Genomic DNA, 72,089 nt, shown 5'->3' on the forward strand with positions numbered 1-72,089 from the left:
TCACACTATATAGGCAGAATTAGTTCTAAAAGTTTTTAAGAAAGTTAACTGGGAAAAAATGAATTTCCTGTAGTCGGCTATATACCATTATACAAAGTGTAACAAAAATACAGGTCACAAATTAAATCACATATTCTGGGACCAAAAATAGTTCGAATGAACCTAACTTACCTTAATACTAATATGCACATAAAAAAGGTTACAGCCCTTTGAAGTAATAAAATAAAAATCGATTTTTTCGAATATATCGAAAACTGTTAGAGATTTTTTATTGAAAATGGGCATGTGGCATTCTTATGACAGGAACATCTTAAAGAAAAATTATAGTGAAATTTGTGCACCCCATAAAAATTTTATGGGGGTTTTGTTCCCTTATACCCCCCAAACTTTTGTGTACGTTCCAATTAAATTATTATTGTGGTACCATTAGTTAAATTCAATATTTTTAAAACTTTTTGGGTCTTAGTATTTTTTCGATAAGGCAGTTTTTATCGCGTTGCGGCTTCTTTTTTAATATGTTTACATAAAATTTTTATGAGGGTTTTGTTCCTTTAAACCCCCCAAATGTTTGTGTACGTTCCAATTAAACTATTACTGCGATACCATTAGTTAAACACAGTGTTTTTAAAACTTTTTTGCCTCTTTGTATTTTTACGATAAGGCACCTTTTATCGAGATGTGGCTTCTTTTTTAATATGGTTCAAAATATACCTAAAAATGTAAATCATAAATAAATTTTCATATTATCACAGGTTAGTATCCATAATCGTCCATATACAAATATGTGGTGGATTTGCAGGGCCGTGCGGTGCTATGATGCGGTGAGGCGGTCGCATCAGGCGGCATCACAAGGGGGCGGTAAGTAAATATGAAAAGCAAGTAAAATGAAAATACATCAAAAGTATCATATGGATAACAAAGGGTGTGCAAAATAGAATATTTGAAAAATATCCGATGGCGTGTGTCACTCGAGTTTAAAGGGTACCCATGCCACTTTGCAAACTTAGTTTTAAAAGTGAAAGCGTCTTCTACAGAAACAACAACCTTTTTTTGTATTATAGAAGAACTTTACACTTTTTTTCTGGTTCCACAAAGTGTTGTTAGTTCTGAATAACCATGTTTTTCAACTAACTCTAAAACAGTTAAGCGATACTAGATGGTCAAGTCGAATAGATGCATTGAAACCTTTAAGATTTCAATTTTGTGAAATATATGATGCCGTATTCGAAATAATAGAAGAAGTGAACAAAGATACAGAAACTAAAGTCAAAGTACGAGGATTAGCAAAAAATATTAAAAATTATAAATTTATATGCGGTAAAGTTCTTGAGCATATTTTATTTCATATAAATTTGTCAGATTGTGTAAAAAGGTTGTCAGAAACAATAAAAAAAAATTAAAAGTTACAGACAATCTGGCTATGACCAAACGAAAAGTACTGCTAATGAAATTGCAGAAAATCTTGATATAAGCTCCGAATTTCCAGCGGAAAATGAAATTCGAGCAAGGAGAAAAAAGCGTCAATTTGATTACGAAAAATCTATGGATGAGCTTTTAACAGAAGAAGATAAATTTAAAATAAATTTTTCATCTATCTTTTAGACATTGCCATTTAGTTCTTTGATTGGTCGATTTTCGCTTCAGAAATTCATAAATAAATAAACTTTTAATGATATTTTTAAATTGACGGAAATAAATTATAAAACACTAAAAAAATGTTGTATGAATCTTCATTCAATACTTTTAATAGAAAAAGAATAGAATATACAGGCAAATGATCTTCTAGAAGAATTGCGTGATATATCCCAAATGATAACATACTCCATGAAGCCTTTAGAAGTTTTGAACTATTTCTATCTACCAAAATGTAGTTGTATCGCTAAGAATTTTATTAACACTCCTTGTCTCGGTAGCTAGTGGGGAAAGTATTACAAAATTAAAAATTATTAAAAAATCTTACGAAGCTCCATAAGACAAACAAAACTAAAAAAATTAGCACTCATTTCAATAGAGTCCTTACTAGCTGCTACTTTACACTACACCAATCTGATTGACGAATTTGCCAAAATTAAAATCATAAGGGTAAAACTGTAATTTTTGTAAATGTTATTTAATGTTAATACGTATTTCATTAAATTTAAATTATGTTTTGTTTTTAACCTTCGGATGACCAAGCGGGGGAAATTGTGACCCCGGCGTATGTTTTTCTTTAATAAATTCAAAAGTATTTTCAATTTTTAACTCATTATTTTTTTATTTGACTTTAATATCATTCTAGATATCCTCATATTTTGAAATAAAAAAAATTCCCTATATTTTACGAATAAAAAATATATTCTGAAGTTGATGTTTAGTAAAATACCGTCTATTATATGTAATTCCAAGTAGTTTTACGCCAATGACGTCGACTTTGCAAAGTAACAAGGCACTTACTCAACATACACACTATACATGACACTAATACTCATGTTGTAACTGGCTGAATGACATAAAGTCCATGCCATAAAAATAAAAAAAAATAAAAATAACAAAAAAGAAAAAAATTTTGACCTGGGGTCATTTTCCCCCCCTTGGTCATCCGTGTAACAAAAAAAGGTTGGTCATCGGAAGGTTAAAATAAAAGTGTGTTCATTTTGTGCAGTTGCATTTAATAAAAATAAAAGTTAAAATTTAATTATATGTAAGGGGCAGCATTTTGAAGACTTGCATCATATTGAAAAGATGTACCGCACGGCTCTGTGGATTTGGCAAATATTCAAAATATTTCGATAAAAACTCGAGTTTTCGAAAAAGTACTAAGAGGCAAAAACGTTTTTAAAATATTGTGTTTAACTAATGGTACTACAATAATAATTAAATTGGAACGTACACAAAAGTTTGGGGGGGGTTTAAAGGAACACAACCCCCATAAAACTTTTATGGGGTGTCTAAAATTAACTATAATTTTTTCTTAAGATACTACTGCCATAAGAATGCCACTTGTCCATTTTCAATAAAATATCTCAAATAGTTTTCGATATATTCGAAAAAATCGATTTTTATTTTGTAATTTCAAAGGGCTGTAACTTTTTTATGTGCACATTTGTACTGAGGTAAGTTAGGTTCAATCGAATTATTTTTGGTCCCAGAATATGTGATTAAATTTATGACCTGCATTTTTGTTACACCCTGTATATCACAAAATTTTTATTAAAAAGATCCTTTATAGAAATTTATAGAAATTTATTTAAAAGAACCCTTTCGAGCTAAATCACAAAACGTTTTCGGAATGAATATTCCATCTTTAGTGCTGCTACGCTACTAGGTATACATGTTTAAAGCCACTAAATACATGGATGTGATCCCTGTAAATGTTATTAAACTGGTATTGCATTACATGGTTGCTAATAATTTTCTAGGATGTTAAAATTTTCAATAGATTTACTCCATGGCAACCTAAAACTCCCAACTAGGGTTAAACCGGATTTATGTTAGGACGGGGCGTATACGGCGGCACGTATACGACGCACGTTTCCGTTGTCCGGAACGTTTATACTATAAACGTTCCATTTTATGCGTTCCGTAGTACTGTTTTACTATAAACTATGATATGACAATGTCTTTCATATCACACGATTCTTCGACGTGCCCCGCAAGACCCATCCACGTCCCGTCCTAAGATAAATCAGCCTTTACTGGCCAAGGCACAGGCACGTAGTTTCTATATCGACCTTAGGTAGAAACGGAGTTGCTACCTAAGATCACTTTAGCTTCGCTATTTTCAATAAGCACTTTAATTATACATATTTATAAACATTACTGAAATATAGGTTTGGATCCCGCGTATGAAAAAAAGTTGATTAATAGCAAGCTGAAAATTTGTTAATAGCTTAAGGGTGTCTAGTCGGACAAACTTTGATATATGGGATCACTGAAACAGGGAAAGTTTTATTTGTGGAACAATTTAAAAATTTGGAACGTCAGACCACGAAAACGTCCCATGTATTTTGTCGGACAGAACTTCCAATTGATTTGTTACCCTTTCATTAAACTCTCATGCAAAAATTAGACTGCTATTTGTCACCTGTCATAATTCCTGTCATTTGACATGTTCTACGTGTTCCACTTATTAAAATGCCAAGTTGGTGATAAATAGCAGTCTGATTTTTGCAGGACAGTTTAATGAAAGAGTAACAAATTAATTGGAAGTTCTGTCCGACAAAATACATGGGACGTTTTCGTAGCCTGACGTTCCAAATTTTTAACCTGTTCCACAATTAAAACTTTCCCTGTTCCAGTGTTCCCATACATCAAAGTTTGTCCGACTAGACACCTTTAAGCTATTAAAAAAATTTCAGCTTGCTATTAATCAACTTTTTTTTTCATACGCGGGATCCAGACCTAATACAGTAATTTATATTTATGTTTGCACTATTGGCCAATTCGCAATGGAATGCAAAAGTAATATTTTACCCTCAAACCAAATGGCGGATACTTGAAATCTACGAATTAATACTTCCTGAAATTGATGGGTTAAAGGTTCTCATTCGACCCAACAGCAACCTATCTGGGAGTTCAGCTTACCAGGATTCTCAACTGAGCTGCTGATTTCAAGATAACTTTAGATTTAGATTATTATTATTATTATACTTTAGATTGAAAGTGAAAGACAGACCACGACTCTAGGTTCCCTTGCAGGAATGAGTAGTAAAATGCAAGCGAAGACTCTCATCCACGATCCACACTTATAAAATCTATGCATATTAGACAATCCGTGTCTTGCGTAAACACCAAAGAGGAGCACTTTTTCTCCGGCGAAATCCATAATATCTCATATATACCTACATATTTCAAGAGAATTAACTCTCGGGATAGGAACTTTATTCTCAAAGCCATAAACGATTAATACTACAAAGCCCATGAACCCTAAAAAGTTCATGTTCGGTCTTCGATCCAAACACAGAAAGTAAAAAAACTGCAACCACCGTCAACTCTTTTACAAACCTGCATCGACGCACTTCCGGATAATAATCGCCTTGAAGCCACAATCATTTCCTCATCAACCTCTACCAAAACTCATCTATTAAGTTCTTGTAATATATTTTTTTCTTCTCAAACTGAGAAAACTGTTAAACAGTCATAAAAAACTGTTAAACAGTCAGCTCCACTCCCTCCTCCAACTCAACCACCTCCAATCACCTCAAGCAGGCTTCCCTCTATGCTACACTCCAGCCAACCACATTACACCACGATATGCCCTTTACATATAGTCTAAGAGCTAGTGAACCCTCCGACTAACGGTCGTCCTGTAAGGCTAGAAATTTTTCTAGTGATAATTCATAGCACACCAAGGCTAAAAACCATGACCTGGCAGGCCTCAGTGGTGCACGTGTATCTACCAGGTGAATCGAAAAGTGCAAATTTAGGGGGTAAAATAAACTTTCTCCTGTAAGGTTTAAATTTAAGTATGTGTTTGAGTAAGTCATTCAGAAGAAATGTTTACAATGACAGGCGATTCTGCAGAGCATAAGACCTTGCCAGGCGAGGGGAAAGATTAGGGGTTTTTCCTAAAATTATTCTTTTTGCATCGAACAATTTTTTTAGGTTTTTTGAATCATTCCAAACAGAAAACGTCTTTAGTGATTTTTCTCTTAAGTTAATAGTTTTTGTTATATGAGCGATTGAAAATTTTGAAAATTGAGAAATCGGCCATTTTTAACCCTAAATCGGACATTTATCTAAAAATTTCAATGTTTCCAAGGTACGTAGATATTCTTTAAACATTGATTGATGAAATCCCGAAGAGTTTTTTGCAATAAAATATCGAAAACCCCTTTGTTTTTTTAATTGCTAATCAAGCGTGTGCGACACTGTAGTATAAGTGAGGACGTTTGAGTTTGCATCATTATTCTCCTTTTCACGAACATTTTTCAGTGCGTCACAAATTATAGAAAAAAAGGTAAGTCCGTGATAATACATATTTATGACATTTATTCTAACGTGACATTTTAGTTAAATCTGACAGTTGTCAAATTTTATTTTCAATTTGGAATAAAACCAAATCAATTGTGTCTATTGCATTTATAAAATGGTATTTTCTTTCATTTGTATAGTCTTATAAATTGTACAGATTATATTGATAATATTATTATTTTATTTAATAAATAATTCTTTTTTGATTATGGCGCCATCTATCGACAACTAGAATAATCACCGAACTAGAATAATTACCGAAGTATTCCCAGACGTGCCTTTTTTCTGTCACATACAATTTAATGCGTTAGAGAGAAATCGAAAAACTGTAACGCACTGAAAGATGATCATGAGAAAAAGAATATCTCGAGAATGGGCAAATTTCAAAAGAAATCCTCAGACAGGTCGATTTTTATTTTTGAATTAGGACTTTTTGGCATATATAATACTAGTGACGTCATCCATCTGGGCGTGATGACGTAATCGATCATTTTTTTAAATAAGAGTAGGGGTTGTGTGATAGCTCATTTGAAAGGTTATTTAATTCTCTATTCAGTAATATAAACATTAACATAATTATTTATACAGGGTTAGTCGGAGGATTCACTAGCTCTGAGACTACTATTATAGATAACATAAACATAACAAAATCAACCCCTGAAGAGGATAGTAAGAATTCTAAGCAGGGACAAAATGCACAACATGTGCTAACTTTACTTGCTGCTCTTTGTACAAACGCAGGCGGTTACGCCGCGATTTACCAGTTTAAACGCTGATAAACTGGCGGTTGGATATGTACGATGATGAGCGGTTGCATTTTTTCTATGTTAACTTGAACCGCGACGGTTGGGCTTTTCAGGTACACCGCGACGCGACGTCGACGTTAGCAAACCGCTCTCATGTGGACTAAGGGTTAGAATAGTCCGGTTGTAGTAGATGTATTGAACCACTTTCTCAGGTTTTAAAGCCAAGCTATTGTTTTTCTCCCTTGTCCTCTCTTTCCAAATACCTTACCCTGAAGAATGAGTTGCAACAAGCCATATCTCTGTTCATTCCTCATAACATGGCAAACATATTCTACTTTGCGCTCTTTGGTGCTGTTGATAATCTCATAACCCTTGTCCATTCTACGTAGGACCTCAACATTAGTCACATCTACGCAATTTGTGCAATGAAAAGGTTTTATCATTTGTATAAAGAAAAAGTCGAGTTAGATACATGTTTTTCATACAAAAAAGGTATTATAAGTGAAGAATCGTAGTAGTAGTAAGATCATAATATTATTAGAAAGAATGAGGTTAAAACATTAAAGATAAATATTTTACATATTATATAACTTAAGAACATCTTTAATTTATTTCTAAGTAAATGTGTAACAACTAGAATTCTTTTGATATTATTATACTGAAAAGTTTTATGTTTGTATTTGCCCAGTTTAGCTTTTCTAAGATCTTGTGATAGAAAGGGATTAGTCAATATTCCTATAATTTGTGAAATATGCACTTATTTATTTCCTTTTTAATAATATATATTGACTCGGTTTGACCTAATTTGAATTCATCCAAAAAGGAATAATTAATTATGAATTCCATAAATACTCACGTAATAATACTGCAAGTTAGTCGGCTCCTTAATTTTGCTATAATCCCTTTGGATTCACGCTGTTCGATAGAATGAAAACTAACAAAGTCCATTATAACTATAGTCTAAGATCCGAATATAGGTCGATCTGTACCCATCTGCTTGCCGGATGAAACATTGTTTTTGTTAAACTTCATACATAGACAAATATTTCTAGCATGGGTTGCCTATCAAAATCGTGTCCTAGCTATGCTTAAGGAGGGGCCGTAGGGGTTGAAATCAATATTTCAAACACATTTTCTTTTGAAAGTATGGTAGAATTATTTTATTTTTAAATTAAATAGGCATAGTTAGTACAATTCATAGATTATTCAAGAAAAAATTCAAAGAAAAATATTGAAAAATAAGCCAACGTTGGCAAATTTTTGAAGACACCTCAATGTAATGAATTTTGCGGTGGGCATCTGAACTCATCATTAGCTCATGGTAAACAAAAAATTTAAACAATATTTTATTAGCTTATGAGTTTTTCGAGGTAACGCTGTCGAGTTTTTTAGTTTTATCGACTTTTGACTTTTTGATATCACTCGGAAGACAAAACAACGAATTTTTGTTGCAAAAAAGGGTGAAAATTAACATATTTATTATTGTTAAACAAAAATTCGTTGTTTTGACTTCTGCGTGATATCAAAAAATCAAAATTCGATAAAACTAAAAAATACGACAGCGTTACCTCGAAAAAATCATAAGCTAATATAGTATATTAAGTATGGAGAACGGTAAGGGTTTTATGCCGATCGAAGACAACCAATTATTGTCTGAGATCGGTTACCCTTAACGTTCGACATGCTTATAATGTTTTTTGCACGATTGATACCATTATAAATTATAAAATTAAACATTTTTGTCATATTGACTAGTTTCATTCATTTTATCAAGATAAATACTTTGGTTGTTAGGTAGTAACTAGGGTGCATAACAACAATGGAGAATTGAGTTTTTATTTAGTTGTCAATAATTTTAAGTACAATTTTGATTATTATAAATTAAAATATGAGCGAAAGTGAATTTGAAGAAATTGAACGGGCTTGGGAAGAAGGGTGTTCCGCAATTATTCCCGAAAAATCCAAAATCCGTTATCAAAATACCTACCAAAGTATTAAAAATGGTGCGAAGGCAAGAATTTAAGAATCGAAGAAAAGACTCTATTGGCATATTTCGTTCAAAGACATATGCAGTTGAAAGCTCCTGGAAGCCTCTGGGCAGAATATTCAATGATTAAATCCACCGTTTTTCTTTATGATGGCATTGATATTTCCAAGTTTTCAACTTTGATCGCGTATTTGAAGAGAAAAAATGTTGGCTAGGATGAAGCACCGGATGAAGAATTTCTAGTTCACAAGGTAATATAAGCTAGTTTAGGTAAAAGAAATACTCTAATGAAGATTTTTTCATAATTTGTAGGTCGCAATGATATTGGGAATATCTGGTGCCTGTAGAAGAGAATAATTATATAATATTACTATGAATGACATCCAACAAACCGATGGTTTAATGATTGTAAAAGTACCCAATACAAAAACGAACATCCAGCGTACTTTTACAGTCGTTAATAAACCAGACGATAAAATTCCATATTTAGACATTCTGCAAAAGTATATAAAACTTCGTCCATTACAAGTAAAATCAAATCATTTGTTCTTAAGATACGTCAAAGGAAAATGTTGTGCTCAAGTAATAGGGAAAGGGACAATCGGGGGCTGGCCTTCTCAAATTGCCAAATTCTTAAATTTGCCTAATCCCGAGAACTATACTGGCCATTCGTTCAGGAGGACATCAGCAACGCTTTTGGCTAATAAACGTGTTGATGTCCTCGCATTAAAGCGTCATGGAGGTTGGCGTTCATCGACAGTGGCAGAAAGCTATGTAGAAGATTCTCTTCAAAATAAAATAGATTTTGCCGAAAAAATATTGTGCAATACTAGTAATACTACTAACGTATGCGATTCTGCAGGAGTTTCTGTTAGAAGTGAAACCACAGCCCAAACAAGTGGGATTTCATTAAATAATTTAACAAATTGTACCATAAGTTTCAATATTAATAAATAATTCGTTAGTTTTATTTATTCTTTCAAAAAATAAATTAAAATCAAAAGATTTTTTAACTCGACGGTAAGTGAATTACTTACCGTCGAGTTGGAGTACTTACCGTCGAGTTGGATTACTTACCGTCGAGTTGCTAGTAAATGTCACCTACTGACGTAAAATCTGTCACGATAAACAGTCAAAAATGATCAATCGTGCAAAAAAACCTTTTTTAATTTTTTGTTTACCATGATCGAATGATAAATTCTGATGTCCAACGCAAAATTCATTGTTTTTTGAGATGTTTTTAAAAATTTGTCACCGTTGGCTTATTTTTCAATATTTTTTCTTCAATTTTTTCTTGAATAATCTATGTATTGTACTGAATATGCCTATGAGGCATATTGATGATTGACGTCATTTTAGTATATCTTCTTTGATGTCAGGACATTTGTTCATGTCGAATTCATTATTATAATCAATAAAACACGCATACACATCTTGATTGACGTTTTTAGTTTGAGGTATTCTTTTAATTTTGTTGTATGTATCTGAAAACCAAATTTTATGATGGTCTTCGGACATCAGGAAAGATTTCTAAAGAAAAACGTTGGTTCTTATGGTTAACAAACAATTTAGACAATTACAACTTTCTGTTAAAAAAAAATAATTTTTTTCGTTAATTTGATGTAAGAATCGGAGAAGCGACAACATAGCCGATGACCGCCTCTGCTAGGCCTAGACTGAAATCTCAAAAAGCAACTTGTCAAGTGTCAGAGGATGAAGCGAGACAAGTAGCGACGGTGCCCAATAGCTGAAGAAGGATGGTCGTGCATTTAGAAAGAGAAGTAGTAGTTGGCGATCGGGAGGCAAGGCAAAAGCAAAATTCAGGTAAGTCTATGTCGGCGTACATTAATGTGGATGGAGCCAGGTAGACAGTGAATTGGAAAATGGCCATCGTAAATAAAAAATTATTCCCATTTTAAATTAGAACTTTTCAAGGAATTACTAAAGAGAAAAGTCCTCTTGGCGGCGTTAAAACTTTTAGGATCAATTTTTTTTATTATTTTCACTTTGATTTTGTATTTATTAGAACAAAAGAATGTAAATATCGCAACCCGAATTCAATAATGATTTCATGTTGCAATGTTTCATGATGAATTATTTCATCCTAAAAAAATGGAAAATCTGTTTTTTGGCGTAACACGCTCCTTCAGGCGTTCATTATGGAATATTGTCATATAATTTAGTTATCTTGAATCGCAGTGTCCTTATTACCATTTCCGGTTTTAAAAGATTCACATATCTTGTTTTTGCTTTCCTGAAAAGTTTGCGATTTCAGGGTTATGGCATTAATGAAGTCTTCTTCTTCTTTTTATATAGACATGACTCTGTCTGTTTTTTCCATGTGCCTCTAGTATAGAGAGACCAAACGTCCCGTAAAAACGGGATTGTCCCGTTTTTTAACGATTTGTCCCGGTATCCCGAAAAAGTCTCTCGGGACTCCTAAATGTCCCGCATTTACGTTGGGTTGATTTTATGCATCTGACTATATTTTCTCTCTTGAATTCTTCTTCAATTTCGGCATTTGATTTCATTTTTATTTTTCCATACTTGTTACATTGTGGACCAGTATTATTGTTCTCAATATTTTTCTTTCAAATTTCACAAGGTCTTCCATTCTCTTTCTTCTTAATCATCGTTGTTTCCATCCCATATGTAACAACAGGTCTTATTGTCTTATATGTTCATCTTTGTTCTTTTATTTAGAGTTTTGCTTCTCAGCAGATTTCAATTCAATCCATATTTATGTTTTTTGGCTTTCAGCATTCTTGCCTCTGTTCTCTCTTTTCCGGTTTTCCCTATTGTTACTCCTAAGTAGCTAAAGGTGGATACAGTTTCAAATATTTATCGTTCTGTGTAATTGTAATTGTACGGCCTTACTTTTTCATCACACTCTTCGTTTGCAGTGAATAGCATTTTTTCGTAATAGGCTTCCCATATTCTACTGTTCTGTTTGTCTTCAAATACGGTTTCTCCTTTTTGTTTTTTTAGTCATCTTGTTTTAATGCTAGGCGTACTTTTGGTTGCTCTGACTTTTTTGTAAAATTGTTTTATGTTATGGTCTTTTCTGTCCTTTTTAATATCCCCCAGCGAAACCAGTCATTTTGCTTCTTTTTATTTGTTGCGTTAGCCTTATTTTTCGCTATTTTGTATTCTTTCCTGTTTTGTTCTGAACGGTTGTTGATTCATGTCATATTCTGGCGGAGTTTTTTAGTGTTCTGTCTGTTTCGCAGCCTTGATGTACTTTACGATCATGTAATTGACGTAAGTAAATTGAAAAGGATTTAATTTCCCAAATTAACTAAAAGACCGTGTTTCAATAATTACGTCTCGATGGAGGCCCCTCGGTTAGCTGGAGGGTATCGCCCCAAACCCTCCTTGGCAGTGGTGCACCCAAGGGGGTTTGGGCACCACCCCCAGAGCATATGAAAAATATATAAAGAGTAGTAGGAAAATGTAAATTATCTTTCATAAACAATACAAAAAAATTTCACCCCCCCCCCCGAGAAAAACTAGATGCGCTACTGCTCCTTGGATGTGTCCCGTTTTTTCAAGTTTATGATTTGGTCACCCTACTCTAGTACTAGTAAGTTGTCGTTCCATCGTTTTCGTGGTTTCCCACTGATCGTCTTTCTATTGCGGAACCGTCTCTCGCCGTCCCTACTACTCTATTTGTTGTCATTCGGCTTATTATGTGGTTATTCCATTCTATTCTTCTGTTTCTTACCCAGTTATAATGTTGTATACTGTGTACCTTGAATATCCGTCGTATAGCTAGCTGTACTTCTAGCTCTGTCCCATAGAGTCTTACCATCGATTTTTCGAAGGGTTTTCATCTCCGCTGTTTCGAGCAATCTTTTTGTCCTCTCTGTGTCGGGTCGTGTTTCTGCCGCGTATGTCATTATTGGTCTGATGACTGTTTTGTAAATTCTGCCTTTTATTTCCTTTCCGATATTTTTATTTCTCCATATTGTGTCATTCAGACCTGCGGCTCTGTTTGCTCTATTCACTTGATCTTCCACTTCTGTTTCGAGCATTTCGTAGCTAGATAGTGTGATGCCTAGATATTTAGACTCCATCACTTGTTCTATTATCTGACCCTCTTTCTGGCGGTTATGTTAAATTGGTGCAGCATACGTTGTAAACCATCTTTACTTTGAGAGATTAGTATTGCATCGTCTGCATAGCAGACTAATGAATTTGGGGTGCGATATATAGGGTGTTAATTTGAAAAGTTGCCTCCCCCTATAATTTGGTCCCTATAAAAAATCTAAAAATACACAAAAACACGTCAAATTTATTTGTGAGGGGGACATTTTATAGACCACTTTTCAACTAAATTACATAAACCCTCTAACGGGGGCGGACACAGCCCCCAAAATCTTTAATGGAGAGGGGGGTTGAGTGATACCTCATTTTAAAGATCGTTCGATTACCTTTTCAAAAATACCGCTACTTTATATTTATTTTCAGTACTTTTGGAAAAATCAAGTGAAACCAAACAGATATTAAGTATCGAGTTCAGAACTCCAAAGCTTTTTTTGGAGTATTGAACTCCAAATTGAATTTTTTTTGGGTATTGGAGTACTTAGAGTATTTTTTTGGAGTATTTTTTGGAAAAATCAAGTAAAACCGTAAAGTTATTAAGTATCGAGTTCAGAACTCCAAAATTTTTTTAGAGTAGTGAGTCCAAGATTTTTTCAAAAGTACTAAAAAGAAATATAAGGTATGTGGTATTTTTGAAAAGGTAATTGAATGACCTCTAAAATGAGGTATCGGTATCACTCAACCCCCCTTTCCATTAAAGATTTTGGGGGTAGTGTCCGTCTCCGCTAGAGGGTTGATGTAATTTAGTTGAAAACTGGTCTACAAAATGTCCCCCTCACAAATAAATTTGACGTGTTTTGCATATTTTTAGATTTTATATAGGGACCAAATTTTAGGGGGTGGTAACTTTTCAAATTGACACACTGTATAGGTACAAATATAATATTGTAAATGTAATGTAAATATATAAAAATATGACACCAAGTACAAGAATGTAAATATTTCTCCGAAAGAATCCATCCATCCAATGGCACTACAGCCCAAATCGAGCCTTGGCCTCCTTCAACAAGCTTCTCCAATCATTTCGATTTACCGCTGTTCTTTTCCATGAACGCGTTCCCAGGAAGTTCCTGGCATCCTCATCGACTTCGTCTTCCCATCTCTTTTAAGGTCTTCCAACAGGTCTTTTTCCCTGCATTCTTGCATTTAGCAATTTTCTGGGGATTCTATTCTCATGCATGCGGACCACGTACCCTGCCCACCGTTTCTGCGAAAGAATAGTTATTACAAATGTCAAACTGTAGTACGCACTTGAAGCATTAGCAGATAATACTACGTTTTATGCATTCCACCCATTAAGTCTAATATCTTAGCCTCAGCCAAGGAAGTTCTTGGTATACATATGGTCTACATATAAGCAAAAATAAAAATCGTTCCCAAGGCAGAGAACTCCATGATTTTGTACAGTAAAAAATTTTTTGTACTGAAATACACGTCAAAAAGACACAAGAAGCATACGATAATTACAAGATAATACCTAAGATAATAAGAAACAGAACACATGCACTTGTAAAAAAATTAAAAAATGATCACTGGAAACGTTTTTCGAAAGAAATGGGACACTGATTTTATGCTCTGCAGAAGGATAACAAGAATAGATAATGCAAGAGACCATGGACCTCATGGATGTAAGACGAAAACATAAAACAAACCCAATACAATCCAAATGAATCAACAAAACCATTAGAAAAAACGTACAGAGAACCTGGATGTCAACAATATGCTTAGCAATTGAACAACGTCAGGAAATATACGATACCTTTAATGTTCATAAAAAAGTAAAAGAAATGACAAATAGGCACAGAAAGAGACATGAAACAATATTAAGACATAATAATAACGAAATAATTATAGATACAGAAGACAAACTGAGGAGATGGAAAGAATACATTCAGACATTTGACATTTTTTGATTAGTTTATTATTATTTCAGTCACAGAACTTGTGACTGAAATACCTCCCCTCTGATCCCCACAAAAAATTCCGGTCAAGTAATCCCCACAGATGTTTTTGGACAAAATATCTCCACAAAAAATTCCGGACAAAATATCCCCAAGAAATATTTGCTGCCGAATAGTTCTCAAAAGTTTTTCTCAGATGGTAGTATAGCAGTCGCCATGAAACCACTTTTCCAGATTTAAGCGAATAATCACAACATGATTTCCACAGAATTAACTCATTCCCCATTTATCCACGATTTTTGAAAAAACTCTCTCTTTGTCATGTAAAATTTGAAGCTTTCGGCATGAATCCGTACTGGGAAAAACCAGTTGGAACAGGAAATTGTAATTCGAAATTTGGTAACCGAAATTACAGTTCAGGAACTTTTTGTTTATTCTAAGGAACTTTCGGCCCTCGGTAATGATGTAATCTGTAATCTTTCATTCTGCTTTTAAATTTTTCAAAAATATTTATTAGTTTTCTCAGGATGCGAAAAAAATGAATGTATTTAAAAAGCATTGGCCCGATATTTTGCGCCTATGCTCTTAATATTAATTGCTAATCATTATTTTTGTGCCGAAAAAGTGGTTTCATCGATCACGATCACGATTCGGCAGCAAATATTGCTTGGGGATCTTTTGTCCGAAATTTTTTGTGGGGATATTTTGTCCCAAAAGGGGATCTTTTGTCCGGGGATTATTTGTGGGGAATTTTTGTTCGGGATTATTAATTTGTCTAGGGATTATTTGTCCGTACCGCCTGTTCAGGTTTCATCATCCAGCCTTCTGCATCCAAAGTTGAACATAGGCCTCCCCTAATTTCTTCCAGTTTTGTCGATCTTGGGCTTTCTGTAACCAATTCTCAGCAATCCTTTTGACGTCGTCTGTCCATCGTGTAGGTGGTTTACCTCTACTTCTTCTATCTTCTCTTGGTCTCCACACTGTAATTTTTTGGGTCCACCTCATGGCTACATGGCTACATGGCCCGCCCAATTCCACTTCAGCCATGCTACTCGCTCTATGACATCTGTGACGCCTGTCCTTCTTCTGATTTCTTCGTTTCTGACCCTGTCTCTGAGAGTCAGTCCAAGTAGTGACCGTTCCATTCTTCTTTGGGCCACTCTAAGTTTCGTTGCTGTGGCCTGGGTTAACGATAATATTTCGGCGCCGTAAGTCATGACTGGAAGCACACATTGGTTGAACGTCTTCCTTTTCAAATAATTTGGCAAGTTGCTCTTGAAGATGTCTGATAGAGCTCCATATGCGGCCCATGCTAAGGTGATCCTTCTCTGTAATTCGGCAGTTTGTCCCTGGTAATTTGGATTTCATGCCCTAAGTATTTATATTTATGGACCAATGCTATTTCGTTGACGTCGACTTTTGGATTTTCGCTTGGTACCAGATTTGTCATATATTGTGTTTTTCTAAAATTTATATTTAAACCAACTTTTTCACAGGCGGCATCTAACTCAGTGAGCATAGTTCTAATATCTTTTAAGTTGTCTGTTATAAGAACTATGTCGTCTGCGAATCGTAGGTGGGAGAGCTTTTCACCGTCGACATTTATTCCTTTGGCGTCCCACTCCAATTGTTTGAAAGCATGTTCAAGTACTGCCGTAAAGAGTTTGGGAGATAACGTGTCTCCCTGTCTAATTCCTCTTTTGATTTTTATAGATTTGGTATCTTTGTGTAGTCGGACGGTCATGGTCATGGTTGCATTATTGCATATGTTCGCTATCAGTTTGGAGTACCGATAATCTATTCGACTTTCCTCCAATGCTCTCATTATTCTGTTAATTTCTATCGTATCAAATGCTTTGAGAAAGTCTACGAAAGCCAGGACCAATGGTCGGTTGTATTTAATAGATTTTTCTATAATTCCTTTTATGCAGTGTAGGTGGTCGTTAGTGCCAAAGTTTTTCCTAAAACCCGCCTGTTATCTAGGTTGGTAAAAATCCAATTTTGTTTCAAGTCTATTTGTTATTATTCTTGTGAATAACTTGTAGAGGTGGTCTAATAGGCTTATGGGCCGGTAATTCTCGAGGTCTGTTGGATCGCCCTTTTTGTGTAAGGTTTTTGTTGGTAAGTGCACTATGCCATCTTGTAGGTGTTTCACTTTGGTGCAGACATAAATTGAACAATTCCTTTATGTTGTTTAAAAGTCTGTCTCCTCCAATCTTTACGGCTTCTATAACGATATTGTCTTCTCCCGGAGTTTTATTTCTTTTCATTTTTGTCAATGCGTTCCTGATTTCGTTTGTAGATATATCAGGCATCAATTCCGATCCTTGGTTGACTAACCTTTTTCCTGAATCTTCTAGTGGATCATCATGGTTTTGTTGGCTGTTGTATAGTTCTGTATAGAAGTCTTCTACTATGGGCCATTCCACGAACATACGCCTGTTTTGGATTACTTCGACAACGAATATTTTACTGTGCAACATAAGAAGTACGGAAGTAAATGGCGCTAATAATTATTCCAATAAACAACAATGTCATTTGCAATTTACGTTCGTTTTTCTTATTTTGCACAGTTAAATATTCGTTGTCGAAGTAATCCAAAACAGGCGTATGTTCGTGGAATAGAGTATACCCTTAATAATTCATCTCTGTTGATGATGATATTTCAGGTTTACATCCCACCTAAAGCCCAATTCCAACGACTAGGTTGAAACGCGTGTTGAAGCGTGCTTCACCAATTTACCAATTTAAACGTCGCGCGTCGGCAAAGAGAGATAGAAAATATATAATAGTGCAAAAGAAAAAGAACATGGTTAGCAACCCTTGTTACTGTGCAATTAATAAATATTTATGTTTTGATAAAATCGGTCGGATCCAGAGTTAGGACGATACACCACCAGTGTGGGCGGCAGATTTTTATTAAGTTGGTTAATTCATACAATGATAAAACTCTTAACACAACGTGGTTAGATAACTATATGGTTAAAATTACCACTACATAGTGGACGCTTTAGTAAAACTATATGGTGGCGAAAACTATATGGTGGCGAAAAAGGAAGCGAAAGTAGCAGTAGCAAAAGCCACAGCAGAAGCGTATTCAAACCTATACGATCAACTTGATACCAGGAAAGGCTAAACGAAGATATATAAAATAGATAAACAGAGAGCAAAGAAAGCAAAAGATTTTAATCAGATTAGATGTATCCGAGATGAAAATAATGAAATACTAGTTCACGAAAGGGATGTCAAAAAGAGATGGAGAAAGTACTTCGACAGCTCATTAAATGAAGAATTTGACAGACAGCAGGTAGAGTTAACGGAGACAGTAGCAGCAATGGTCACCAAAATAACAAACGAGGAAGTGGCTTCAAAAAATAAAGAAAGGAAAAGCGGTAGGACCAGATGATATTCCTGGGGAAGTATGGAGAGCATTGGGAGAGACAGGAACAAGGTGGCTAGCAGATCTATTTAATAGAATTGTGGAAGTTGGACAAATGCCAGACGAATGGAGAAGCAGTATACTGGTACCTGTTTACAAAAACAAGGGACATATACAACAATGTACAAACTACAGGGCTATAAAACTGCTTAGCCACACCATGAAAATATGGGAAAGAGTAATTGATAGACGGATACGTCTATAGGGATACGAAGAGACCGAAATATCCGAGAATCAATTTGGCTGTATGCAGGGCAGATCAACAACAGATGCAATTTTCATTATAAGGCAGTTGATGGAAAAATACAGGAGTAAAGAAACAAACGCTCATATAATATTCATTGATCTTGAGAAAGCATATGATAGAGTTCCTCGAGAGATTCTGTGGTGGGCACTCAATAAGAAAGGAGTCCCTGGTGAATATGTAAAGATTTTGAGGGATATGTATGAGGGAGTAACGACTAGTGTTAGGACAGGTGTGGGAGAGACTGATAAATTTCATGTGAAAGTAGGATTGCACCAAGGCTCTGTGCTTAGTCCGTATTTATTTTCAGTAGTTTTGGACCAGATAACAGCGAAACTACATTGTAACATTCCATGGTGCTTAATGTATGCTGATGATGTCGTGTTAGTAGGAAATAGTGAAAAATACTTAGAACAAAAACTGGAACAGTGGAGGCAAGCTCTGGAGGAAAAAGGTTTAAAACTTAGTAGGACAAAAACAGAGTATTTGGAATGTTCATTTAACGATGGAGCTACTACAAAATAAAATGGTAGCTTTGGATGGTGAACTGATTGTAAAAAGCAATAGTTTTAAGTACCTGGGATCGTTATTACAGAGTAATGGAGAAATGGATGGAGATGCATGCAGTAGAATTAGGGCTGGATGGATGAAGTGGAAAGAAGCGAGTGGTGTGTTGTGTGACAGAAAAATTCCAATGAAGCTGAAGGGAAAATTCTTTAAAACAGCCATAAGACCGGCTATGATATACGGAACTGAATGTTGGGCAGTGAAGAAGAAAAAGGAACAACGAATGCATGTGGCGGAAACGAGAATACTTAGATGGATAAGTGGAGTGACAAAGAAGGATAAAATTAGAAATGAGTATATTAGGGGAAGCCCCCTAGGTGTGGCACCAATTGATGCCCAAATGAGGGAGCATAGGTTAAGATGGTTTGGTCATGTTCAACGTCGAGACCTTAATCACCCAATACGAAGAATAGCTGAAGTGCAGATTCCTGGAAGGAGTAGGAGAGAAAGACCAAAGAAGACCTGGGCGGAGACTATAAGGCAGGATATGTTGGTAAAGGGGATTGACATTGATATGACCCAAGATAGAATTGTGTGGAGAAATGAAATTAGGGAAGCCGACCCCGCATAAGGATAAGGCAAAGAGAATCATGATGATGATGAGTGGAAGCTTTAGTAAAGTACCTGTATGTTAAATTTCTCTGAACCGTGTCATTTTACCGACACTTCATGTGAAAAAATTCGACGCTCCACAGGACAATAAGAATAGGGTACAGAGTCCATAAACTAGCCAACGTTGCATTGAATCCCGTCTTCAGTTTTTCTCTTTTTCTGTTATATTTTTCTATTTCACTCAGCCTGTCGCACCACGGTCCGTCGGATTTCTTTTTTAAACAGATACGTTTTATGGCAAGAAAACTGAAACAATCTCAAGCGAAACCTGAAGATTAGACCCTGAACTAGGGATGGCGGTTGTTGTCAAAACACCGGTTTTCGGTTATACCGGTTTTTTTACTTACGGTTATAACCGGTCGAAAAACCGGTTATTCCAAAAACCGGTTTTCGGTTTTTTGAATAAATATCCAATACCCAATAGGTTAAACGTTACATTTACATTGCACTTTAGTTTGCGGTTATTCCAAAAACCGGTTTTCGTTTTTTTTAATAAATATCCAATACCCAATAGGTTAAACGTTACATTTACATTGCATTTTAGTTTGCGATACTCCATTCGACTCAATATCCATAAATATTATCCATATCAATACTACCGATATCGATTCCAAGATAATCAATCGATATATAAACGGCGTCAGCGTGTATTGGGTATTGCCAATGATTAAAAACTACTACACAGTGTAGTAGTTTTTTTATCAATAGTACTGCGTAATGGGATGGTGAAGGTAGAAATAGAAGTTCGAACTATCCAATTCGGATCCAAAATAGAAATCAGTCATCAGTGTTGTCAAATCGGTTTCGGTTAGGTTAGCTTAAAATTTCTACTTCTTCACGCGCGATAGAACAAGAAATTTCTCCACTTTTTCTAGTGATGGGGTTGTCGAAGTCCATCGAATAGTAATCGATTCTTGAACGTTCTCGAGATGTCTCGAGAACTTAAACCAAAGTATTTCAATTCTAGCTGTCAAAGCTGCTGGTTTATCTAAGGTTTAGCTAACAAAAACAAAATTCGTAACAAAACTAAAGTGAGAGATACGTCAACCCAATAAGTAGCCAAGCTTAAATGGAAGTTCGCCTGACATATACTAAAACAGAAGGATCAAATATGGACTAAGGTGATTATACATTGGAGACCGTGAAACCACAAACGAAAAGGGAAATGCCACAAATGCGTTGGTCAGATGAACTGAAGAAACACGCCGGGTCAAAATGGATGCAAAATGCCCAAGATAGAGAAGCAAGGAAGAAGGAAAAGAGAGGTACTCGGATGTTAGCAGCTATTTTTAAAAGCGGATGCTGGGTCCCAACGTAAGCGGAAAAGTTAGTTTTGTAAGCAAATATTTTTAGAGATCAACTAATATGATAAACTAACGCAATGAAAATTTTGGGTCCAAATAAAACCAAATAATTGGAAAATACAAAAGATAGTGAAGTCAGGTACCTACTTATAATACTATAATGGTAAAATGAATTAAATTAGACTATAACGTGTATTAGATGTAATATGAATTATAAAAACAAAAATGTAACATACAAAATAGTAAAACTTAGAAAAACAAATAATAAATTATTGTTAAAATTCTGAACTGGATGTATTGCCCTAAATGTTTTTGCAAATTTGTTGTATAATAACTTATCCGGTTTTCACCGGTTATTACTTTAAAAAGAAATAACGGTTATAACCGTGACACAAAAACAACCGGTAAAACCGGTTATTGCGAAGTAAAAAACCGGTTTTAGGTTATACTCGTAACCAGTAGGTTTTTTCCATCCCTAACCTGCCCTGAACGTTTGCCTAACGCCGTTTTTCAAGTTACCAAGGAAAAATTGGTATCGTACACATGCAAGCGCGCGTTTATCAGGTAAAACGCGGCGTTAAACGCTGTCATGTGTACGGGGTCTTTTAGGATCAGAACAGTCCAAGAAAGGGTCGGCGAAATGACGAACCCTTGTCTCTTTACTGCCAATTTTTTTTAGAAGTGAGCTCCAGGGATAACTTCAACTAAGAATAAAAATAACTTCTTCTTCTTTCTCATAATCCTTAGTGCCCTTCAGGGCGTCGGATTGAATAAAAATAACAAAAGTGCTAAACTGGAAAAGTTAGTTAATTTTAACGTTATTCTTGAAAAGAGCTTGCAAAATGGCAAAATGAAAGAATTATTATTTTATAACGCTATACGTGGTATTTTTATTAAAGAAGTTTAAAACATTCCTTTTTATTGGATATTTATTTTAGTACATTGAGAGAGACAATAACCTGACGTGTTCCAGATATAAAAAGAACTATATCGACGTGGGATTGAGACTGAAAAATTTCAATTTAATAATAAGTTTAAATCGATGCATATTTTTAGACATTCTATTTTAATAAATAATTATTATTTGCTTTCGATTACACTGTATTTCGACTCATTCAGCTAAGACTGTACTAACTCATTTTTTTAAGTTTTCGAATAAAGCAAGATAAAGTTTTGATTAATGCAAAAAATCAGGGGTTTTTATTTACTAAATTGTTTTTATATTTATCCATTGTGTTTACCGTATTGTTCTATTTGTTCTTTTGAACATGTGAATTTTTTTTCTTTATATGGTTTTTGAATGAGTTAGTACCGTATTCGCTGGAAAAAATCGGGAAAATCCTGGATAGTACATCCTGGATACTTATTTATTATTTATACTTATAAAATGCACCTTCTATTCACATGAATTGTTTTTATCTAATAGAAATTTATACGCTGTACAACTTTTATAACGTAAATAAAATGTTGTTCATGTAGGCATACTTTACTTAACCTTAAAATGCGAAAACTATTCTATTTTAACTCACGAGACAATGACGCTTCCGTTCGGAATGCCGAGGAAGACTATACTAACTTTGATGATGCTTTGATTGAGATAGGAGATAGGATAGTTTTCGTGGGATAATGTAAAGATATACAAGTTGGTACAATATCGAAGTGCAAAATTGGTTGCCTAAACGTGAACAAATTAACATAGAACTTTGTTCGTGGAAAGGCATCACGGTTATCTAATTTTTCAGGGGTATAACTCAAAAACGCCAAAAATTGAGTTAGTACAGTCTTTGTTGGAAGAGTCGATTTATACAGGGTGTTTCAAAAAGATGTGTCATAAATTAAATCACGCATTTCGGGGACAAAAATAAATTGATTGAATCCAACTTACCTTAGTACAAAAGTGTACACAAAAAAAGTTACAGCCCTTTGAAGTTACAAAATGAAAATCGATTTTTTTTTCATATATCGAAATCTCTTAGAGAGTTTTTATTGAAAATGGACATGTGGCATTCTTATGGCAGCAACATCTTAAAAAAAATTAAAGTGAAATTTGTGCACCCCATAAAAATTTTATGGGGGTTTTGCTCCCTTAAACCGCCCCAAACTTTTATGTACGTTCCAATTAAATTATTATTGTGGCACCATTAGTTAAACACAACGTTTCTAAAACTTTTTTGCCTCTTAGTACTTTTTCGATAAGCCAGTGTTTATCGAGATATTTTGAATATTTGTCGAATCCACCACATATTTGTATATGGTTAAGTAATACGATTATAGAGACCTGTTAATAATCTGAAAATTTATTTATAATTTACATTTTTAGGTATATTTTGAAGAAGAAGCCACATATGGATAAAAAGTGACTTATCAAAAAAAAACTAAGAGGCAAAAAAGTTTTAAAAACACTGTATTTACTTAATCTTATCACAATAATAGTTTAATTGGAACGTACACGAACATTTGGGGGGTTTAAAGGAACAAAACCACCATAGAATTTTTATGTAAACATATTAAAAAAGAAGCCGCATCTCGATAAAAATTGGCTTATCGAAAAAATACTAACAGGCAAAAAGTTTTAAAAACGTTGTGTTGAAGTAATGGTACCACAATAATTAATTAATTGGAACGTACACAAAAGTTTGGGGGGGGGGGGTTTGAGGGAACAAAACCCCCATAAAATTTTTATGGGGTGGACAAATTTCACTATAATGTTGTTTTAAGATGTTCCTGCCATAAGAATCATACATGTCCATTTTCAATAAAAAATCTCCAATAGTTTTCGACATATTCGACTTATTGGAAAAAATCCATTTTCATTTTGTAACTTCAAAGGGCTGTAACTTTTTTGTGTACACTTTTGTACTAAGGTAAGTTGGATTCAATCAATTTATTTTTGTCCCTGAAATGCGTGATTTAATTTATGACATACCTTTTTGAAACACCCTGTGTAATCCATTGCTGCTTCTTTATAAACTTTTTTTATAAAAATTGCAAAAGACTGATATGTTTTGTACACATTTGACTCGGCATGCGGCACCTTAAAATTTTTTATGCTTTTTTGGTGCGTAGATTCGATTTTTTGAGGGCACGATACTTTGTTGTTCCGTCCATTCTCGAATCCATGTGGTCGTTAAGTTTTCCACAACAATCTTTGCTGTATTTATTGGCGGTCGTCTGGAGCGTAGACGGTTATTACCATTGGCAGCATCCATATCTTGATTCAGGCAGGCTTTCGTTATCAATGATCTTTCTGTACTCACTAGTGAGTGAGTGTATGTGTCGTAGTTTGGGTGGTGGAATGTGGCTCAGGACTGGGAGCCATTGCGTAGGGGTGGATTTGATAACGCCAGCAATCATTCTCATTGTGTTATTCAATTGGCTTGGGCATCTACTGTGTGCATATGTGGGCTGTTAAGTCAGGCTGAAGAGCAGTATTCCGCGGTTGAGAAGGCAAGGCCCAGGGCAGATAATCGCAAGGTGGAAGCCGATGCTCCCCATGTTGTGCCGCACAGCTTCTGGATTTAAGCTTTTTCGGTGTCTTTGTCAGATGATCCTTGAAGGATAGGGTTCTGTCAAGAGTCACTCCAAGGTACTTTGGTTTTTCATTGTAGGCGAGTGTGGTATTTTCGAATTGGATGTTGAGTATCCTTCCTGCAAGCTTGTTATTTAGGTGGAAACTGGAAACCTCTGTTTTCGTAGCGTTTGGTTGGAGCCTCCATTTATGGAAATACTTTCCCACTGTGTGTAAGTTCGCCGTGAAGATTTCTTCTGTTTCTTCAAATGTCTTACACCTTGTAGCAATAATTATTAATGACCCACCATTTCACCATTTATTTTCCACTCTTCTTTAATAAATCCATCTCCTGGTCTACGTCTAAACAGTGTAATTTTTGACTTAATTTCCATGGAGTAATGACAGGAGGTACAAGTACCTAAATCGAGAATTATGCGTATTTGAATAATCTTAAATTAGACAATAATACGTAGATCACCATAGAAATTATTTGGAAAAAAACAACCTTTTAATCTGCCGTTGAGAACCCGTATACACATTATGTAAATATCACCCTCGTATGTAATTGATTCACCCCATGCTGAGCATGTGAGCCGTCTAGAAAGAACATAAAATAACGATACACTCCCTCTTTTAATATGTAAAATGTCACAAAAAGTATCGGATTTCGAACTTCTATTTTCCCCATAAATCTTATAGGGGGTGACACAAAAAAGGCTTTCTCAAAATTTTCGGAAACTGAGGTTGTCGAATGGTACAAAGGATGCCAAAAGGGCCCAAAACGGTCTGAGATCGATGATGAAGATTTAATAGTAGTCAAGAGGCTAAAATAGAAATGGATTTTACTTTGCGATTTTTACACAATTCAGAAGAAAAGACTTTTTCAGGCAAAAAAAATTGTAAAAAATTTAAAGCAAATTATAGTCAATTAACGAAAGAAGCATTTACTTGTAAATTACACATTGGAGAATAATACCTAACTTTTTCTACAATTTGTTTATAAGATCACGATATATGTTTAGGTTAGTATTTTAATATGGTATGTAGGACTATTTAAGAGTAAATGGTAAACAGATTGAGGTCCTCATCTTCTTTTTAAAGTGAAAACTTCTTTAGGGTCGTTGTGCACTTCTGGGATGGAGAAAAAGTATTAAATTAGCGACCGTCATCGCTTCGGCGAAATAAATTTTTGAAGTTGAAATTTTTTTAGGGCCGTTGTGCACGTTTTGGATGGGGAAAAAGTATTAAATTAGCGACCGTCATTGCTTCGGCGAAGTAAATTTTTGAACTGAAAACTTATTTAGGGACGTTGTGCACTTTTGGAATGGGGAAAAATATTAAATTAGCGACCGTCATCGCTTCGGAGAAATACATTTTTTAGTGAAAACTTCTTTAGGGACGTTGTGCACTCTTTGGATGAGGAAAAAGTATTAAATTAGGGACCGTCATCGCGACCGTCATTGCTTTGGCGAAATAAATTTTTGAAGTTAAAATCTTCTGGGATGGAGAAAAAGTATTAAATTAGCGACCGTCATCGCTTCGGCGAAATAAATTTTTGAAGTTAAAATTTTTTTAGGGACGTTGTGCACGTTTTGGATGGGGAAAAAGTATTAAATTAGCGACCGTCATTGCTTCGGCGAAATAAATTTTTGAACTGAAAACTTATTTAGGGACGTTGTGCACTTTTGGAATGGGGAAAAATATTAAATTAGCGACCGTCATCGCTTCGGAGAAATACATTTTTGAAGTGAAAACTTCTTTAGGGACGTTGTGCACTTTTGGGATGGGGAAAAAGTATTAAATTAGCGACCGTCATCACTTCGGCGAAATAAATTTTTGAAGTGAAAACTTCTTTAGGGACGTTGTGTATTTTTTGGATGGGGAAAAAGTATTAAATTAGCGACCTACATCCTACATCGCGACCGTCATTGCTTTGGCAAAATAAATATTTAAAGCGAAAACTTCTTTAGGGACGTTGTGCACTTTTTGGATGGGGAAAAAGTATTGAATTCGCGACCGTCATCACTACGGCGAGATATTAGTCATTTATATACTATAGGTTGAAATGCGTATAAGTTTGACCGAAGTTATAATGGTTGAAGTAGGGAGAGAGAGTGTGTACCCGAAGGAGCTTGCGAAGAAAGCGCATGAGAAGCCGCACTATCCCTATCTCTCTTTAAGTGAAAACTTCTTTAGCGACGTTGTGCACTTTTTGGATGGGTAAAAAGCATTGTATTCGCGACCGTCATCGCTTCGCTGAAATAAATTCTGTACGTATATGCATTATGTGTATCTATATATATATATATATATATATATATATATATATATATATATATATTGATGTGATCTTGATTATTGATATGAGATAATATTCTTATATGTCATTTAATTTAATCAATGCATTTATAATAATCTAATTAATTTACCAGATCACATATCAATATGTTTTCAATCTCAGGGCTTTTTATAAAATTAATTACTTACTTACGTGGCTTCTAAGTATTTCTCAATGGTTCCTAATCGGGATAGGAAAGAAAAGAGTAAAATAATACACACATATGGGTTACAATTATAATCAAAATATTGTTTATTTTATTTAAATGGCAATCACTGCTTAATATTTGCTATATCTTATTATTCTTAAACATAACATTTACACATGGGAATCTTATTTCCTTTTGGTTTCCAATTGAAAGTTTTTATTAACATTTAACTATTAGGATTTATTAGCAACAATTCTATTTAAGTTTGATGAAACTTTTCTGATATTATTGATTATGTTCTTCAATTTTAAATGTGGTATTTAATACGAAAAACCCATACATTCATGTCCAAACAAATGAGACTGACCTTTTTCTGGTGAACTGAGAATGTCTTCACACAAGACCCGATTCCTGCTATCCTTGGCTGCGATCAAAACCTCGTCCTGTCTTCCAGCAATGTTCTCCTTTGAAAACTAGCTCGTATAGCTCCCGTTCCTGCTTCTGTCGTGATGCCGTGTTTCTACCTTTTTCGAAACTTCAATCAGCTACCGGGACACTCTTGGCTCAAGGAGGTTCTTTACTCTCGACCTGGCCTACCTCTCGTTCCACGATAGATACTCCACACTCACGGAACTACACCGGCTTTCTCACTCTCTGTACACTACCGTCTACTACTGGACTTCACTTCTCGACAGCTCAAAACATTCTGCTCTCTATTTTTCATTCATTCCCCTACTTTCTAAATATCCCTTCCAGATTCACAAATCAACCTTCCACCACCAACTCTCATTCGCAGTATTCCTCAAAACCAATTTTTAATCTTTCTAAATATGCTTAATGGATTTCAAAAAAAAATAGTTAATTCCCATTCTAAAATTACTTTCTACTATTTACAAAATTTAATGACCTATTATCTACTTCAACTGAGTCTTATTTAGCATAGGCTAATGATCGAACCTTCCGCGAACAACGATAATGACCTATTATGTATTTCAACTGAGTCTTATTTAGCATAGGCTAATGATCGAACCTTCCGCGAACAACGATAATGGTACGCGCCATTCACTTTGTTTATTCTCGGCGCATTGTCCCGAGTTTCGTAAGCTTCTTATAATCACTTCTTAAAATTACATATAACAATTTGTTGTATACAGGTTGTTCTAAATTTATATGCCCGTGGTTAAGAAAATTTAAAATATTTTATATTAAATTGAATTCTGTTTATAATTTTCAAAATTTAATTTTCATATCAAATAGAAATATAACAATATATATATATATATATATATATATATATATATATATATATATATATATATAAGTAGCGTAGGACGTACGCAACGCGTACATATGTATTTCTTTTTAGATGGGGAAAAAGCATTGAACTCGCGACCTTTATCGCTACGGCGAGATATTGGTAATTTATATATTATAAGTTGAATTGCGTATAAGTTCGACCGAAGTTATAAATAAAGCTTGAAGGAGGGATAAAGTGTGTCCCCGAAGACGGTTGGTTTGCCAGAAGTTTTCACTTCTGTCGGCACTCTCCCGAGTGCCTTAATTTTTTGTAGAGGGACCGTTTAAGTATTACGTAACGCAGGTTGGGGGGGGGGGCAAAAATCTTTAAAAAGTGCGTTACGTAATAGTTAAACGCCCAGTACAGTGCGTTACGTAGGGGGGGAGGGGGGTCAAAAATCTTCAAAAATCGCGTTACGTAATACTTGAACGCTCCCATAGACATTTGTGTCTGCCTTTCAACGTGTCTCTAGTAAGTCGTCGTTCCATCGGTTTCGTGTTCTTCTCACTGGTCGTTTTCCTATTGGGGAACCATCTCACGCCTTCTTTACTACTCTATTTGGTGTCATTCAGCTTATATGATCGTTCCATTCTACTTTTCTATTTCTTACCCAGTCCTGGATGTTTTTCACCTTGTTTCTCCGTCGTATACCTGTGATATTTCTTGCTACGTCTCATAGTGTCTTACCATCGATTTTTCTAAGGGATTTCATCTCTAGCAATGTTTTTTTTCTCTCTGGGTCAAGTCATGTTTTTGCCGCTTATGTCATTATTGGTCTTGTGACTGTTTTGTTAATTCAACTTTTCATTTCTTTCCCGATATTTATTTCTCCATATTTTTCTATTCAGGCAACCTGCGGCTCTCTTTGTTACATGCATTTGATCTTTCACTTCTCTTTTAAGCTTTCCGTAGCTAGATAGTGTGACACCTAGATATTTAAACTTCATCACTTGTTCTATTATCTGATCTTCCAGTGCTAATTTACATCTTAGTGGATTTGCTGTTATAAAACATGCATTTGGTCTTTTTTTGGGAAATTAATATGTTGAATTTTCTAGCGGTTACCTATATTAAATTAGTGTAGCATATGTTGTAAATTGTAAATCATCCTCACTTTGAGAGCGTTGTCTCTTTGAGAGTGTTGTATTGCGTTGTCCGCAAAGTAGATTATTTTAAGTTGTTCTTCCTCCCCTTCTTACTTTTTTATTATTTCATCCATGCTGAGGTTGAACAATAGAGGACTCAGGGAATCTCCCTGTCTTATCTTAATGTTGTTGTTTAGGTAGATATTTTCGATCATTTTGATTATTCCTAGAGATATCTCTCTTACGTACAATAAGTGGATAACATCCTTTAATGTTGCCCTGTGAAACGCTTTCTTCAGGTCTCGAAACAAAAATAGTCGGTTTGTTGTATTCTTATGATTTCTCTTGCACTTGATCTTCCCGACCTAAAATCTTGTTGTTCTTCTCTTAGTGCTATAATTTCATTCAGTTTATTTGTTATCACTTTGGTTGTTGATTCTAGTGTTGTATAATAAATTAGTACCTCTGTAATTCTCTGGGTCCGATTTGTCTCCCTTTTTGATGAGATGTATTGGGACGCTTCATTTCCATTCTCGTGGTATTCCGTTGGGTTCTATTATATTTTGGATTAGTTTTAATAGTAGTTGTTTGGTCAGATTTGGTCCGCCGTATGTTAGGAGTCATGTTAGGAGTATTCTGTTTTCTCCTGGTGATTTTTTATTTTTTAGTTTCTTTATTGCTTTCTTTACTTCTTCTTCCTCAATGTGTGCTCCTTCATTTCTCGTCACTTCTGGAGTTGGTGGTTTATTATCGTCACCTTTAGCAATTAGAAAACGATAGAATTAGGTGAAGAAATTAATTGATCTTAAATAGTTTACTAGCTGTACTTCTTCTGCCTTCTTGTATGTAGGCTTTAAAGCCTGTTTCTTATTCATTATTAGCCTCTTAAAATGTTTAAATTATCGCACCATCTTTTTCTTGGTCTGCCAATACTTCTTCGTCCATTTGGTGACTTATCTAGTCCTATTCGCACTATCCTATCATTTGCCATTCTACATTCTACTAATGTGTTCGTTCCACTCCTGTTTCCGTTTTGTCACCCATCCATTTATATCTTCTACATTGCATGATCTTCTTATGTTTTCGCTTCTCTCCCTATCCAACAGCCTTTTCCCTGATATTCGTCGAAGTATTTTCATCTCTGTTGTTTCTAGTAGTCGTCTCGTTTTAGATGTGTCAGGTCTTGTATCCGCCGTGTATGCCAATATAGGTCTAATTGCTGCTTTTTAGATTCTTGCTTTTGTGTCTTGTCTTAGGTGTTTGCTCTTCCAGATTGTGTCATTAAGAGATCCCGCCGCTTTACTTGCTTTTAAGCTTTGTTGTCGTACTTCCTCCTCAACATATCCGTAACTGGTTGTATCTACTCCCAGATATCTGAACTTTGCTTCCTGCTTTATTATTTTCCCATCAATTTCGATTTTACATCGTAGTTGGTATTTAGATGTTGTCATACATTTGGTTTTTTCTGCTGATATTATCATATTGTATTTCTTTGCGTATTGAAGATGTGCGTTAATCTTTGGAGATCGTCTTCTGTCTCGGCGATTAATGCGGTGTCGTCTGCATAACACGATATTTGGATTTTTTTGTTCCCCATTCTGTAGCCATGACCTTTACGTACTGCTTTAATTATTTCGTCCATTATTATATTAAGAAGCTGTACTTAAATAGCTGTATTTTAATTTCATATTAATTTATTTTCATAGATTCTAATAAAGAAAACTTCTCCCATATTGAATAACACAATCAAAACAAGTCTTTTTGTTCGAATATGTAAAACTTCAAAATCCTTTTATGTTAAGTGTAGGTAATGTATTCTAATCCGATACTCTTATAGGGCATAAGTAATGAACAACCTGCTAATAAGGCAAGAGTTCCCAGAAGATCTAAAAACGGCAAAAAACGGCAAAACGGCCGAAACCGAGAAAGGAATTAGAGGACCTTCTGACATATAGATCTATATGCCTGTTAAATACTTTCACAACGTCTTTGAGATTCTTGTGAAGACAAGGCTGGAGAGGGAGATAATGGAGGAAAGTGGCTTATCTGACCACCAGTAAGGGTTCAGGAAAGGAAAATCTGCGGTAGCCACCATAAGCAGGATCAAGAGGGAGGGATCGGTTGCAAGAATACTACAATATTTGGGTCATATAACACGTGGTGACAGATATGAACTTCTAAAATTAATAATACAGGGAAAGATTCAAGGAAGGCGCAGCATAGGTATGTAGAAGAAAAATGTCCTGGCTGAGAAACCCCAGAGAATGGTTTGGATGCATTTTAACTGAACTATTTCGGACTGTGGTGTCAAAAGTTAGAATAGCAATGATGATTGCCAATGCCAGCCTTCGTGGCGGAGATGGCACGTAAAGAAGAAGTAGTTAGAAATAGCAGCATATGGGGGCCAGGCAGAATGGAAAAACCAGAATAAAGCGGTCTGGACAAGTGTATTAATTCCAAATATCGCAGATTGGATGAAGTGCGACGACAGGGACTCTAACTACTTGTTCACCTAGTTCCTAACAGGGCACGGCTCCTTTAGGATCTAGCTAGAAAGGATAGGGAAGGTAGCGGATGGAAACTGCACAGACTGTGGAGTGGCTGACACGGCTGAGAGCACTGTGCTGAGGACAGAAAGGAATTACACAGGAAGGTAGGTAGGCTAACTACAAATAATATCATAATGCAGGTAGCAATGAGGGGAAAAACTGAATACAAGGCAATACTGGAGACAGTAACGCGAATTGTCAGAAAGAGGTAAATATTCTAGGGGAATCTGCAGCAAAGACAAGGGGGGAGAGAGAGAGACACACAGAGAGAGAGAGAGAGAGAGAGAGAGAGAGAGAGAGACACACAGAGAGAGAGAGAGAGAGACACTTCAATCTTGGTAAACTCTCTAGAATTTTTCTTTTCCTGTTAATTTACAGTTTTATTTATCACATAATTTTCTTAGATGTTTTCTCCATGAAGCAATATATTTATTGTAATGAGTAGCTTATAATTTACATAAACACATACACGAATTGTCTTGCGTCAAAGTTTTCACCTTCTTTACATTTTATTTACACATATTTTTTAAATATTTACATGGTTCAGGGAATTAGTTAAATTTAAATTCAAGCATCTATAAATGGAATGCTTGTTACTATGTACGAAGAGATACCCGTCTAGATTTAACATACAATTTATCTAAATGTTTTGTTTATCTTGTCTCTCTTTGTCGGCGAATTGTCTAAGTCAAAGTAACACTATGTTTCCAAATTTAAGAAGAATTCCTTACACGCTGGGTCGTCATAGCTACAGAACTATAATAACTGGTTTCACACGATCTGTCTTGCAGACCGACGGCATTTTGGTATTTTCAACCTGCCCGTTGCGTTTCTGTCCCCCAAAATACTACGCTATGAACCAACCAACGCAGGCATCGCAGTCAGAAAATAAAAGATTCAAAAGTCTGAATAGCTCACTTGTGTGCAGGCCGGGAACCTGCAACATATTTTTTTTTCAAAACCAGTGGCGTACGGAACTACCGGTTACTAAGGAAAGGACAACAATTGAATGGTGTATAACACCCGTGTTATCAAATCGATCAATAATCAGATTTATTTATTTTATAATTTTTTTACATACATAATTGATTGCCTCTTATACCCATAGGGGTCGAGGTTTCTTCTTTTATATGCTACTCTCTGCAAATTTACGCCACTTCTTCCTATTTGCTGCTAAAACTTTTGCTTCTTGCCACGGTGTTCCTCTTTTCTTGAGTATTTCGCTTACACTAGTGTTCCAGCTTTTCCTTGGTCTGCCCCTCGTGCTTTTACCCACTGCTTTGGCCTTCCGTGCCATTTTCACTTGTCTGCCACAACTCATTCTTATCATGTGTCCAGCCCATTTTAACTTCTTTTCTTCAACATTTTCGTTGAGCGATTTTACCTGTAGTTCATGTCTTATATCTTCGTTTTTTCTTTTGTCTAATCTTCTTGCTCCCACCACTTTTCTTAAGTATCTCATTTCTGTAGCTTGTAATCTTTTTCTTTGTCTGTCATTCAATACCCAGTTTTCTGCACCATATATTGTAATTGACATATATACGGTTTTATAGACTGTCATTTTGGTTTTACTCGATATTTCCTTTTTGTTTAGGAAATTTTTATACAGTGAATAATAAGTTCTTGTTGCCAATTTTATTCTGTTTCCAATTTCATCTTCTTGTGTACCTTTGTTGTTTAACATTATTCCCAAATACCTAAAGAGGTCTACTTGCTCAATTTGTTGTCCTTCGATATCAATATTTAGATTTGCTTATTTGTTGGCTGTTGTCATTACTTTCGTTTTTTCCATATTTATTATTAAGTTGTAGTTTCTTAGTTCCTCTGCCCAGATTCTAATATTATCTGCAAGAGCCTTTTCAGTTCTTGCAACTAAAACAATGTTATCAGCAAATGCACAGGCTTCAATTTTTATTTGTTGCAGATTTCTATACTCTATAGCGCATTTTTTAGTTTTTATCCAACACTTTTTAATCACTTCATCCATAACATAAATGAATAACAATGGGCTTAGCACTCCACCTTGTCTAATCCCGTTGTTCGCCTGAGATTAGGTTACTTGTCCTGACCTGGCTTTTAGTGTTGAGATACATACTCTTTATTGCACTTACGAGTTCTTCATCTACTTCCTTGTTTATCAGGCTTTGCCATATTCCTTCTCTATTGACCATGTCAAACGCCTTTTTCCTATCTAAGAACGCCAGACCAAGAGGTGCCAAATGAAATTGTAATTTACTAACCACATCTTTGTTAGCAATTCTGCAACTAATTATATTTTGTACGTGTGCACCGAAAAAATAAAAAAAAATATATAAAAAAATAAACAAAAAAAAACAAAAACAAAATAAATAAAACAAAAAAAAATGAAAACAAAAAAAACAATAGTAAAAAAGAATAATAAGAAGTTAAAAAAAAACAAACTAAATTATACATATAAAAACATAAGTAAAAATTAAATTATAAAGAAAACAAAAGAAAAATTTGCACACATTAATCATACCTTACTAACAGTTTCAGCATTGTAATCGTGAGGAAGGATGAGTTTTAAATAAAAAAAATATTATAATTAAAGAAAAAATTGTCTGGCTAATTGGTCCCTACCAAAGCCATCAAATTAATTAAAAAAAGAACGCCAGGTACAGTGTATCGTATTTTAACAGTGATTTGATGTAGTGTTTATAATTTTATATTTAACTAAATGTTTAAATTTATAAAGAAATTATAGCTTCAGTTAGTAATTTGGAATTTTTCCATCTGCAATTTAATTAACATTAGCATAAAAGAGCGATAGAAATAGAAAGTACATACCCCGATCCGTAATAGAAATAAAATGAAAGATATATTAATAGAAGTATACTTTTGCTGTATTCTTTTATAACATTGAAACACTAAAACACATACATGACGATTTCATAAAAGATTAACGAGGTAGAGAACACAAGAAGACAACGCAACACAGGCATAGTTGTAGACATCGAAGGTCAGGTTACAATCGAAGATAAATTCAGAAGATGGAAAGAATATCTGCAAGAATTATTCGAAGATGCAGTACGAAGTTCGACTGGACAATCCCTACGGCCCATAAATACCTAACAAACGAAGAAGAAACTATGGCCATTAACCGAATTAAAGATGGGAGATCACCAGGCAGGAGCTGATGAAGTGCATGATGAAATTTTTGAAGCTAAATATATTAGAGACACAAATCACAGCTCTTACGAAGCTATTCAACATTTATTATGAGACTGGTTATACTTACCAAAACACTGGCTACTATCAAGATTGTGTACTTAAAGTACTCCTTGCTATTATTCACTCGCGCATATAAACTCGCCAGAAGGCAAAGGGAAACCACTGCACTATTTTCCCAAGAGAATTTCTTCCCATAACGATGACAATTTCAGTAAGTGAAGGTGGAATGTGTAGCGACCCGACTCACGCTCGGCGCCATCTCGGTTCCGGGTCGGATGGTGTGAAATTTGCTACCGGCTGCCAAGGTTTGAGGGACCAGGCACCTGGCAGAAATTGTGCGACTCAATCCAAATTTTCATTTAATTTAAGAAAATGTCAGCGAATTGGTACATGGAACGTCCAGGGACTGATCCAAAACCCTGGAAAGTTACACATAATTGAAAAAGAAATGGCAGACCACAATCTTTCGGTACTGGGACTCTTAGAAACTCACTGGAGAGAAAAAGGGCATTTTAAAACAACGTCGTCTATTTTTCAGGCCCAGATAATAAAAGTACAAATGGAGTCGCAATAATTGTACCCTCTAAACTTAACGACTGCGTAATTGGATATAATACTATTGATGAAAGGATAATATCCCTTAAAATGAGAATATCCGCCAATACCCTACACCTTGTCCAGGTATACGCTCCTACAACAGCTGCACAAGAAGAAGACATCAACAGGTTCTATGGTCGTCTAGAAGAAACTGTTCGCGCTATTACGAATCGTGAACTCGTCATAATTTTAGGAGATTTTAACGCCATCTAATGAAAATATTGAAGGAGTGCTGGGTAAAAATGGACTGGGACAGAGAAATGAGAATGGCGACCGTCTAGTGGAGTTCTGTGTAGAACAACATCTTACAATTAAAAACACGTTATATCAACATCATCCACGGAGATTATACACATGGCGCAGCCCAGATGGACGAACAAGGAATCAAATAGACTACATCCTAATAAGATCAAGATGGAAGTCGTCGTCCATCAACTGTAAACATATCCTGGCGCAGACTGTGGAAGCGATCATCAACTCCTGGTACTGAACGTTCGACTTTGTTTTAAAGTCCCCAAAAGAAGACCCCAGAGAAAAGTCATGTCTCTAAATCCATCAAAAATCAATGACTTCCAACAAAACCTAGAAGATGCTCTTTCTTTAGACCAAGTAGATAGTGACCCTGAAAACACTTCGATCTATCTCAAAGATAAGGTATTCGAGGCTGCAAAAGACTGTGAGGCAGCGGTTTCCACTGGCCGTAAGCCATGGATATCCGATAATACGTGGACTGTGATTCAACGCAGAAAAGAACATAAAACTAGATACGGAACAAACGATGAATACAGAGCGTTATCGAGAGAAATCAGAAACAGTGCCGCAAAGATAAAGCTGATTACATCTCTCAAATATGCAGAGAGATAGAGGAACATGGCTGTCGAAATGAATAGAGGACTTATCTTAGAAGATCAAACTCCTTACCAGTGAATTTAAACCTAAAACGTGGTCTGTAATAGATAAGGGAGATAATTTAAAGACCGATACTGATGAAATATTGGAAACATGGCGAAACTACTGTGGCGAGCTATATAAAAATAACGAGGTATCAGCAGAAAATCAGTGGCCTTCTGACTACCCTAGAGAACCTACTGTCTTACTCGCTGTCTTACTCGCTTACTGTCGCTGAAGTCAAAGATGCAATTAAATCACTAAAGAGAAATAAATCCCCAGGCATTGATTCAATACCATGTGAAGTACTACAGTTACTAGGTGACATAGGGTTACGTATCATCCATTCTATCTGTGTCGCTGTTTGGAATTCAGGAAAATGGCCATCTGATTGGTGTACCTCAATTTATATCCCACTACTCAAAAAAGGAACTACTACCAGATGTGAAAACTACCGCACACTGTCACTAATGACACATGCTAGTAAAATCTTGTTGCATATCATCAAAAACAGAATAAAAACCTATCTACATTACCAAATACCTCAGGAACAAGCGGGGTTTGTAAAGGGTAAAGGTACAAGGGAACAAATCCTGAACCTGAGACAACTCATTGAAAAGTCTAGAGAATTTCAAGTACCTATGATTATATGTTTAGTTGACTACCAAAAGGCATTTGATTGTGTAAGCTGTCACCTGGTGACACTGTTAAAATCTGTACCAGTCTAATATAGCGACACTACGACTAGATCAGAAGTTCTCAAACCAGTTCAAGACCGAGAGAGGTGTTAGACAAGGATGCGTGTTGTCACCTGACTTATTTAACATTTATGGTGAACATGTCATGAGGATGGTTTTAGAAGGATGGGCCGGTGGAGTAATAGTAGCTGGTAGGAAAATCTCCAATTTAAGATTGCTGATGACACTACACTTATAGCAGCAAATGATCAAGAAATGTTTGATCTTCTGCGAAGAGTTGAGTACGAAAGTAATAAAGTTGGTCTGAAAATCAATAAAGCTAAGACAAAAATAATGGTGGTCAGATTTGACACTATTCAACTGGACATATTACAGGAATACCAGATAGTAAACACCTTTGTCTATCTCGGGTCTAGTATAACTAACGATCGTAACTGTGAAGCAGAAGTTCGGAGACGTTCGGTATGGCAAAAAATGCGATGAGTCGCCTAACTAAAGTTTGGAAAGACAGATCTATCTCTCAAAATATCAAGATGAGACTGGTGAATGCCCTTGTATTCTCAATATTTCTATACGGAGCAGAGACTTGGACTCTTCGCGCATGCGAGCGCCAAAAAATTGATGCATTTGAGATGTGGTGCTGGAGAAGAATGCTGCGCATACCTTGGACAGCTCATAGGACAAACGTTTCCAACCCAAACCAACTCAATATTAAAAAAAGGCTGTCCACAATATGTCTGCAACGAATTCTGCTGTTCTTTGGTCACGTGGTTCGCAGAGGTGACGACAGTTTGGAGAGATTAATTGTTTCTGGAAACGTTCCGGGGAGAAGATCAAGAGGACGATCACCAACTAGATGGTCTGACCAAATAAAGCATTCAGCTGGAAACTCATTCTGCGAAGCTCTTAGAGCAGCTGAAGATAGAGACCAATGGAGAAACATTGTTAGGAATATTGGAAGAAATCACGATCCTCAGTAATGGGGAAACGACAGGAGAGAGAGATATACACCAAATTAGAGAAGAACACCTGAGTAAAGTTCAATTTGGATTCAAAGGAGGACTCGGAACGGACACTTCTCAGTTTGCAAGTTGTATACAGAGAGCCAAGGATGTCAATTGCGATGTATAAGCATATGCATGTTTCATTGATTTCGAGAAGGCATTTGACAAAGTGCCACATGGGGAATTAGTAGATATCTTAAAAACATCAGAACTGGATGGCAAGGATATAAGACTGATCGGAAAGTTATATCTCTAACAAAAAGCAACATTGCGATTCGAAAATGAACTGTCCGAGATCTTCACAGTCGGAAAAGGAGTTAGACAGGGTTGTATACTGTCACCAGCATTATTATTTAACGTATACTCTGAAAACATCTTTAGAGAAGCCTTGGACGAATCAGAAGATGATTCGTCTAAGGCCTAAGGTGATGGTGATAGCTATGATATAAAAACTCGTATTGGACAGTGGTTAAAGAAATGGAAGATAAAAGCTAATGAAACCAAGTCAACACATCTAACTTTCACACTGAGGAAAGACCAATTCCCAAATATTCGCCTTAATCAAGTCAACATACTCCAACATAATATCGTCAAATACCTTCATCTTGATTCTAAATTTAACTGGAAACAACACATTTTAATGAAGAAGAAACAAACTGAGTTGAAAGTGAAAGAAATTAATTCGCTTATAGGTCGAAAATCTCGACTCTCAATTGAGAACAAACTGCTCATTTATAAAACAGTCATCAGACCTGTATGGATATACGGAATCGAACTATGGAGTTGTGTCACCAAATCAAATACAAAAATAATCCAAAGAAACCAATCACAAACTCTACGCACCATCCCAAATGCCCCGTGGTACATTTGCAACCAAACACTTCACAGAGACCTAAAAAAGATCCAGTTGGTTAGCACAGTAATTCAAGGAAGAGCCAACAGACACCATGAGAAATTGGAAGGCCACCCCAACCAATTATTACCACTACTGCAGCCAATAAACAACAGAAGATTGCGAAGATTATGGCCCATAGATCTTCGATGAAACTGAGGTGAAACCGCTGGGTGATGTACCTCATAACGCCATATTAGTGTACAATATTATAGTTTATAATATAATATATGTAATTGTCCTTGTTATCAAAAATTAACAACTCATAGAATGTGTAATTCTGATTGTTAAATGCTTATACAGTGAAGAGCGCGCTAATAACCGGCAAAAGAGCACAAAAGATGGAAAACGTATTAAGTTGTGAGATAAAAAGAAATGAAACTAGTTGAGCTGGGAAATTTAGCGATATTAACTTATAAATTTAAATTATATTGATTGTTTCCCACCTTTAGACGTATCGGACGACTTTGGCAACTACCACTGTCACAGTGACAGTTTTAGTTGACATACTCCTTTGATACGTATAAAGATGGGAAACAATCAATATAATGTAAATTTATAAGTTAATATCGCTAAATTTTCCAGCTCGAATAGTTTCATTTGTCTTTATCTCACACCTTAATACGTTTTCCATCTTTTGCGCTATTTTGCCGGTTATTAGCGCGCTCATCACTGTATACAGTATGGTGCAAATGAAAGGAAGAAATTCGTTATTTCGTAAACCGGCAACGATAAAGACAAATCCAGAAACAGGTGGATTTTTATTTTTAAATTATGATATTTTGAGATATATGTCAGACTAGTGACATCATCCACCTGGGCCTGATTACGTAATCGATGATTTTTTTAAATGGAAATTGGGGTCGTGTGCTTGCTCATTTGAAAGGTTATTCAATTCTCTATTCAGTAATATAAACATTTATATAATTAATTATACAGGGTGTCCAAAATTTTTTTTTAAATAAATTATTTGACAAAAAAAAAAGAATATAATGTAATTTATTTAATTCAAAATACATTTTACTGTTGTCCGAAAACAGAAAAGAATGTTTGTTTCACAAATAAACATCGCTTTTCGATTAAATTCAATGTTCAAGCCAGCTCCCGCCAGCCACCTGCTTCTTGGAAGTTTGAACATTTAATGTAAGCGAAAAGCAATGCTTATTTGTGAAACAAACATTTTTTTTCTGATTTCTGACAACAATAAAATGTATTTTGAATTAAATAAATTACATACATTCTTCTTTTTTCGTCAAATAATTTAATTAAAAAACATTTTTGGGACACCCTGTATAAATAATTATGTAAATGGTTATATTAACGAATATATAATTAAATAACCTTTTAAATCAGCTACCACACGACCCCTATTCTCATTTAAAAAAATCATCGAGTACGTCATCACGCGTAGATGGATGACGTCACTAGTGTGACATGTATGCCAAAATATCATAATTTAAAAATAAAAATCCACCTGTTTTTTTTTTCGGGAAAACTCGGGATTTTTCCTTACGAAATTCCTTAAATTGCCGACTTACGAAATAACGAATTTATTCCTTTCATTTCCACCATACTGTATGTACCTATCTATGTTTGTATGTACTGATGTGATCTTGATTATTGATATGAGATAATATTCTTATATGTCATTTAATTTAATCAATGCATTAATAATAATCTAATTAATTTACCAGATCACATATCAATATGTTTTCAATCTCAGGGCTTTTTATAAAATTAATTACTTACTTACGTGGCTTCTAAATATTTCTCAATGGTTCCTAATCGGGATAGGAAAGAAAAGAGTAAAATAATACACACATATGGGTTACAATTATAATCAAAATATTGTTTATTTTATTTAAATGGCAATCACTGCTTAATATTTGCTATATCTTATTATTCTTAAACATAACATTTACACATGGGAATCTTATTTCCTTTTGGTTTCCAATTGAAAGTTTTTATTAACATTTAACTATTATGATTTCTTAGCAACAATTCTATTTAAGTTTGATGAAGCTTTTCTGATATTATTGATTATGTTCTTCAATTTATAATGTGGTATTTAATACGAAAAACCCATACATTCATGTCCAAACAAATGAGACTGACCTTTTTCTGGTGAACTGAGAATGTCTTCACACAAGACCCGTTTCCTGCTATCCTTGGCTGCGATCAAAACCTCGTCCTGGCTTTCAGTAATGTTCTTCTTTGAAGATTAGCTCGTATAGCTCTCGTTCCTGCTTCTGTCGTGATGCTGTGTTCTACCTTTTTCGAAACTGCAATCAGCTACCGGGACACTCTTGGCTCAAGGAGGTTCTTTACTCTCAACCTGGCCTACCTCTCGTTCCACGATAGATCTCCACACTCACGGAACTACACCGGCTTTCCCACTCTCCGTACACTACCGTCTACTACTGGACTTCACTTCTCGACAGCTCAAAACATTCTGATCTCTCTTTTCAGTCATTCACCTACTTTCTAAATCTCCCTTCCAGATTCACAAATCAACCTTCCACCACCAACTCTCATTTGCAGTATTCCTCAAAACCAATTTTTAATCTTTCTAAATATGCTTAATGGATTTCCAAAAAAAATAGTTAATTCCCATTCTAAAATTACTTTCTACTATTTACAAAATTTAATGACCTATTATCTACTTCAACTGAGTCTTATTTAGCATAGGCTAATGATCGAACCTTCCGCGAACAACGATAATGAACTATTATCTATTTCAACTGAGTCTTATTTAGCATAGGCTAATGATCGAACCTTCCGCGAACAACGATAATGGTACGCGCCATTCACTTTGTTTATTCTAAGCACATTGTCCCGAGTTTCGTATGCTTATTCTAATCACTTCTTAAAATTAAATATAACAATTTGTTGTATACAGGTTGTTCTAAATTTATATGCCCGTGGTTGAGAAAATTGAAAATATTTTATATTAAATTGAATTCTGTTTATAATTATCAAAATTTAATTTTCATATCAAATAGAAATATAACAAATCCCCGCCTTGTATTCGATAAAATTTATCTGCATTTTTAAATAAATTTTCTCGAGGCAAAACCAACTCCCTGTATATTTCCTTACTTTAATCTACGTCTTATACCCCTTCTTCTTGTATTACTCTAATTAGTCCCACCTGTAGAGTAATTGTTTCCTTATTTTCAGTGTCCTCATCCTGTGTTAGAGTGTCGGCTATTATGTTGTCTTTCCCTTTTTCCCATATCAATCTTCTGTCTTTTTCCTCAGATTTTTCACATACTTTTTCCGTGTATTCTGCATCCTCGTTTTCATATGCCTCCTCTTCAAATGCCACTGTTTCGATCATATCTTTTTCGCTTTCATTTGTTAGCTTTATTTCTTCTTCTCCTGAGCTCATCTCTTCTTTTGAGGAATCCCAGTTTTCTTTTGCTTTTGATACTCTCAATTTTTCTTCTTCTGGGCTCAACTCTTCTTTTGAGGAGCCACAGGTTTCATTTTCTTTTGTCTTTTTCTGACTTTTTCTCCCTTTTCTTCTTTGTCCTTGCTTCGTTGCCAAATTCATTTCCACTGTTTGTTCTTTACCTGATTCGTCCGTATTTTGTTTCTCCTGTTCCTTGTCCTGTTCTTCTTCTTTTTCTTCTGTTAGATTCATCGTATTATTTTTAAAATCTATCACTACATGTTTTTCTGCCAATTCGTCAACTCCTACTATCATGTCATGTGACATGTTTGGCATTATTACACATTGTAGTGCATACATCTTCTTACCCAGTCGTACCATTACTCGTATGCCTTCATTTATAGTTGCCAATGTCCGTTTGTTTGCGCCCACTAAATTTACCCTAGGTATTTTGTAAATTAAATTTGTTAAGTTAACTTCTTCTATTAGTTTTCTGTTGACCAATGTTATTTCAGATCCAGTGTCTATCATAATTTTAATTGGTTTCTCGTTGATAAATCCATCCACAAATTTTAAATTAACTCCATTTTTCTTTTCGTTGTTTCTTGCCAATTTAATAAACTCCTTGGGGTTACAAAAGATTCCTGTTTGATTTTTGGTTTTTAGTGAGCGCCGTCGTGAAAAGACGCCGGTTGCTCATCGTTGTTTATATTTTCGTCATAATGTCTCTCTCCGTCATATTCATCTGTCTGGGTATTATTTACTTCTCTTCTATTTTCTCTTGGTCTGTCGGATCTGTTTCGGTTTTCTCGATATCCCTGTTCATTTTGTCTACCATTATTTCTGTTTTCTTGATTTGCGAGTGTGGTGTTTCTATTCTGGTATTCTCGATTTCTGTCCTCATTCCATTGTCTATTTCTTTGTTCATAATTTCCTCTTCCGTTGTCTCTATTTTCGTTTTCCCTTCTGGGATTAAAATCTCGTCTTGTATAGTCCCTCCTATTTTGATTTCTATCTCTGTAATCCTGTGTTTCTCGGGGCCTGTAATCTTCTCGCGACCTTCTTGATTTTCTTTCTCTTAAACGTGATTCTCTTATTTGTAGGAATTGGCATAAACTATCTATGTGTTTGTAGTTTTGCAATGTGATATGGTCTTCCAGCGTTTCTTCGAAATGTCTTGCAATCAGTTCGACTAATTGTTCCGATGAGTAATTATATTGTAAATGTTTTGCGTTATAGTAAATTTGTAATGCATATGTCCTTTCTGATATACCCATCCTATCATTGTATTTCCCATTTTGCAATTCCTTGTTAATTTCCAATTGTTGGACTTTTCCCCAGAAATAATTCAAAAATTTTTGTTCAAATTGTTGCCAACTGTCAAATTCTTCTTCTTTGCAATCGAACCATAGGCTTGCTTCATATTTTAGATGGTTTCTGATAGTTTCTTTTGCTGTTTCGAAATTTCCGATGTGCTGTATTTTCTTTTTCAGGCTATTTATAAACGGCACTGGGTGTAATCTTCTTACATCCCCGCCAAACCTTATCTTCACGTCATCTGTGCTATGTATAACCATTTCTCTTCTTTCTCCGACATTTTGTTGAATATTGATTTCCGCAATCTTTCTTTCCACTTCTTCTCTGTCTGCTTTAATAGCGTTTTCAAACTTGTTTTCCAAATTTTCTATTTCCTTTTTCTGGCAATTCGTTAACTCCTTCATTTTATTTTGAATTTTCATTTCTTGTTCTTGCATGTGATCTTTAATTTTCACTTCATACTTTTCTATGCGTTCCTCCATTTTCTTGTTGTTCTCTTCTATTGCTTGTTTCATTTTTTGTTGTGTTTCATCCATTTTTTGATCCAATTTTTGTTGTGTTTCATCCATTTTTTGTTGTGTTTCATCCATTTTTTGTTGTGTTTCATCCATTTTTTGATCCACTTTATCCATTTTCTTTGATGTTTCTTCCTGATTTTTATCCATCGTCCTTTTTGCTTCATCCATTGCTTGTTTTGTTTCTCTTTGATTGTCATCCAGTTTTTGTTGTGTTTCATCCATTTTCTGTTCTATTCTTTGTGACTGGAGTTGCATCATTTGTAATAATTTATCTATTCCTGATAATTCTTGCTTTCCTGTTTCCATGATTGTTGTGTTTAAAATATCTTCTTGGTCTGAATTTTCCTCTTGATCTGAATGTTCTTTTTGTTTTTTGTTGTCTTTGCTTTGGCTTCTTGTCACAGACATTTGTTTTCAAGAAGTACTATCCCCGCCAAATGTGAAATTTTAATAGTATGTTACCCAAAACGACTTTTTCTCCCCCAAATATTATAAATTTTCAATAAATATATCAAATGTAAATATCGTAAAATAAAGTATTAAATCAGTTATGTAAAATTTGTACCTAAAGGGATATAAAATTTTATGTTATCAAATGTAAGTATCTCACTTTTTACCACAGGCATATAAATTTTCAAATACCGGCTTTTCTCTTTCCATCCTTCAAATTTGCCACTAGAAATACTTTTCAATGCTTTCCACGTTGGACGACAGTTGATGTGATCTTGATTATTGATATGAGATAATATTCTTATATGTCATTTAATTTAATCAATGCATTAATAATAATCTAATTAATTTACCAGATCACATATCAATATGTTTTCAATCTCAGGGCTTTTTATAAAATTAATTACTTACTTACGTGGCTTCTAAATATTTCTCAATGGTTCCTAATCGGGATAGGAAAGAAAAGAGTAAAATAATACACACATATGGGTTACAATTATAATCAAAATATTGTTTATTTTATTTAAATGGCAATCACTGCTTAATATTTGCTATATCTTATTATTCTTAAAAATAACATTTACACATGGGAATCTTATTTCCTTTTGGTTTCCAATTGAAAGTTTTTATTAACATTTAACTATTATGATTTCTTAGCAACAATTCTATTTAAGTTTGATGAAGCTTTTCTGATATTATTGATTATGTTCTTCAATTTATAATGTGGTATTTAATACGAAAAACCCATACATTCATGTCCAAACAAATGAGACTGACCTTTTTCTGGTGAACTGAGAATGTCTTCACACAAGACCCGTTTCCTGCTATCCTTGGCTGCGATCAAAACCTCGTCCTGGCTTTCAGTAATGTTCTCCTTTGAAGATTAGCTCGTATAGCTCTCGTTCCTGCTTCTGTCGTGATGCTGTGTTCTACCTTTTTCGAAACTGCAATCAGCTACCGGGACACTCTTGGCTCAAGGAGGTTCTTTACTCTCAACCTGGCCTACCTCTCGTTCCACGATAGATCTCCACACTCACGGAACTACACCGGCTTTCCCACTCTCCGTACACTACCGTCTACTACTGGACTTCACTTCTTGACAGCTCAAAACATTCTGATCTCTCTTTTCAGTCATTCACCTACTTTCTAAATCTTCCTTCCAGATTCACAAATCAACCTTCCACCACCAACTCTCATTCGCAGTATTCCTCAAAACCAATTTTTAATCTTTCTAAATATGCTTAATGGATTTCCAAAAAAAATAGTTAATTCCCATTCTAAAATTACTTTCTACTATTTACAAAATTTAATGACCTATTATCTACTTCAACTGAGTCTTATTTAGCATAGGCTAATGATCGAACCTTCCGCGAACAACGATAATGAACTATTATCTATTTCAACTGAGTCTTATTTAGCATAGGCTAATGATCGAACCTTCCGCGAACAACGATAATGGTACGCGCCATTCACTTTGTTTATTCTAAGCGCATTGTCCCGAGTTTCGTATGCTTATTCTAATCACTTCTTAAAATTAAATATAACAATTTGTTATATACAGGTTGTTCTAAATTTATATGCCCGTGGTTGAGAAAATTGAAAATATTTTATATTAAATTGAATTCTGTTTATAATTATCAAAATTTAATTTTCATATCAAATAGAAATGTACATATATAAAAAACTTCAAAATACTTTAAGTTTGTTAATTTCGGGTTCTAGTTGATTTTGACCTTTTTTAAAATTCTTATATACTTTTTGCGTACATTACAAACGTTTTAATAATATTATTAATTAACAAACAATGTAATTTATTTAAACAGTTAAAAATTTTTTTCCAAAAAAATCCTATTTTTATTCAATTCTTGTTAATCGTCTACTACCACATGATAAAACTTTAGTACCTATTTATCTTTAAAAAGAAATTAATTACTTTTTCTATTGGAAACAAGTTAGTGGGAATTATAAAAATAATTCCTACTCTTATCTAATCGTCCCAGAATACAATATTTTTAAAGTTATTCTAAATGTTTATAAACTAAAAATGTCAATAATTTTGCATTACAATTTTCTACTATATTAAGTAATTTTTTTTAACTTTTTTTAATATTATATTGATACTATAGGTCCTCTGCTTTCATTTGATATCCGTAGAATTGCCATCTTCATTATTTTCTGTTATTGTACAAAAAAGTTCTCTGGGATAAACAAATATAATAACTTTTAAACTAATTGATGGATCGGTCTCAAATCAGGGTTTGTTAAGTACCCCAATAGCCAAGTGTGGGGTGGCTAAATACCACAGTTCTAGGTTAATTTTAATGATAGTTATTAACAAATAACAATTTTGCCTTATTTTGCCGTTTGCGAAGCAACAAATTGACTTTTAACTTTAAAAAATCGCCATTTTGAAGCTTTTTCAATGCTATAAAAAATCCAATTTTATAATTTTACGTCAATCATGTAGCTTTTAACGGGGTGCACAAAATCAACAAAATCGCGTTTTTTGCACTAAATTGTTAATAATTAAAAAACGGCTCCGAATTCTTAGCAGGAAACACGTATAATGGAGTCACTGAAGGTGGATATGAGCTATTACCTCCGATTTCGTTGAACCTCCATCGATTTGCATGAAAATTGGTCAGTGGTTAGAGGATATATCAAGGAACAAAGGTAACATGGTGCCAACTTGCGCTTTTACCCTGGGGGTGGATGCCACCCCTTCTCGGGGGTGAAAATTATTTTATAAAAATAACCCCATAATTTGATAGAGGGACACATTTCAAGCAAAATTTGTTATATAAAGTTATTAAAATAAATCAAAACTTTTTGAGTTATTAAAGATCAAAGATTTTAATTTTTATTGAGAAAAATTCATGTATTTAACCAATTTTTCATCAATAACTCAAAAAGTGTAAGTTTTTACAAAAAAGTTATTATTATCAAAATTGAAGCTAATAAAAAACGAAATAAATCGCTTACTAGAAAAACCTGTTAATTTTAAATACAAGTGAGTTATAGGTAATTGAATGTATATTTTTTTTCGGCGAGTAAAAAACTCTAAGTATTCAAGCTGAAATAACGAGAAATTAATGCATTTTATAACATTAGCTTATTAAACATTTGTCAAATTACTTAAAAATATCTATCAAATGAGCCCCCGAACATGTTGATAGCGTTAAAATTTATGCACCAAAATTTTTTCAAAATTTATCTTTTAAAAATTTTTCCAAAAAATGTTATTTTTTTTAATAACTCCGTTCGTGTTTACGATATCAGGTTCTTCTAAAAACTGTTTGAAAGTTAATTCCAAGTGCTATTTAAGCACGTTAAACCTAATCTTCTAAACCCCTTACTTTTTAAAAAAATAAAAGGTTAAATGACCCCGGTTGCATGGTTCCCACAGCAAAATTTAAGATTTAAACGTTTCTATCTCGGTTATTTTTTACCCTATAGAAATAGTAAAACAGGTAAAATATTTGGCACAGAAAAAACTAAAATTTGGTTATATATAATTTTTTACTTATATTGAGTATTGTTGGAGATATTATCAAAAGAATATGAGAATTACAAAAATTTTAAAAATTATGATTTTTTTAAATTATATCTTTTTTTCAAAAATATGCATTCTAAGCCGGTCAAAATTATCGAAAACATTACTTATGCTAATATAAAGAAGTTCTTGTAAGAATTACTATAAATTTTAATTTTTGTGGAAATGGCGTATGTTTTATTTTTCACTTTTTCCTAAAAAAATCGAAACGGTTCTTTTATTTTCATTATAACTTGCTTAATTTTGACGCTATTTCCTTGTCCTGAAGCTCATTTGATAGGTATTCTGAAGTATTTTGATAAATGTTTAGCAGGAATATTTTATACATTGCATCGTTTTTCTGTTATTTAAGCTTGAATACTTAGATTTGAGTACTCGTCGAAAAAAATACACATTCAATTGCCAATAACTCACTTTGAACTAACATTAGTTTAGTTCTTTATGTGAGGAGTGTATTCAACTTTTTATTATCTTCAATTTCAGTAATAATAACTTTTTTGTAAAAGCTTATAGTTTTTGATTTATACGTGAAAAACCGATTTAAAACATGCATTTTTTTACGAAAAAATGAAATCTTTGGTCTTTAATAACTCAAAAAGTGTTGATTTATTTTAATAACTTTATATAACAAATTTTGCTTATAATTTGTCCCTCTATGGACTTATGGTATTATTTTTAATAAAATCATTTTCATCCCCGAGAAGGGGTGGCATCCACCCCCAGGGTAAAAGCGCAAGTTGGCATCATGTCACCTTTGTTCCCTGAGGTATCCTCTAATTACTCACCAATTTTCATGAAAATCGATGGAGGTTCAACGAAATCGGAGGTGAAAACCTTCAGTGACTGCACTAGTAGGTTTTCTTTCTATTGGTCTACAACAACTAAAAAGTTGTCAGATAAACCTGGATTATTCAAAGTTCTGAGAAAAATCTAAATTCCCTGAATAAATAATATACGTAATAATTTTTAAAATTATTTATTGTTACCTGCTCTTGATAACTTGAATCAAAATCTTGATAACTAGAACTCTAGTTAACACGAACTTTCAATAGTTTAAACAAATTTCCATGGTCCCGACAAGTTCAAGTTATCAAGAGTCAACTGTTAGCCTAATAAAATAAAAAAAAATCAAAATGTAATTCCGTACAGGTTGGAATAAATTTTATATCAAAGCACATATAGGTGAATACAAAAGATATTTTCAAAAAAGTATCCAAACCATATGATTGGATCATTGTTTAAATAATTAAAAAGGGGACATTTTTGCACAATATTTACTTTTTTAACTGCTGAGGTAATTTACATTTTAATAAAGGTTTTTAGGATTTTTTCTACAAAGCTGAAGGATAAATCTTTTAATTAAGACTTACTTAATTAAATTTGACCCCCTATTTATTTAAATAATTATATATAAAATTTAAAAATCAAATTTGCAAAAAAATATTATTTGCGTTTTAAATAAGCACTATAATAGTTATTTATGATATGTGTTAAAAGTACACGTTTAAGGCACGCATGTGAAAGTTTGCAGAATGAGCGATAGCGAGTTCTGCAATTCACATGAGTGCCTTAAAAATGTACTTTTTAACACGCATATCATACAATATTTTTTCTACAAACGTAATTACAGGACAATATCTACAAAAACTTTTACTTGAGCGTGACTGACATTCCATTTTTATATTTTTTTGACATTACATCAAAATTGTCTATACGGTCAATACGAACTGCAGTGCCTTAAAAATATTTTAAAGCACTAGTGCCTTAAAGTAACATTTTTAACGCACGTATGGAGTGCTAAAAATTGCATTTTTAACACGGTTGTAGAAAAATTATTTTATTTAATAGGAGAAGTTGCGCTATGTTACCACTATTAGGCAAAAAAAACTTTGGTTAAAAATATTTAATAATTTATGAGATATTTAATTTGTTTATTAAATGTTAGATACTATATTTTCAATTGCAAAAACGCCGTTGTTACCAAAAGAATATAAATCTATGTAAAAGCTCATTACTTTTATTTTTATGTATGTTTTCGATAAATCTATTGATAAATTCATATTTCAATTTATCTCCCCTACAAAATGGCATTTGAAAATTGTTCTAATTTGATTATAATTTGTTTTTTTAATAACGTCGCGGGGATTAAGCATTTTGAAATGCTGTTCCGATAACCGGGTTCCTGGAAATTTTTTACTAATTAACAATTTTTTTTGTCGTTTTTTCTTCTTTTTTTTGCTTATAGTAAAAGATGAGTTTTGCTTATAGAGAGGGTTTCATTAACCTTTAACTACACGCGCTGGCGTATTTTGTACGCCAGATATAAGAATTCTACTGCAAATATATTTAAAAATTTAATTTTTGAGCTCGTCTAACCTATCACTGGAATGTGCTTTACAATTTGGTTTTAGTTTCGTTATAATTGGCGTTCTGGGAAGATCGTAATTTACAGTTTAGTATTTGTTGTTTCCGATGGTGGACAATATACGCCACGATTATATTAATATAAGTAGTAATATAAGTTCATATTGCAATTGTTGTTTAGTCATTATGGCACAAAATATACTTTTCTTTATAAACAATACTTTTTCTCCTGTAAAAAATCACATTTCAAAAAATTTCCTGAATCCAAAAAATCACATGGAATCCAGTTATTCCATGATTCCAGTTATAAATCCCAATTGGCTTCCTGAGAAGGAACTCCAACTATTCACTGATGCTGAATAAGGTTTATAACAAACAACAAGTGTATTTTTTCAAAAACAAAATAAACAAATCTGCTGTTTTTAAGTGTATTTTCTTGTGGCGTATAAAGTACGCCACGCGTGTAGTTATGTTATAACTTGATGCGCGGGTAGTTAAAGGTTAAGAATGTAAAATCTCTGAGTTGTAGATTCTAGACTTCAAAATATTAAGATATATCCAAAATCGCTTAAATATAATGTGATTGTTTATTGAGTTACGAGGTGTTTTATTTAAAAATTTAAAAAAATATTTTTGCTCTGTATTTTAAAACTATTCGACGTATCCTTTTCATACTTGGTAGAAAGTGTAAGTACTATACACCCTATGAAATTATATTAAATACAAGTTTGCGGCTATTACCAGAGGTGTAGGACAGGGGACAGTAAATGGTTGAACCTTCCCAAATTCTACGTCACTGATGAAATTGCCATTTTAGCACAATTTTTAGATCCTCCAATACTCTCTATGTAAATAACATCCTCTTTACTCGTAACGATAAAGTCATTAGGTTTCGAGATATTTGAAGTTAAACATATAACGGCACAGTTGTTATTTAGTTATTTTGATTAATATATTGTGCCTCTTAATTTTTAGTTTCAAATATCTCGAAAACTAATCATTGTATCGTTAAGAATGAATAATAAACTCTTTAGTCTTAACGTTAAATCATTAACTTTCGAGATATTTGAAATTAAAAATTAAGCAGCACAAAACATTAATCAAAACAAGTTATATCGTTACGAGTGAAGAGTATGTTATTTACACAGAAAGTATTGGAGTATCTAAAAATTGCGCTACAATGGCAATTTCGCCAGTAACGTAGAATTTGGGAAGGGTCAACCATTTGCTTTCCCCTGTCGTACGCCTCTGGTAATAGTCGGAAACCTGTATTTAACATAATTTCATAGGGTGTATAGTACCTATACTTTCTACAAAGTATGAAAAGGATACGTCGAATAGTTTTAAAATACTGAGCAAAAATAATTTTTAAATTTTTAAATAAAACACCCTGTAACTCAATAAGGAGCCATATTTTATTTAAGTGATTTTGGTTAAATCTTAATATTTTGAGATCTAGAATCGACAATTCAGAGATTGGACATTCTTAACGAAACCCTCTCTATAAGCAAAACTATATCTTTTACTAAGAGGAAAAAAGAAGAAGAAATAACGACAAAAAAATTTGTTAATTAGTGAAAAATTCCCAAGAACCCGATTATCGAAACAGCATTTCAAAATGTTTAATCCTCGCGACGTTATTAAAAAAACAAATTATAAAACAATTTTCAAATGTCATTTTAGAGGGAAGTTAAATTGAAATTTAAATGTATCAATACATTTATCGAAAACATACATAAAAATAAATGTAATGTGATTTTGAACAGGTTTATATTATTTTCTTAACAACCGCGTTTTTGCAATTGAAAATATAGTAACATTTGATAAACAAATTAGATATCTCATAAATTATTAAATATTTTTAAGCATTTTTTTTGCTTAATACTGGTAACATAGCGCAACTTCTCCTATTAAATAAAATAATTTATAGTGCTTATTTAAAACGCAAAAAATATTTTTTTGTAAATTTTATTTTTAAATTTTATATATAATTATTTAAATAAATAGGGGGTCAAATTTTATTTAGTAAGTTTTATGTAAAAGACTTGTCCTTCAGCTTTGTAGAAAAAAAACCTAAAGACCTTCATTAAAATGTACATTACCTCAGCAGTTAAAAAAGTAAATATTGTGCAAAAATGACCCCTTTTTAATTATTTAAACAATAATCCCCTTATACGATTTGGATACTTTTTGAAAATATCTTTTGTACTCACCTAAACTTTGATACAAAATTTGTTACAACCTGTACGAATTTACATTTTGATTTACATGTAGTGTAATCTTATTTTACTAGACTACGTATTATTTTTTTATTTTTTAGTAATGCCAAAAAAGTAGTAGGTATATTTGGAAGAAAGTGAATGAAAAAGTGTATATTTCTCTAGCATTATTCGGAAATATTAGATTGTTCCTTTGTCCTTGCAGGTATGTACCAACACATATGCATGTACCGTAGAACAAGGGCTCTGGGGTCCTTTCCTCTCTCTATTGAAATGCCCCTCAATCCGTCACCTCTGTACCTATTTAAAGAAACTGGTGATTGATCATTGAATTATGTTCATTGAGCATTAAACGAGGGATAATTGTATTTTTGTTTGACACCAGTTTTGCTACCTGTACTTTATTTTATGCTAGAGCCCACATAGGATTAGATCTTGTTTTACCAGTTGACCATATAAAAAAATTAATCTCGCATATTCCCGCGTATTCTGATTCAAGGGTACCATGAGAATATATTTTATCTACTCTATGCCATATTATGTGTAAGTTTTTAGTTTGTGAAAACTGTCATTATAGATAGCAGTGCGTGAAGTGTTTAAAGTTCTAAAAATTGTAGAATAGAAATAAATTCCAGTGACGAAGAGTTACAGTTTTTTATTTGTTTATGGTAGAGTAGATAAAATATTGTATGAAACTGTGCGTGAAGTACTTTTTGCGAACTTACGCGATGTATAGCACTCGCTCATCTGTCGCTCGTGCTCTAAATATCGCGTGCGTTCGCAAAAAGCATACTTCACGAACTGTTTCATAATAGTTACTTATGAAACAGTTCGTGAAGTTACCCCAGGCTGTGGGTGAAAAATAGGTCGATTTCAGGATATAATTCAGGAATTTTTAAAACCTATCAGGTGTTGTAAAGGACGATGCCAAGAATAACTTCTACTAAAATGTAACCAAAAATATTGTGCGCTTTTTTTTAATTGCGATTTTCATTTGTTAAATTTGCAATTTTTATTGATTTTTAATTTTGTAGCTTAGGATATTGATTTGAGAAAAAAACTTTTGTAAATTTGTAGTAAAAAAATTGTAGTAAATTAAAAAATCTACAATTTGAGCTATGGTATGTTTTTTGTTAATTGGTTATTGCAAAACAGCCTGCGAAAAGTCCAAAATGGCCGTTTTTTACAATTGCATTATTTATTGTACAAATAATTTTTTTATTTTTTAAAGCTTTAAAATGAAGATCTTTCAATTCCAAACGTAAAAAAAATTGTAAAGCCAGATTAACGAATTTGTTGCTTAGATATTATAAATTGTTTATCCCAAGAGGTCAAATGTCGAAGGCTATAACTTTTTGAAAAAAAACTCGTATAGAGTTGGTGAAACATCTAGTTTCCTTCTAAAGAGTTATACTTTCATATTCTGATGTAAATAAATGCGTAAAACATTTTTAAACCTCTAATTTTTCGGTTTGAAAATAAGGGGGCAAATTTCGTTATAAACATTTAGAGCTGAAGCGGCCCTGCACATCCTATGAGTTTTTAACTTACAGATTATTATTGCTGAAGATAAAACAAAGATTTATAAAAAAATAAAAAATTTCTACGACCAACTGAAGCCGAGATAATTTTTGGGTTTGAAAATAAGGGGGCAAATTTCGTTATAAACATTTAGAGCTGAAGCGGCGCTGTACATCCTATGAGTTTCTAACTTACAGATTATTGTTGCTGAAGACAAAACGAAGATTTATAAAAAAATAAAAAAATTCTACAACCAACTGAAGCCGAGATAATTGTTTTTTTTTCTTAAGTCGTAGTGCCTTTATTTATAACAATTAAGAAATTATTTTACAGTCATTGACTAAAGAAAGACTTATATTATCTTAAAATAAAAATTATTATAAAATATAATTACATTTAATTATTAAAAATTATTTTTAAAATCGGTGCTTTTGCGAGCGGCCGAATTTTGCAAATCGCCCGGCTGGCTTCAAATCCGCGCGGTCGGAAAATTTTTACGTAACTTGTATTAAAATTTGACACAAAACAATTTAATAATATTACCATTATAATATACAGTCTATTTACCACTGTATTTGTTTTTCTTGATAAACTTTTATATGTGAAATTTCATTTCTGAAGAAATAATATTACAAAAATGATACATATATATGAAATATATAACTATATTTTTAATTTTTTCATTGTTATATAAATATAATAAAAATAATGTTACTTCTTACTATACTATACAATATAAAACTTTTTCTTCTTGTATTGACTATTCTTTTTGGATTTCACATATAAAAGTTTATCAAGAATTAACAAATACAGTGGTAAATAGACTGTATATTATAATGGTAATATTATTAAATTGTTTTCTGTCAAAATTTAATACAAGTTACGTAAAAATTTTCCGAGCGCGCGGATTTGAAGCGAGCCGGGCGATTTGCAAAATTCGGCCGCTTGCAAAAGCACCGATTTAAAAAATAATTTTTAATAATTAAATGTAATTATATTTTATAATAATTTTTATTTTAAGATAATATAAGTCTTTCTTTAGTCAATGACTGTAAAATAATTTCTTAATTGTTATAAATGAGGGCACTATGATTTAAGAAAAAAAAAACAATTATCTCGGCTTCAGTTGGTTGTAGAAAATTTAAATTTTTTTATAAATCTTCGCTTCGTCTTTAGCAACAATAATCTGTCAGTTAGAAACTCATAGGATATACAGGGCCGCTTTAGCTCTAAATGTTTATAACGAAATTTGCCCCCTTATTTTGAAACCCAAAAAAATTGGCTCGGCTTCAGTTGGTCGTAGAAATTTTTTATTTTTTTATAAATCTTCGTTTCATCTTCAGCAACAATAATATGTAAGTTAACAACTTATAGGATGTACAGGGCCGCTTCAGCTCTAAATGTTTATAACAAAATTTGCCCCCAGTATTTTCAAATCCAAAAATTAGAGGTTTAAAAATGTTTTACGCATTTATTTACATCAGAATATGAAAATATAACTCTTTAGAAGGAGATTGGATGTTTCACCAACTTTCTACGATTTTTTTTTCAAAAGGTTATAGCCTCCGACATTTGACCTCTTGGGATAAACCATTGATAATATCTAAGCAACAAATTCGTTAATCTGGCCTTACAATTATTTTTTATGTTTGGAATTGAAAGATCTTCATTTTAAAGCTTTAAAAAATAAAAAAAATTATTTGTACAATAAATAATGCAATTGTAAAAAAACGGCCATTTTGGACCTTTCGCAGGCTGTTTTGCAATAACCAATTAACAAAATTAAACTTACCATAGCTCAAATTGTAGGTTTTTTAATTTACTACAACTTTCTATTAAAAAGTTTTTCTCTAAAATCAATATCCTAAGCTACAAAATTAAAAATCAATAAAAATTGCAAATTTAACAAATGAAAATCGCAATTAAAAAAAAAGCGCACAATATTTTTGGTTACATTTCAGTAGAAGTTATTCCTGGCATCGTCCTTTACAACATCTGATAGGTTTCAAAAATTCCTGAATTATATCACGTTTTTTCACCCACAGCCTGTGGTAAGTATGCTTTTTCCGAACTTACGCGATGTATAGCACTCGCTCCTCTTCACGCACAGTTTCATACAATATTTTATCTACTCTACCATAAACAAATAAAAAAACTGTAACTCTTCGTCACTGGAATTTATTTCTATTCTACAATTTTTAGAACTTTGACATTTAAAAATTCTAACTTCTTTCAAACCACAAAACTGTCAAAAGTTTTGTCGTAATTTATTGCTCATTATGTCATCACCATGACAACGTGAAAGTTAAGGATATTTGATTATATGTAAGTGTGTCAAAAACAGTGCGAAAAAGTAAGTCCCATTTAAAATACATTGTTACTTCACGCACACTTTAAACACTTCACGCACTGCTATCTATAATGACAGTTTTCACAAACTAAAAACTTATACATAATATGACATAGAGTAGATAAATAACTATTATTTAGGATTTATTATATTTTTTACAAAACCCTTAAACGACAAAGAAAATTTAAAATTAAATAACTATAAGACATACTAAAACTTAACAAAATTGAGAATAAAATGTTATGCGACAAAATAAAATTTTTCGTTTAATGTTAACAAGAACAACATTTGTTTCCTCTCTTAACGCTTCACACTTTTAACTCTTTACGTTGTCTACACTTTTCTAGGTATAAGTAGGTACATCATTTGCTCCAAACGAACAGACCCGTGTATGTGTATTGTTTATACTATACGATCTGTAAGTTTGACCGGTTCGAAGTGCTTATTAAAAAAAATAGTTTTATAGTAAAAAGAAATTTTCTGAAAATTTTGGAAAAATGCTCTTTTTTCAAAATAACTTATGAAGTATTAGCCATACTAAAACTCTCAAAGAGTAAGAAAATATAGGTTTTGCATTGATAATATTCTTGTTTAAGTTAGTTTTTCTGATAGCCAATAATTGAAGATATGGCTGTTTAAAGTTTGCATACACTCGTGATTAGTGACTCGTTCACGCCATTTCAACTACAACCCTTTCAAAAATAAGTAATTCCAACAGGTGAAACTTACAGGTCATATAAAAAATACAAAAGTTGGGTATACAAAAATACAGGGTTCTAAATAGAGAGCGATTTGCAGGGTTTTTTTTTTCCAAAAAAAGGTTTTTTTTTTGAGTGACTACTAAAAGCTGAGTAAAAACTCACTTAGTTTTTATACTAGAAACTTCTATAAAAAATAAAAATAAAGCTTTTTTAAACACTTTAAAAACGTTTTTCCCGGAAAGTGCTTCATTTTTTGGTTATTTCACGTTGACATATTCGATTTGGAATTTGACGAATAAGAACATAGTTTTCATGAGCTACAACTTTGCTGGGTCTATAGACTTCACGAATACACAATTCTTCGTTTGGTTTCTATGCTATATTTTTGCTAAAAATATTTTTTTTTCGATAAAATACTTATTTTTGAGTTATTTGCGAAAAACCGCCTGAAAACCTGGTTTTTGTCGAAAAATAAACATTTTCAATCGCAAAAAATTCGAAAAGTATTGACTTTTTCAAAAAACTGTATCGAACGAAAGTTACTTAGAATTAGTCAATTTATTTATTTTTGTGCTTATTTTAAACATGCGTTTTTTCACCCCCGCGAAGGGGTGACTGTCACCTCCCAAATAAAAGCAACTAACAACCATCGGCACAAGTTCAACATTGAATTGGAGGGTAAGTAGAACCTAAATTCAAATTTTCATGCAATTCGGAGTTGACCCTGAAAATTACACGGTAACGCCGTATTTCCCGTTCATTTATTGGGCTGTAAATTAAACAAATTTTGTTTTTATTGTTTGGTAAAAAAATATTGTAATAATTAAATTTTATCTGACTAATAATTCCGACATAAATTATACATATTAAAGTAGATGACTTTAAAATGAAATTGCCAATATTTTTGAAGTGCGTTCCTGAGAAGACTTTATTATCTTAATTATATTACTGGGACAAAAATATAAATTTATTTTACATGAGACACATTTTTCCCAAAATGTCACATAAGTTAGCTCCATCCATCAACTTTTACCTAAAATATTTTATAAATTATGCGTTTCTTGACAGCGATTTTGAAATTTTTTACTGCTGCTTATTTTGTAACCTTGGTCTCTATTTGCTAACACATTTGTGCAACTACCTGCAACGTAGATGGAGTTATAGTTCAGTGAATAGGTAACATTGAATCGCAAGTTTTTATTCACACAAAGCAACCTTAAAATCCGTTGAGTGTTTCGAAGCATGACGAAAAAAAAACCGAAAATATGGAATAGGTAATATATTTCATTGTACAACTTCCTTTTAATTCATTCCTATACGGAACTAGAAAAGTATTATTACAATTTTGAGATTGAAGCAAGTAGATTATACAAAGGACAAAGGACCCCGACACTTTAACCTCTGTTAAATGGTTAAGAACCCAAAAGTGGTTTCTATTTTTACTGCAACCCTGCAGAGAGGTAGCTTTGGTCATGCTGATCAAAAGTTCTCATTGTCCCCTGACTTAGAAATCAATATTGTTTCTGAGCTTTAAAGTGTCGGTGTTTATTACATTTGAATAATACGTATTTATATAATTTACAGCGTGTTAGTAAATAAGTACAACAAACTTCAGACTTCAGGGAGTGATTCTGTCAGTTCAGATTTTACTCAGAAAATATTTTATGTTTTTTCATCTATATAACTTGTGCAAAGCAATTATTTACACACTTTCGCGTTGTCGCGGGCAGTTACTTACGTATGCCACGTTCAAAGATGTATTTCAGAGTTTTAGATGATTAATTTAATTATAAGCCTTTTAAAACCTATAAAAATCTCATGTTTGTACTTCTTCTTCTTCTTCTTTAGGTGCCGTGTCTGTATTCAGACGTTGGCCGTCATCATGTTTACAATTTCCTGAAATCTCTCTCTATCGGCTGCTGCGCGAAATAATTCTTCTACTGTGCAGCCACACCATTGTCTAATATTACGCAGCCATGAAAGTTTCTTTCGACCAATCCATCTCTTTCCCTCCACTTTTCCTTGTATTATAAGGCGAAGCAGATGGTATTTAGGTCCTCTAATTATATGGCCGAAGTATTCTGTTTTTCTCCTCTTTATGATGCTTATGAGCAGACGTTCCGAATTCATCATTTGAAGAACATCTTCATTGGAAGTGTGCGAAACCCACGATATCTTTAGGATTCGTCGATAGCACCACAATTCGAATGCTTCTATTTTGTTTAGCATTGTGGTTTTTAACTTCCATGTCTCACAACCATACAATAGGATAGACCACACATAACATTTCAGCACCTTCTTTCGAATATTCATCGACAGGTTTCTATTACATAAAACTGGTTTCCAGGTCATAAAAGCCTTCCGTGATATTTCGATCCTAGTTATTATCTCTTCATCAGAGTCACAATTTACATTTAACCAGCTGCCAAGGTACTTGAAATGATTTACCCGTTCTAACTCCTCTCCATCAAGAGAAAGCTGACCTTGATCTATATTAATCTTTCCAACTGCCATCCACTTTGTTTTTGAAATGTTGATTTTAAGGCCTCTCCGATAGCTTGCCTCACTGACTAGATTTAGTAGTGTCTGAAGATCTTGTTTTCAGCAAGAATGGCTGTATCGTCAGCGTATCTAATATTGTTGATTACTTCTCCGCCTAGCCTTACTCCCTCTTGTCTGTCATCCAAAGCCTCCCTAAAGATTTCTTCAGAGTACAGATTAAAAAGGGTGGGTGATAAAACACAACCTTGTCGTACTCCACGTTTAATCTGCAGTTTTTCAGTACGACTGTCTCCAATTTGGATAGAGGCTACTTGATTGTAATATAAGTATTTCAGCAGTCTTATATCGTAGTGGTCAAGTCCTGCTGCCTGCAGGCAATGGAAAAGTGTATCATGTTGTACTCGGTCGAATGCCTTCTCGAAGTTGATGAAACAAACATAAACGTTCTTTCGGAATTCACAAATTTTTTGTAATAGAACGCGCATACAAAATAGTGCTTCTCTAGTTCCTAGACCATTTTTCTAAATCCAAATTGCTTATTACCCATTCTAGTTTCGCACAGAAGGAATACTCGGTTTTGTATAGTACGTAAAAGTATCTTAAGTGTGTGACTCATCAAACTGATTAGTCTAAAATCGCTGCATTTGGTGGGCCTGCTTTGTTTGTACGTCTTGATTATACTCCCAATACTTTTCAAGCATTTTTGTCGAAAAGTAAATAAAATGTTTGACTAATTTTTTATCGATGTTCCAGGCCTGAGCTACACCATGGTCTGTTTTTAAACCAAGAGGAGTAATTCAAATTTAGCGCGCCGTAATGCTTGTTTTTAATTGGAGTCTAACCTCAGGCAAGTTTACTCCACTGTTATGAAATTTTGACACTAATGACATTTATGAAATTTTGACACTACTGGCATTTCATGGGTTAATTAAGTTATATCGGCGATTTTTTGTGTTTTTTGCGTTATTCCTTTAATATTTAGATTTTTAGTCTGCTTTTATATAAAAAACAGATGTTTCTAAAACTCTTTAGCGACTTATTAGTATAATATAATATGTATGCATTACCGCCGAAGGCCGATATGATCAACCAAAAAAGAAGATACATTTGGTGATTTTTCTAGTGACTTTCTTGGGTGTGAATCTGTTTTTTAGTTTACTTCTCCTGGTTTAAAAACAAACCATAGTAATTACCAACTATTTCCTCGGCGTTTGGTACTAATCTTTTCAGCAATACCGAAGCCAATGTAATGTACGTAATATTGATTAGTGAATTTTCCCTGAACTTCTTACATGAGTTATTTTTCCTATCTCATTTATTGGTAAAACCAACAGTGGCGACGCGTGACTGTCTGAAGTGTTACCAAAACCAGATGCAAAAAATCTTATTCAAAAAAATGAAGATATGGCTAAATGTATATATACACTCACCGGCACAAAATTCCGTCACCAAAAATTTTTGATTAAGTTTGACAATCTATAACTTTATTATTTGTACTTCGATTTTCAAGATTCTTGCACGAGTTTGTAGGTATTTACATATGTATTGATGTCAATTGCTATTATTCCGGTAACAAAAAAATTTTGCTTAGATGGCATTATACGGGGGTGAATGTAAGCGTTGTTTTTTCTCCTAACTTTAAAAAATTCTGTGGAAAAATTGGAGGGCTGATTTTGTTTCATACTCCTTTTGTATTATCCTGGAGGTATCAGTAAGGCCAAGGCCTTGTTTTTTGAATTATCTGAATATCTCTTTTCTTGTAAGAGCTGTAATTAAAAACACTGCTTTGAAGCTTTATTTAATTAAAAATATCAAACGCACTAAAATTAACAAAACAAAACAAATTTAACAACAAAACAAATCAATTCAATAGCGGATCAATTCCACATCTTGCAGACTGCTCGCAATCTGTTTAGCATCTAATACAGATGTGTTTTCCTTGCCTGGGGAATAGCCCGATATTCCTCTACCAGGGCCATAACTGTACCAACTTTTCTGGAGGCCTAGGATGACGGCAAATAGCTTTTTTATTCATCCCATAAATGCTCAATATGATTAAGATCTGGGCTGCATGCGGGCCATTCTAATCTTATCAATCCAACCTCAATTGTATGACTCAATAGGTGTTTTTATTTACAAAAAATGGTACAGCTCTTACAAGAAAAAAGATATTTGGATAATTCAAAAAACAAAATGTTGGTGATGCCTCCGGAAAAATATGACAGGACTATGAAACAAAATCAGCTATTCTATTTTTCCACAGAATTTTTTAAAATTAGGAGAAAATACAACGCTTCCTTTCACCCCTGTACAATGACATGCAAACTAAATTTTTTGTTACCGGAATAATACCAAACAATATGAATACATGTACCTACAAACTGGTGCAAGAATCTTGAAAATCGGAGCACAAATAATAAAGTTATAAATTGTCAAACTTAATCAAAAATTTTGGGTGGGGGAATTTTGTGCCGGTGAGTGTAGCTTCAATAATATCATTTTGTATATCACTTGAAACTCTCGAAAAAACAGATGTTTCTAGATGTTGACAAAGTTTTTGATCTTTTTTGGCAATTAATGTTAACAATTCCCTGTAATTGCCTGGATTGTCAGAGTCGTCGCACTCAAAATGACCACGAAACGTGTTTGGCCCAAAAACATACATATATTATAAGTGTGCTAAAGATATACCTATCTATTTTTTTTAACAAACTCATTATGTTTAGCAATATTTGCTTTAAAAGCTTGGTTAAGAGAACTTTTGATTTTTGTTTTGCCAAACTGAATCAAATTGGGTATACATCTTACATGTAGGTAACGGAGAAATTTCATGTCTCCCTTTTTAAAAATCTAACACTATTTAAATCGTGAACCTGGTCCACCCATTTTTCTGTAGAAACCAGAAGACATGGCCAACAATACAGTATATTTTTCTTGCAACCATAATATAACCAAGGATTTTCACTGTACCAACTAAATTTAAAATATCGAACTACTTTTGTTGATTCCTTTTTTAAATTGTTTAAAATAGGTCTTTCATTTTTAATCTCATTTTTTTCTTCAAAATTATACAAGGAGAATTACTTTTCAAGTAGTTGATCGATTAATAAGCGACACTCATCCATGGTTAACTGCACGCACACTATTTATAGGTACTGTCCTACTGTCACCAATTTTAAATGTGGTAACAGCGCTACTGATACACAGCGCGCTTATGCCGCCGCTTCTTCAAAATTTTCAGTCACTAGCCGGTCCCGAGCGCCAGCGTGGGTATATAACCATTGTAACCAGAAATAAGTCTGGTAACAGAGTATAATAAAGTGCAACTGAGTCACATAATAAAACTCGCCAATATTTTCGTGTCTACGAGTAGTTGGCTATTTACTGAGTTAGGTACTATTACCACATAATATAATAATATATTTTTATTGGTAAAAATATTGGTAAATAGAATTATTCATCGTCATAAAATATTTATTTGCAAGATTTTTAACTGTTACCGATGGTAACAGTGGTTACATGGACGCTTCGCCAGTGACAGCCATGCTTGGTGCAATACATTTTTTCGGCCTTATTTCGTGTTCCCAGATCTTCTCAATTAGTTGACGTACTCCACAGAAGGTCAACTCTACATCAACCAAAACGCTGTAGAAAAAGTGACGCACTATAAGTACCTCGGCACCATAATAAATGAAGAATGGACCAACAACCAAGAGATAAGAGCGCGCATCGGAAAAGCTAGATCCACCTTCAACCGTATGGGGGTCTTTTTCAAGAGCCATAACCTCTTGGTATAAAAGTAAGAATGCTGCGATGCTACATATTCTCTGACCTTTTTTATGGTGTTGAATCGTGGACCTTAAACGAAGATATGTGCAGAAAATTGGCATGAACATATGTGGCTGTATCGGAGAATTCTTAAAATCCCGTGGACTGACCGGCTCACAAATGAGGAGGTCCTCAGAAGAATGAAGAAAAACCGAGAGGTATACTAACCAACAGCAAATCTCGAAAGAATACTTTGGATACATTATGCGAAATGAATCCAGATATGCCCTCCTACAAGCCATTCTGCAAGGAAAGATATTTGGAAAGCGAGGTCCAGGAAGAAGAACATCCTGGTCAAAGAGTCTCAGATCCTGGTTCAACACAACAGTTTTCCACGCTGCTGCAGATAAAATGAAGATAATCGCCAACATTCGTCACGGATAGGCACATCAAGAAAAAGAAGAAGATTCCACTTGAAATGCACTTAAGCTTCGATTTCACATTAACAAATAAAAAAGAAAGGGCCAGGTCAGATGAATACAGTGGATGGTCGATTCTCGATTCTTTTTGCTCTGGAATGAGAAAGAGGTTCTCAAACTTTCGGTTTGTTCAATAATTTATGCAAAATCTGACGTACATTTTCTTTGGGAATTAGTGAAATTTCCACAAGAACTCGAACATTTAGACGACGACTTTTGCAGATTAATTTACAAAATTTCTGAAAGTTGTCATCTGTTTGTGAAGTTATAGTCCATAGCGCGGATCGTTTCAAGTTTCTCCTTAAACCTTTTAACTTACTGCAAATTTATGTGTATCGATAAACATTTCCTTCTATAAAATAAAAATGTATACCATTTTTATTCAGTTGCAATGCGAAGGCAAAACAATCTTACTTTTCAATTAGAATACGGAGTGCAGTCCAGTCCCTTGAATCGCGATTTTCGGCTCTTATTGGAGCCTCATCGGAAAGAACGTAGGCACTATTCTCCATATTTTAACTGATTCGTATCGAGAGCTTTTCCCACCCATTGCAACCGAAGTGATGACAGTAGGTGGCTAGCGCCATCTGGCATTGAAAGACGAAGTAGTTTTCAATCCTAATAGTAAATTAATAATATTGAAAAATATTAAAAACATTACTAAAAGATTTTTAAATTGAAAACTTATTGGTACACTTTCCTGGTGACACCTCCAAGACTTCTACAATTTGCAAGTCAAATGGATGCTGCAGTGAAGACGAGAGGGAAGGAATTCTACACTATGCAATTCACTTCCCCTGTCTGCAGCTGGTAACGTTCCAACGGAAAAATGCACCTAGTTACTCTACGGAGTAATACGACTATAAAATAAAATAAAAATGTATACCATTTTTATTCAGTTGCAATGCGAAGGCAAAATAATCTTTTCAATTAGAATACGGAGTGCAGTCCAGTCCCTTGAATCGCGATTTTCGGCTCTTATTGGAGCCTCATCGGAAAGAATCGGAAAGAACGTAGGCACTGTTCTCCATATTTTAACTGATTCGCATCGAGAGCTTTTCCCACCCATATGTGGAATAAATATGTGAATAAAAATGGTATACATTTTTATTTTATAGTCGTATTACTCCGTAGAGTAACTAGGTGCATTTTTCCGTTGGAACTTTACCAGCTGCAGACGGGAGATGTGAATTGCATAGTGTAGAATTCCTTCCCTCTCGTCTTCACTGCAGCATCCATTTGACTTGCAAATTGTAGAAGTCTTGGAGGTGTCACCAGGAAAGTGTACCAATAAGTTTTCAATGTAAAAATCTTTTAGTAATGTTTTTAATATTTTTCAATATTATTAATTTACTATTAGGATTGAAAACTACTTCGTCTTTCAATGCCAGATGGCGCTAGCCACCTACTATCATCACTTCGGTTGCAATGGGCGGGAAAAGCTCTCGATGCGAATCAGTTAAAATATGGAGAACAGTGCCTACGTTCTTTCCGATGAGGCTCCAATAAGAGCCGAAAATCGCGATTCAAGGGACTGGACTGCACTCCGTATTCTAACTGAAAAGTAAGATTGTTTTGCCTTCGCATTGCAACTGAATAAAAATGGTATACATTTTTATTTTATTTTATAGTCGTATTACTCCGTAGAGTAACTAGGTGCATTTTTCCGTTGGAACTTTACCAGCTGCAGACGGGGGATGTGAATTGCATAGTGTAGAATTCCTTCCCTCTCGTCTTCACTGCAGCATCCATTTGACTTGCAAATTGTAGAAGTCTTGGAGATGTCACCAGGAAAGTGTACCGATAAGTTTTCAATTTAAAAATCTTTTAGGAATGTTTAAAATATTTTTCAATTTATTAATTTACTATTAGGATTGGAAACTACTTCGTATTTCCTTCTATATAATTCCCTCAAGATGACAGAGCTTCTATCTATGTAGATATCTCACAGTTTCACCAGAAACTTAAGGTTAACTCGTGACTCCATCTGAATAATCTACATTTCTTGATGCAAGTCTCATTGGAGAGTAGCGCAAGGACTTAAACTGGCTTACTACAGCGAGGCTTAGCGACATCCAACAATGCCCTCGAGACCTACTGCTTCTTCGAGTACCTTCTCCTATCAAAGGTCAAAAACCATTTTGGCAAATTTTTCTCTATTTGGAGACTTTCTAAGCAAACAGTTTGAACCCAAGCGTGTCCGCAATCTCGTATCTTTTTAAGTCAGGAGCTCTATCTTTGTCTTGGTCCACGTTTGCCCTAAATTTTACCCTCGATTACGAACTGTAGAAAATCCTATCTGTGGTTTCTCATTACATGTCTGAGATATGCAGTTTTTCGCATTTTTATGATTTCAATGTTATTCTTATTTACAATGCGTAAAGTTGTTTGCAAAGTTGAAATACAGGGCGAACAATCACAGGCGTTTGAAACGCATGTTGGGTTGCGACAGGGAGATGTGCTGGCGTGTCTCCTTTTCAATATAGCTCTGGAAAAGACGGTCACAGATGCCCGAATAGACAACAGACAACCAAATATTTTTAATAAATCTTTCCAAATTTTGGCATATGCAGTGTAAGGATATGATCCCACGGTAAGCTATGAGCTGGTCTACCAGAGAAGACCGTAGGAGTGTCCGTGTTGGCGCATTCCTTCCTCACAGCACCACTGGGGGGAAACCGAATGACGTGGACCTAGTTGCCCGCACAACACGCAAGCTAGAAGAAATGTATACCACCTTCTCAAATGCCTCAAAAAATATGGGCCTGCAAGTAAACGAGGAGAAAACTAAGATGATGGCATCAACACCCAACAATAGTGCCAGAAACATGCTCCACCAATTCACGGTTGATAACTCTACCTTTGAAGTAGTGGGCAAATTCACATACTTAGGCTCCCTGATCACCAAGGAGAACGTTATGACGGAAGAAATCAAGCGAAGGATAATACTAGCAAACAAATGCTATTTTGGACTGAGTAGACATATTAGAAGCAGAAACAAGTCAAAAAACAAAAATAACCATATATAAAACCCTTATAAAACCAGTGTTAACATATGGATCGGAGACATAGACCATCTCCAAGGCAGATGAAAAACTCCTGCTTATATTTGAACGAAGGATCCTGAGAGGAATATTCGCTGGCATCTGTTAAAACGCTGTTTGGAGGAGGAGGTACAACTACAAGGTATATCACAGATATAAACATATATTTGGTGGTAAAGACGTAGTATCTCTTATAAGAATAGGAAGACTAAGATGGGCAGGACATCTAGCAAGATCACAGCAGAACAACCCTCCTAGAAGAATCCTTATGTCACAACCTGTGGGAAGTAGAAATAGGGGTAGGCCAAAACTCAGATGGAAGAATGGTGTGGATGGAAATGGGAGCAAAATAGGCGCAGCAAACTGGCAACGGCTGGCAATGGATAGGACTGACTGGCCTAATAGGCTTGGGAAGGTCGAGGCTCTTTCATAGCACCATTGATGATGATGATGTTATTCTTATTACATTATTTGTTTATTTGGTGAAGAACTTCCAAGTTGGTGGTGAGGGAAGTACAAAATATTCGTAATATTCATCTATACACTAAGGTTTCAAATGCTCTTCGAGTCTGTTCAACCTTTAACTATTAGCTGTCACGTTTTCAACTCCAACAGTGTGGAACATATTCACACATCAGTTTTTACATGTTTACTCTGATTGGAGAACGAAGGGAACCATTCTCGTTAGAACTTTACGCTGAGCAGATGGGACGTGAATTATAAATTGTAAAATTCCCTCATCTTCTTTAGTCTCAGCATCCGTTATGGCTTGCAAATTTTAGAAGCCTCGGAGGTGTAACCAGAGAAGGTTCCCATTGTTTTCAATCTGGTGGGATTTAGAGTAATATTTTTAGTATTATTTTATGTACTACTAGATTGAAAACTTAGTATTTTACCAAAATTGTAGTTTCGCGTTTAATTAATAAAGATTTAAAAGTCCGCCTATGGTAATTTGTTAAAAAGTTGACGTTGACGTAAAAACAACTGGAGAATTGAGAAACGTCAACCTTTTTGACAAATACCTAACCATAAATTACTCATCAAAATCAACTTAAACCCAAACAAAATTAGTATGATTGAATAGGTATTTTCAATACCTTTCAAACGAGATATCACTTGCCGTAAGGTGCCATTTAAACTTATCGGCAAAATTGGCTCTGTAACGTCATCTGTCACGATTATGTCATCTGTTATGACTATTTGAGGAGTCTACATTCGAAATTTCACTATTATAAGTATATACAGTGGTGAACTGATGAGTAGTGCTCTAATAACGGCAAAATAACGGAAAAGACGGAAAACATAATACCAATATTAGAGGTGGGAAATTATCAATAGAAACCTGTAAATTTACATTATTAGTTTTATACCTTTAGACATATCGGGATCAAACTGTCACAGGAGAATTTTATAAAATTCACCTGTCACAGTGGCACTTGCCAAAATCCTCTGATACGTCTAAAGGCGGGAAGCTATCAATATAATGTAAATTTATAGGTTTCTATTGATAATTTCCCTCCTCTACTAGTTTCATCCCTTTTTTATTTTATAAGGTATTGCCGGTTATTACTGCACTTACCACCGTATAACCCTTCAAAAGATTAGAAGGGGAGGGTACTTTTGACTAGCACTGTATAAGAAACGTTTTATAGTTACAAAATGATTTTTTTACTTTTTATGATTGTAAAAAAAACTAGGCAAAATTATACACTGACCGGCAGAAAATACGGCCATCCCAGAAAATGAGTCATTTTTGATGTCTCGAATTTCCCAAGCCTGTTGTCCGATTTAAGTGATTTTTTTAATGTGTTATAGCCTTATTCTTTAACAATATCGTTGTAATAATATTGTTGCCAGATAGGAAATTTTCATTGTATACCAAATACCAGGTGTACCAGTCAAACTGTGTTTTTTTCTCAAAGTTCACTACACCCTGTGGAATATTTTAGCATTTATAGAATACTGAAATTAAAACCCAACCATAGCCTCAGGTTTTCTTAGCATTCTGTTTTGGATTCATTCGCTTATGTTGGATAATAAAAAAGTTACGTTCTTTAACAACTAGCCATGTTTTTCATCAATACATGGCGTTTCATAATATGTGCGGCAAACTTTAAGGGGTACTACTGCATGAAAAAATAATGGCTGGTTGATTTATAAACATATGTCTGCAAATGTTTCGTTTCCGAAATACGGGATATTGATTTTTTTCTTACAAAGTGACGATTTATTTAGTGCTCAGAAACCCGGTTGATTTAATATGCAAATGAAATTTGGTAGGTTTTAAGAGGTTGTTATTGCACATTTTTTGACATACATTTAAGAATTTTATATTCACCATTGGCGTGCATGCGGGTAATATTATCCGTCATATGATGAAAGGGTTGCCAATGCGAGTCCATTATACAATTGGATATGGTAACTGAGTCAATACTCGCAATCTTTAGTTTGTATTTTTTATTAGTTGTTATGTAATCATGGGGCAACCGGTTTCGAGTCTTACAATATATGACTCATCATCAGGCCCAGTACAAAAAGTCTTCTCTATACAAACTACAAGCTAAAAAACACAAAACGAGAGACATGTACACATATATATAAAACATGAAAAAACAACTTTGTCTTGGTTTCAATCACATACAATAAAGCCAAGCAACTGTTTAGTATTGAACTCAACAGTCCATATCATGTAAAATGAGACATTATATCATTGGGAGCGACCAATCTGATGAAAAGTGCTTGGTATATAATTTGATATATATACTACCATCAATCCTTAACTAGTCAAGGGTCGATGGAGTCCTGGTAAGATAGTATGCGATCAAAAGACATAATACAAAATTTCTTTAGTAAACGGTATCTACTTACATAACAGCCATAGAAACTGTTCCACAGCTAAAGATGTACCTGGAAGTCACCAGCCCCATAAGAAGAGTTGACCAATCAAACAGCCCTTAGTCTCTTAAATTGTTAGTTAAGTGTAATTTGGAACCGTACAAGAAATTATTTTATACTTTTATACTTTCTTGTACGGTTCCAAATTACACTTAACTAACAATTTAAGAGACTAAGGGCTGTTTGATTGGTCAACTCTTCTTATGGGGCTGGTGACTTCCAGGTACATCTTTAGCTGTGGAACAGTTTCTATGGCTGTTATGTAAGTAGATACCGTTTACTAAAGAAATTTTGTATTATGTCTTTTGATCGCATACTATCTTACCAGGACTCTATCGACCCTTGACTAGTTAAGGATTGATGGTAGTATATATATCAAATTATATACCAAGCACTTTTCATCAGATTGGTCGCTCCCAATGATATAATGTCTCATTTTACATGATATGGACTGTTGAGTTCAATACTAAACAGTTGCTTGGCTTTATTGTATGTGATTGAAACCAAGACAAAGTTATTTTTTCATGTTTTATATATATGTGTACATGTCTCTCGTTTTGTGTTTTTTAGCTTGTAGTTTGTATAGAGAAGACTTTTTGTACTGGGCCTGATGATGAGTCATATATTGTAAGACTCGAAACCGGTTGCCCCATGATTACATAACAACTAATAAAAAATACAAACTAAAGATTGCGAGTATTGACTCAATTACCATATCCAATTATCCGTCATATTACCCGTATGCGCGCCAATGGAGAATATAAAATTCTTAATTGCATACCAAAAAAAGTGCAATAACTGTCTTTTAAAATCTACCAAATTCCATTTGCATATCTCAACCTGTTTTAGAGCAATAAATAAATCGCCAGTTTGTAAGAAAAATGTCGACATCCCGATCTCGGCAACGAAGCATTTGCGGACATATGTTTATAAATCAACCGGTCATTATTTTTTCATGCAGAATTACCCCTTAAAGTTTGTCGTACTTATTTAGAAACACCGTGTATTGGTGAAGAACGTGGCTAGTTGTTAAAGTACCTAACATTTTTATTATCCAACATATACGAATGAATCAAAAAACAGAATTTTAAGAAAACCTGAGGCTATAGTTGGGTTTTAATTTCAGTATTTTATAAATGCTAGAATATTCCACAGGGTGTGGTGAACTTTGAGAAAAAACACAGTTTGATTGGTACACCCGATAATTTACAACGATAATATACAACGATAATTTACCTGTCTAGCAACAATATTATTACAGCGATATTGTTAAAAAATAAGGCTATACCATATTAAAAAAATCACTTAAATCGGACAACAGGTTTAGGAAATTCGAGACATCAAAAGCGGGTGGCCGTTTTTTGTGCCGGTCAGTGTATCTCTTATATACCTACCTTGTACAACCTTTAGAATCTGTAGAGCATTTTTACGTGAAATCGATGATTTTTTCACAGATAGACTGGGGTATAACCTAAATAGGAACTATGTAGAAGAAGAAGACTATTTCTCGCTCCTTTTAAGTTTGAATGTAATTATTCTCAGACTATAAATAAAATCAAGCGGTACTACTAAGAAAGAATTCCTTTTTATAAAAAAACGATAAATGGATTCTGTTCGCATGCATTTATAACCCGGTCTATAAAGACATTTCAAATAACAAAAATTGCCGGAGAGCCAAATTTTGGTGGAGAGCTAGGGTATACCATAACAAATAAAGTTTAAAAAGTCCCCATCGATCCCATGTGTGCTTCAAAAGTTATTCGGGTCAAAGGTCAAAATTTGAGATTTTTGGATTTTTTTCGAAAACGGTAAGTTTTATCAAAAAAAACCCTAAACCAAAGTTGTAGATCTTAAAATTCTCTACAAAAATAGTCCTTACTATTTTTTTTCTAAGAGTTGCCATTCCTGAGATATCGCGATTCAAAGAGTCACATTATACATAATATGCACACGTTTCCA

This window comes from Diabrotica virgifera, chromosome 8 (genome assembly GCF_917563875.1).
Source record: "Diabrotica virgifera virgifera chromosome 8, PGI_DIABVI_V3a".
In the NCBI taxonomy this organism is placed as follows: domain Eukaryota; kingdom Metazoa; phylum Arthropoda; class Insecta; order Coleoptera; family Chrysomelidae; genus Diabrotica; species Diabrotica virgifera.